This window comes from Eleutherodactylus coqui, chromosome 10 (genome assembly GCF_035609145.1).
Source record: "Eleutherodactylus coqui strain aEleCoq1 chromosome 10, aEleCoq1.hap1, whole genome shotgun sequence".
Taxonomy (NCBI): domain Eukaryota; kingdom Metazoa; phylum Chordata; class Amphibia; order Anura; family Eleutherodactylidae; genus Eleutherodactylus; species Eleutherodactylus coqui.
In genome coordinates this window covers 135,768,515-135,840,603 of record NC_089846.1, presented here as the reverse complement: position 1 = coordinate 135,840,603, position 72,089 = coordinate 135,768,515, and the positions used below count along the sequence as shown (strand labels likewise).

Genomic DNA, 72,089 nt, shown 5'->3' with positions numbered 1-72,089 from the left:
CCATCTATCAATGTATTTAGGCTGCCTTCACACACAGCGCATAACTTATACAGTGAATCTGCACTAAGTTTCTGCACCAAGACCAGCGATGGAATTCGCACATGATATTGTTGCAGGATTTGGTGTAGAAATAGCCACAGATCCCAATCATTGCATTGACATGAATTAAATCTGTGGGGGAAATCTGTGGTATATCTGTAGCGGATAGAGCATGCTGTGGATTTATTATCGGAAGGTTGTGCCATATACTAGTTTTTCCTAAACTAAGTTTTGCATTGGCTCACACCTTACCTCCAGTAGGACATTGACTTCATAGGCAGCACCTCCATCCAACTGCACTGCATCTCGCCTCCACGGTCCTACTATAGCCTTGTAGACCTCCAAGCACCACAGTAGGGTTGCTCCACTCACTTTCCTTGCACCAGACTCATCTGAATATGCCTTTATATGCTGGGGGGTTCAGGGGAGACCTGGGAGTCGCTTGCATACTGTCAAATTGTGAACCTTTGTGTGAAAAATGGACACACTTAAAGGGGTTGTCCCGCGGCAGCAAGTGGGTCTATACACTTCTGTATGGCCATATTAATGCACTTTGTAATGTACATTGTGCATTAATTATGAGCCATACAGAAGTTATCAAAAGTTTTATACTTACCTGCTCCGTTGCTGGCGTCCTCGTCTCCATGGTGCCGACTAATTTTCGGCCTCCGATGGCCAAATTAGCCGCGCTTGCGCAGTCCGGGTCTTCTGCTTTCTTCAATGGAGCCTCTCGTGCAGGATGCCGGCTCCGTGTAGCTCCGCCCCGTCACGTGCTGATTCCAGCCAATCAGGAGGCTGGAATCGGCAATGGACCGCACAGAAGAGCTGCGGTCCACGGAGGAAGAAGATCCCGGCGGCCATCTTCACCGGTAAGTATAGAAGTCACCGGAGCGCGGGGATTCAGGTAAGCGCTGTGCTGTTTTTTTTTTAAGTCCCTGCATCGGGGTTGTCTCGCGCCGAACGGGGGGGGGGGGGGGGGGGGGGTTGAAAAAAAAAAAAACCCGTTTCGGCGCGGGACAACCCCTTTAAGGCCTCATGTCCACGGCAAAATAATATTTAAAATCCACAGTGTTTCTCCCGCAGCGTGATCCGCGCCCCATAGGGATGCATTGGACACTCGCAGGTAGTTAAATACCTGCGGATGTCATTTTCCCTTGAGGCGTGGATTGCGTGTGCGGGAAAACACCCACAGCATGCTCCATGTTAGTGCGGGACTCCCGCGGGGACGGCTCCTGCAGGCTTCTTTTGGAGCCTATGGAAGCCGTCCGGATCCGCGGCACACCTGCAGCTGAATTCCTGCTCTCCGGCGTGGGAGAGCAGGAGTAAAAAAAAAATAGAGTGCATGGCGCATGCGCGCGGCACACTGCCGGCATGCCGAGCACATCCGCCGGGCCGAAGAAAGAAGATCCGCAGCGTCCGGACAGGTGAGTAATTCTTTTTTTTAGGCCTCATGTCCGCGGGAAAGGAGGGATCTGCTGCGGGATTCTGCATGGAGAATCCGCGGCGGGCCTGATTTTCCCCGTGGACATGAGGCCTTAGTGTTATGTATCAAAGATATCGATATCCAGGAAATGATTCAGCTTTGCTGATGATCAGACTCCAAATTTTTAAACAATCTCTTTTTATTTAGTAAAAACATACAAACGGGACCGGTGACCATGTGGTCCAAGGAACAGACTCGCAGGTCCTTGCCTCATAAGATGACATTTATAAGTCCATGTCTGTCCAAGTTGGTGCGATTAAGATTTATGTAGAGGGCGTTCTTTCCGAACTGCTTTCAGGACAGACAAATGTTGCCAATTTCAGACTCCAAATGTAATTTTTCCTGCTCAGTCTGCGAAAAATAAAGCTGAACACCAAGAATTATCTGTTATCAATTGGACATTTTGCATGCAGTAAACCTTCCTTTTCTCCTAGACGATCCAGGAGTCTCCCGATTTTGTGGCGATATGACCTACACCTTTAGGCAAGTCTCCCTAAAATCAATTTGTTAAGCCACACTGACATCGCGGCAAACGTAAAACACTTCGGGGGTCCCACAGCATGTTTTACAGCCGGCTGTGACCCTGCGTACTGCAGCGGCAAAATATAACATGCTGCATTCTTTTTTGTGCTTGCGTATTACAGTCGAATGAGCCCGGCCGTAGAACACAGCGGTTTGGCTTTGGGCTAACTGAGGTGGCAGCATCTGGGGAACCTCAATTTTCATGCTTAACCCCTCCAAGTGGGATACTGGCTTTGCTGAGGGGTCCCCGGGTCAGTACACACAGGTAGTCCCAGTTGTGTGGCAGCTGATGCTGCATTGGGCCAAGGTGTAGTATTGAGACAGGCTTGGGCCAGAGCTGTTGGCATAGGTGCATAAATGAGGTCCAGGCTTACAGGCCAGGGCAGCCACAAGCAAAGCAGAGTCCAGAAACAGAGCTAAGCTCGGGGGGTACAGAAGTCAGGAACGTCAAGAATAGCACAGGTCAACAACAGGAACACACAAGCAAGGCTTTGTCATAATGGTATGAGAACAATTGCATAAGCATCCACCCTTGGGTATGGATGCCTAATATAGGCGGTGCAAGGACAGAATTAGAGGGGGACGTATAATGTAAATGCACACTGGTCCTTTAAGAGACTGGGCAGGAGCATGCATCAGCCTTATGGGCAGAGCAAACAGTGGAAGAAGCAGCAGCACGGCGGCAACCCCACGCGGTTGCAGGAGTCGGTGAGCTGTGATTAAAGTGTCCCATGACATAATTCCTAAAATTGGCAAGTATGATATAGAGCTGAAAAGGTGCAAAATCTCAATTAAGATGCATAAAAATAATCTCAAAGACATAACAGACCTAACACCTCCTTTTAGATTTTGAATGTTTCCTTCTTCTGTTAGACATTTGGTAACTCCTCAAGATGATGGGTGAAGATTTACTATATAACTGCTGTTCTTGCTCTGAGCTCCTCCACCACTCATTCTAGCAGACTGGAACCTTTTCCTTCTTCCTCTCTCTTTAAGAGTAGAAGAAAGACTGGGAATTAGGGTAAAGGTCACAAAGGAAAAGCGTAGGATACAAATGTTTTTGCCTCGCTGAGTGTTACTCACCACAAATCGGGACAAATATCATTGTTTTCCTGATTCATTTCCTTATGTTTAACCTAAATTCCAGATGCACCTTGATTACTATTGTCTGTGGACAGGACATCACATGATGGGGAGATCAACATGTGTTAGAATAGTACAAAGGAAATCAAGAATTGGAAAAGGATGAAACTTAAAAGTGAAATTCCACCTAAAATACACTTTAAAGGGATTTTAGGGGTGTAAAATATATTTTTCTAAAGTGTTTTTTTTAAGGCAAATACTATTGATAACCTATCTTCAGGATAGTTCAATACTTCAATAGTTTATCGGCTGGGGTCTGCAGCTTGGGACCCCGATCAGATAACTGATGGGCCGGCCACTGTCAGTGCTGCAATACGGGGTCAGAGCAGAAGCGGTTGGTAACATAGTAACATAGCTCGTTAGGCCCAATGAAGACAATGTCCATCTAGTCCAGCCTGTCTATCCTCCTATGTTGATCCAGTTGGCTCTCACCCCTATGTAGTGGCCGGTGCTGGTAATTGTAGGCACGGCTCTCATTAAAATCAATGACATCTGCGCCTGCAATTTTGAGACCCAGCTACTACAAAGTAGTCGGAGCAATCGGCTTCAACTCCGACAACTATATGTTTCGGCACTGACGGTGGGCACACGATCAGTTGATCGGCTGCATTAAAGCGGTGGATCCATGCCTATCAACTATTTATGACCTATCCTAAGGATAGGTCATCAATAGTATTTGCCTGAAAAAGCCTGTTAAAGGGGCTCTCCAGAGAAGTGAATCCCTCATCTGGATCTGTATTATCAAAACCTCCACTTTCAGCCCTGTTCTGACACTGGGTCATGCGGTATAGACCGTCTCTGTGCCAGTCTTGTTATAGCAAGAGGGTGGCTGTTCGGATCATTTTTAATTACTAAACCAGCCCCTTCTCTGTCAATGCATCAGAGAAGGGGAATTGCATTGTTATTAACCCTTTCCAATCCACTGTCTGATGCCTAAAGACATTATGATTTAAGGCTGTACAGCTCCGATCTTAGAAGACGTCCGTTGGGGTTCTCTTACTATATATTGCCAACCTCTCTGCTGTCGGAGCCTATCCAACGTGTCCCCTCATGCAGTACTGGCTTTAGCCAGCATATAGCGCCGTTGTATGACAGCAGAAAAAAAGTAAGACCCCTAGGAAAACCAGGATACAAATTGGATTGGAAAGGGTTAGGATTAGCCAAATAACTGCCCCCTGCAATGACAGGGACATTGAGCGTCCATGCGTGATCCATTTCTTGGAACTGGGCTGGAAGTGGAGGTTCCAACAGTGAAGGTCCTGGTAAGAATCAAAGGGGGTCCCATGATTATGTCACAAGACCAAATGGTCGCGATGTCAGAAGGTTGACTTTTACCGGGGATCAGACTGAAGATAAAGCAGAGGTCCTGTTAAAGTCCTGTGCACCGGAGAAGCGATCTTCAGCTCTGCATGTTCTCAGTAGAGACTCATCCACCAGCAGCTGCAAGACTACTTTTCTGGAGGTGCCAATACATGCATTCACATACGCTACTAATGCACAAACCACTTATGGTCTGGAATTTTTGATACTCTACATCATGGTGGTTCCAACTATGCTGGATTATTTGACTTTTAGGGTGCATCAGTATTATCTAACCCTGTGATGGCGAACCTATGACACGCGTGTCAGCACTGACACGAGGCCACTGTCGGCCGTTCACCCCGTTGGTGAATACTAGCAGGGGCCGCGGCTCCCCTGCTGGTATTCACTAACCAGCGCTACTACGGGTGATGTCAGTGTGCAGCCGGGATCCTCCTCCGCCGTCCCCCAACGCCTCTTACCACTTGGTTCCGCAAGAGCGTCCAGGGAGGAGGGGTCCGTCAGCACACTGATGTCACAGTGTGCGCCGGAGATCATCTCTACTAGCGGCGCGGAGGCCAGGACATGGATGGGGTGAGTATGTGGGTCTTGGGGGGCACTGCCACTGCTGTGGGGGCCACTGTCGCTGCTGGGGGGGGGGTCCGCTGTCGCTGCTGGAGGGGCCGCTGTGAGGGGTGCTGTTGCTGCTGGGGGGGGTGCTGTCGCTGCTGGGGGCTGCTGTGGGGGGCGCTGTGCGGGGCACTGTCACTGCTGGGGGCTCATCATTACTAAGATAAGTGAGGGGGAGTCTGCGAGAGGCGAGGGCCTGTGCTATGGGTGTTTTAGGTTTACTAAATACAGTTATATATTACAATTATACTTTTTCATTATTTAAACTATAAATATCGCAAATGTATGGATTTTTTTCTCAAGGTGACACACCACCCGAGTTATGCTCGTTTTATTGGCGTATTTTGGCACACCGAGCTCATAAGGTTGCCCATCACTGATCTAACCAGTTAGGTCTCTATACTTCATCTGCTAAAACTAAGTGGACCCTATCAGAGGTCTGCAGGAAAGCCTTTCCAAGGGGCCTGGTTAGGTTGCTTGATAATTATAGCAACAGCAAAAGGGTTGTCTACGAGAAAACCCATGTCCACCCAGCCTGTTAGGACATAAGGGCATCTTAGACGGGTAGTTCTTCATAGGATACCTGCCCCTATTATCCAGAGCAGAGGGATCCAGGAAAAAGGATCTAAGCACATTGATGTCATATTGCTAAGCTATGCACAAATGGTGCGGGTCTGGCAGCGCAAAACAACAAAGGGGCGATTAAAATACTAAAAGATCTTATATTTTTGGTTTGTGAAAATTTCTGTTTTCTGCTTTTTTGATGCTGTAAAATGAATGGCTGTAATAACTAAAAAGGAATGGAAATGTGACCTCTAACTTCTGCAGAACACTAGATCTTCTAGGTTGGTGGTGCGTTCTGCTAGAGGTTCAGTATATGATCATTTATTATGGCGATCAAAGCTTCAGTCGAGGATTGTAGATACAACTCATACGAGTGGATCAGTGAACCGGGCGTTGGTATGAATTGTCCGTCGGGGCGGTGTTGTGAGGACAGGACTCACGCTGGGTTATTAATGCAGCTATTCACAACCAAGTGCTGCAGATTCCTCCTGCTGAGAACTTATGTATGATTTATTGGTTTTCGAGGAAATACACTCAGTAGTCGCTGAAATAATAGGATGTGAGTGCTGTACCCTGCAGGAAGCTACTGCAGCTCTACTCCATGATGTGTCTAGTGCTGCAGCCTACGCTACTGGCTTGTATACGGTACAGCAGTGTTCCCCAACTCCAGTCCTCAGGGACCACCAACAGGTCATGTTGTCAGGATTTCCCCAGTGTTGCACAGGTGATGTAATTATTGTCGGGGCCTCAGACATTGCCACAGGTGTTCTTACCATAGGATATCCTGAAAACATGACCTGTTGGTGGTCCCTGATGACTGGAGTTGGGGACCCCTGTGTTACAGTATACAAAGTGTCTTAAAAGTGTGGAAACACCCATATAGAATGAAAACGGTTTGGCAGATGATATCATTTTGCATACAACCTGCAGGGGAAGGGACAAACCTGTTAGGCCAGGTCAGCAATATGACGGCCATATTGAATGCTGCCATCTTGGATTTAACTCTACCTTTTCAAATAGAAAGATAGGTGTGTGATATATCAAACTGGCCAGAAAAACAATAGTGTTCTTCACGTTAACGTAACGTAATTAGTTCCCATGTTAACACGGTGATTTTTCTTCATTAGAAGCAATATGAATAATTGAAAAAAGTGTAGTAACAGAGCCAAAACGTTGCTGCTTTTATGTACATTTGGCTCCGGCTAAACCGACGCTTATTGGTATGCCGACATCCCATCCTTCTTTCTTTGGATTCATGAAGACCATCATCCAGGACGATCTGTTGCATTGCTCCTGTGTGGGGTGCTGCTCTTACAATTATCTTAACCCCTCAAGGACCAGACACTTTTTCGGGATTTTACTCATGTGGCGGTTTTACTGCCCTATTTTGTTTACTTTAGCTACTATAATTATTTTTACTGCGTTTTTCTTCCAAGACATAGGGCGATTTTTTAAAATATCTTTTCCACTGCCTTTTTTTTCAGTTTTTTGGCTTTATTGGGGGTAAAATACTGAAAAAAAATGATTTCATTAACATTTATATTTTTTTTTATTTTTAAATTTAGTATATTCATGCTAAAATAAAGTATGGGAGCGGGTTCCTCTATTTGTTTCAGACGTCTTGATATATAGTATGTATGCTTTTGGTTTATAGGGCGCATACGGCGACGGTTTTGGTTGGCTTTGTGTTATTTTCTTTCTTATGTATATATTGTTGTTGTATTCGGTAATTTTGTTTTACTTATATATGGAATTATGTTTTTTTACTATTTATGTCCCATATGACATCATATAAGACCTCTGGGGGACATTGATTTTTTTTTTTATTCCATTTGACACTTTCCCACTGTAGCTGGGGCATCCATAGGAGCCCCAGGTACAGGGAGAAGCAACCCCTGTAGTGACATTAGTCACTGGCAGAGCTGGCCAGGGTCTAGTATGACCCTCCAGCTCTGCTGTAGCAGGGAACCTCGGCGATCACATGACACCCGGGCTCCCGTAGTGAAAGTTACACTTCTGCTTTCACTTTCAGTACACAGTGCTCATTGAGCACTGTGTACTCGGGGAAGGAAAAGGCAGGAAGGTTAAAAAACCCCTCCTGCCTCCTCCTCCTCCGGGTTATCAGCTGTCACTAACAGCTGACAACCCGTCCTGCCTCTAATTGATTGCAGAGCCAGGAGACTTAAAGAGTTGCCATAATTTTACTATCAGCGCTGCTTTAAGCCCAGGACCAGGTGCCGTATATTTACCGTGCCTGCTCCTTAATGGGTTAAGGAAGGTTCTTCATCAGTCTTGTGCTTTTTTTTACTGACGTTTTTCAAATTAGTTTCTACTATCTTACGTTCCAATGTTTCTTCACCCCTACGTACTTTTTCTATATTGTTTCCTTTTCTATTTGGTGTATGTCGTATCCCTCTGCCTTCTGTCCTTTGCTTGCTTATGTTAATATAGAAGAAGGGAATTAATCCTCGAGACATCCACAAGTGCGTAAGAACATATTGATGTAAACTCCTGCACTTTGAGTCCCTCTTGTTAGAAAAGTGCATTCCAAATGTTTAAAGTTGTCTTTCCTCTTCTTGGGCTCACCCTCCATTGGCGAGCCCAACCTGGCAGAGAATGGCCATGACTTTATGTTCCCCAAGATGTCACCAAAAGTGAAGTATTAGTTTAGAAGAAGAATCTCTATCTCTGCAGCGGTTAATTAGCTATTTATACTCCGGCCGGGGTCCACAGAGCCATTTATCTGTCTTAGAGACTATTGAATCGCTGTCTAACTGGGCACATTTGCGTTTTAGTAAACATATGACCTCTATATAATTTCCAATACCGTTTGATTACAAGATACTGGGTCCTTTCAGTTCATTTCTGGCTCAGGGCAGTAAAGTTTCATTTTATGTGAGAATATCAACCGCAGAGCTTTTTTCCTGTGCAACTGCAAATACATGCTTGCGAGTCCTGGACTTGGTAAAAGACAACCATTGTGCTCTCCACAGAGTTTGACTGTGTATATGTACCCTGGATCCCATCCAACCGCATCCAACATTTTTTGACATATCCTAAGAAGGGCTAGACACGGGTCTAAATCAAGAGGTAGTTTCTGTAACAAATGACTTCTCAAATTGAAAAAAAAAAGGGCCTATAACATTATACGATTCGTAGTATCAGGGGGGAAATCTTAACTGGAAATGTCAGATTAGATCAAACTAATGGCCATAAAGGACAATCTCATATTAACCTTCTCAACAGCAGTGGGAATGATTAAGTACAGTTCTGCTTTGCTTTAATGTATCGTTGGCTCTACACATTGCAGCGGAGGTGTCTATACGATCATGGAACGCCGCTGTTTTTTACATATTTGATGTTCACCCCTTTAAGGGCGGTTCCATATATATCGCTTTTAGGAAGAATACAGCTTTTATTGTGGCGTTTTCACTACAATTAGGTGTTAACTGTAGGGCAGTAGAGAGTTATAAAACTTTGAGGCTTTTAGGATGGTTTTTCTACTTAGGGAAATGGCAGATACATCTTATAAGTTATTGAACCACAACCAGTATTACTAGAAAAATGGGTTTTAAAAAGGTGCTCGTTTTTCACTGCATCCCATTGGAAATTCTCACATGTACAAAGGGGACTGCAGTGAAGCCCCAATGTACTTGAATGGAGTCATATTGCAGTTCCTTGCACAGCGCATTGCCAGGAGTACTGCGGTGCACGGAAATAAACAGGGAAGCAGGGTCAGTCTTGGACAAAAAAAAAAATCAGCCCTTGAAACCAAACTCCACCAGCCTACATACAATAGTGTCACCTATATCACGGAAAAATAGCGGCATGCAATGCATGGTTTCACAAATGTTGCTTTGCTTTGTCACAGCCTTAACCCCACACTTAAAGGGGTGTCTAAATTTTATTCTTTTTCAGCAGGACTAGCCATTTTAGGAAGAAATATTTTAACGATGAAAAACCCCTTAGGGTGCCTACCCACTGGCGACTTTTTTTTCCTGCGATGCTGAATTGCATTTTGCATTTTTTCTGAAGAGCAATTAGTATAGAATGTGTTCTTGTCCATTTGGTTTTTTTTTTTCGTTTCGTTGCGATTTTTCACATAGGAACTGTCAGTTGCATATGTCTCCTTATTTTTCTCTTAATGCACCCATGATTGTCAATGGAGGGCTGTAAAAATGCAACGCCTCAAGGTGTGATGTGCTCCGAAATTAACGCAAGAAAAACGCAGCGAAAACGCAGCGTTTTTCACGCACAAAAATCGGCAACGCCAGTGGGTAGGCTCCCTAAGATATGTAAAACTACACCAGGAACGCAGGAAGGTAAATAACAAATGGCACATAGAAACACCAAATCATATGTTCAGGGTCAGTCATCAGAGACAAGTGGACGCTAGCACTGTGCAAGCACCAATATAACCAAAAATGTTGCCATATAGTGACCATATAAAAGTCAGATGGTATTAGTGTATCTTGACGCCACCAGGAAGTCCAGGTGCAGACAAGAGTGACGGGGGTGACGCCCCCTGTACCTGATTGGCTGCAGACAACGCTCCCCACCAGCTCCTGGCAGGCGATGAATGTGCTGCTCCCCCGGGTCGCTTTGCTGAGGGAATTTCCCTGCTGCTGGGGTGCTGGTGCTGTAAGTATATGTGGGCCGTTTCCCACCTGCTGCTGTCACTGTGCGTTAGCTCCCAGTTGCCGCTGTATTTATCCCACCAGCGTGCTTTCACGCTCACCAGCCGCTGCTGCTCTCATCCGGTCCCAGCAGCGTGCTCATCTTCAGGCCGCTGCTTACACTTACCCCCTTGCTGCATTCCCTGACCCCCCCCCCCAATACAGTTGCAGCTCCTAGCGGCAGCAGGGACGCAACACCACCAGCCACAGACAGAGCGGGAGAGCCGGCATCTGGTGAGTGCAGGAGCAGAGCACACAATGCACACACTTCTCTATGCATTAGGACAGCACCCATTTCGAGAGGCAGCGAGCTTACCGCGCAGGACAGTGGCCGGGGTACGACACAGGCACCGCATCCTCCCTCAAGCAGGGAGCCAAGAGCGGCGGCACTGTGACACACAACCGGGTTACAGGAGTGCAGCAGAGTGGCGCATCGCTCACATTCCACGCCGCTTCTGCCCGTAATCAATTCAAGTACCTTCCAGGACCTTGCCATATCTAACCTATTGGAAGCTAGGGGTGTGAGAGGGGCGTTCCTCCTGTCAAACCCCTAGCTTCAGGTGGCGTCAAGATACATTAATACCAAGTCAGATACCAGTTCTTCACAGACGCTCTGCTTTATACCACATTGCAGACTATACAAGAGAATCAGTCTATTGGACTGCTGAACATAAACAAATACAGAACTCAGAAGCAGCCCTTGAGAAGGGGCCACAGCGCTAAACCAGAGCTGTAGCTACACGCTTTGTGAAAAAATAAAATAAATCCCACCCCTAGAAGTTGTTGTTTTGGTGCAAAACTCAGCATGCAGTTCCATCTCAGGCAGATATGTAAATGATTAGAGTTGTGTGATTAGATGAACGGTCTTGCCACCTGAGGCCCGAAAAGTAGTTCCACCCTTGGCCTATAAATAGTCTCTCACAGGCTAGTTGTGTGTAGTCACCTCTTCTTCTGCTTGCGTAGAGCTTGTTAACCAATAGACACCTCTACGACGCAGAGAAGAGATTTCCCCCCAGTTAACAGAGTTTGAGAGGGGCGCATTATAAGAATGCAAGATGCTGGATGGCCGTATCAATGACATGCCCGCCAGCTGTGCCATTCTGACCAGACAGGTGGTGTTAGGACCACTAGATGTGTGAGGGCACACACACACACAAGACTACTGGGCTCAGGACGCCCTTGACAGACCACCAGTAGAGAGGATCTTGTGATCACCCAACAAACACGAGCAAACCGGTTTCGTTGTCTGGCATCTAGAGACAGGTGGCACCATCGGCACAGGCCCCAGTCTCTGTTGGACATTTGGTCTCACGGCATCCATTACTTGTATTGTCTTATACACCCACTCACTGTCGCCTTTGTTTGCGGTGGTGAATTATGAAACAGAACTGCTACGGAGTGGAATTGGGTTGTATTCAGCGAGTAATTCAGGTTTCGGCCTCCCTTGCACAGGCGTTTACAGAAACGCTGCGTTTACTGCAGATTCTGCCTGGTTTCAGCGGTGCTGCATGCGTTAGCTAAAAACAAAGCCAAGGCTGCTGATTAAAAAAAAACCAAAAAAATCAATACTCACCTAGCAGGTGAAGCAGCTGTCGGGACCTTGTGAAACTGGGAGATTGCTGTGATTGGCTGAGTGACAGTCAGCTGAGCCAATCACAGCCTTTTAATGAATGAATGGCTGTGATTGGACGCATCCAGTGCTGGCTCTGATTGACTCAGCCAATCACAGCAATCTCTCGCTGGAGGTGGGGATTTAAAATCTCCATTACCAGTGCAAGTTCCTCTGAAGGCTGATAAGTCCTGAGAGCGCCCCGGGGACAGTGACATTATCTGCTAGGTGAGTATTGATATTTTTTTTTGTTTTTGACTTAGGCAGTGTAGCTAGGACGCTCAGCGCTGCCAAAAGCACGGTAGTAAGTTGTGCCACATTTTGGCAGTGCTGAAACCGCTGCCCATTCATTTCCGTGGACGACACAGGGCCAAAAACAGCCAAAAATAGAACATGCAACGATATTGAAGACGCTGCGCTTTCAGCCTTGTGTGAGCAGCCCCATTGAAATGAATGGGTGACTTGTACAGCGCTGTGCTGAAAAAGCAGTGCTAAATGCTGTACAAAAACGCCTATGTGAGGGAGGCCTTAGTTTGGGCTCTGACGATGGCTGTGTTAGTTTCTGGACACCTAGATGTGAGCGCCTCAGTCCTGCCTTTGCTGTGAAGCAGCACACTGCCCCCTGCTGGTGTGATTATCTGGGGGCCATCACATACGACAGTCTGTCACCCCTAGTAGTGGTACAAGGGACCATTCAGTGATATGTTCAGGACACCCTGCAGCCACATGTGTTCCTCTCAGCGGCTTCCAAGAGGCAGCAGGATAATGGTTGGCTGCACACAGTAAAAGGTGTCACAGAAATGCCTCCACAACATTGTCACACTTCCGTGGCCTGCCAAGTCGCCATGTGTATCTCCAACAGAACATGTATAGGACCATCTGGAACATCAACTTTGATAGCCTACAAGTCTGCATGATCTACCGTAGTGCAGTGTTCCCCAACTTTTATCCAAGCTAGAGACGGTACAACAGGGTACTAGAGCCTCCATGCCCCCCGTATCACATCTTGTATACAAGCTAGAGGTGGTACAACAGGGTACTAGAGCCTCCATGCCCCCCTTATCACATCTTGTATCCAAGCTAGAGGCGGTACAGCAGGGTACTAGAGCCTCCATGCCCCCCGTATCACATCTTGTATCCAAGCTAGAGGCGGTACAGCAGGGTACTAGAGCCTCCATGCCCCCCGTATCACATCTTGTATACAAGCTAGAGGTGGTACAGCAGGGTACTAGAGCCTCCATGCCCCCCGTATCGCATCTTGTATCCAAGCTAGAGGTGGCACAACAGGGTACTAGAGCCTCCATGCCCCCCGTATCGCATCTTGTATCCAAGCTAGAGGTGGCACAACAGGGTACTAGAGCCTCCATGCCCCCCGTATCGCATCTTGTATCCAAGCTAGAGGTGGCACAACAGGGTACTAGAGCCTCCATGCCCCCCGTATCGCATCTTGTATCCAAGCTAGAGGCAGTACAACAGAGTACTAGAGCCTCCATGCCCCCTGTATCGCATCTTGTATCCAAGCTAGAGGCGGTACAACAGGGTACTAGAGCCTCCATGCCCCCCGTATCACATCTTGTATCCAAGCTAGAGGTGGCACAACAGGGTACTAGAGCCTCCATGCCCCCCGTATCGCATCTTGTATCCAAGCTAGAGGCTGTACAACAGGGTACTAGAGCCTCCATGCCAGCCTGTATCACATCTTGTATCCAAGCTAGAGGTGGTACAACAGGGTACTAGAGCCTCCATGCCAGCCTGTATCACATCTTGTATCCAAGCTAGAGGTGGTACAACAGGGTACTAGAGCCTCCATGCCAGCCTGTATCACATCTTGTATCCAAGCTAGAGGCGGTACAACAGGGTACTAGAGCCTCCATGTCCCCCGTACAACACTGCAAAAAGCTTACAGGTGCCTCGATGTAGGCAGTCCGAGGATTTATGCTGAGCGAGGGCTTTACTTTTTCACTAAAAACATTGCACATCGGTCGTGTGAATGGACAGAGAACGCTGGTTAAGCATGGAACTTGATCACAGATAATCGTCCATTCATGCGAATTTACGGCGCCGACGAGAGAGCACAAAGACGCATATGTTCATGTGAAAGAGCCCTTAAGACCACATCGTCCGCAATGCTGTTCTATACTGAGAAGTAGAGCAGCTCACAGACTCATTAATGCCACAAGAGATAAAGAACTACTGAAGATGATGGGTATAGATTTCCATAAGTAGAATCTCCAACCATATCAGAGAGTTTCAGGAATATACCGATACACCCAGACCTGGTGAAGGCCCGGCTATTATCTCTCACATGGTCAAAGATTTAGGGTGGATAGTAATGTGCTCCCCCTTTCATGACGAGGAACTTTTGAGCATTAGTGACCAAAACAAAATGTATTGTAAAGGTGAAGATTTCTTTGTAATCTTTAGTATAGCCTAATATTTTTGTTTTGTGTCTTTGCAGGACAGAGGGGGCGATCGTTTGATACCAATTAGGTCACCATCACATCCGCACTGGAACCTCCATTTGGTAAAATACTCGATAGCTGAGCAGAAACCACAATAGACCCCGTTATAACCAATGGAGGCCACTCAGCGTTATTTGTTGATCTAAGTATGCTAACAAAATAAACGGAGTATACAGAACATAAATAGCGGATACAGAAAAAAAACTCTGTGCGCATCGGGGCGTTTAGTCTGTGGCTAAATTCAGATATTGGAATCGACCAAAGTGAGTTTTCATAGATCAGTAAACTGATGGCTTCCTGATATTCAATCTCATCTATACTGGTTGATTTACTAAACTGGGATCTCTAGGGACAATAGATGCTAGCGCCTAACTTGTGTTTGAGTTGTTTTTTTTTAGTAATGGAAAGGGCGTAAGGCAATATTACTCAACCCAAAGCCTCAACCACCACCATTAGCTCACGATTTAACATAATCCTGAACTATGGCCTGTTGGGATCCTTAAGGACAGGAGTTGAAAAATACTAGTATAGATCTCCTTTGTCAACTCTGCTCGCAAGTTCCCTAAATGGGTCACATTTTCAGAATTTATTAGGATGGACAGATGATGTAATTATTTTCCTTCTCTTTGCAAGATATCTCCAAATCCTGAACTTTTGAAGATTCTCAAGAAACCCTGGTATACGGTACTGTGTGTATTAGTGTGTGCAAGGTGCAGTATTGGGGAAGGTGCTGGGATGTATAAGGCATCTTAATGAAGGCATATTCCATCTCCATAACTAGTGTGGCACAGTGCATAAATATAGCCCAGTGTATGAATAGCACCCATTGACCCTCATCTAATTCTGCTGGAAATCTGCAAACTCATTTTCCCCTAGAGTTCTATTTATATGAATTTACAGAAGAAGTAGAGGTGAGCTTGTTCTCTCGGACGATGATGATGATGGTGGTAGTGGAAGTGAAGGAAACAGAAGAGACTTTAGTAGGTAATGTAGAATATAGTAAATCAACTCCTCTAAAATAGGCTAGATGTACACCAGGGGCGTAACTAAAGGCTCAGGGGCCCTGATGCAAAAGGTGAGCTGCCCCCCCCCCCATATCTGTACCCATACCTAAACCATGCTGCACAGAGGCATAACTTGAAGCTTCTGGGCCCCAATGCAAAACCTGTAACAGGGCCCCCAACTATAATGCTTTATTCATAGTACTTGGGCTCCCTATTTGGAGGAGAGGCGCTTTATGGGCCCCCTAAGGCTCCTGGGCCCGGGTGCAACCACATCCCCTGCACCCTCTATAGTTACGCCCCTGATGTACACATTATACATACTAATCTGCGACCTCTCTAAAATCTCAGATTACTTTGCGCGGGTGGTTTAATAGCCCTGGTTAGCGATTTTAGGTATTGTCCGTTAGCATAGAGATAAGGCAGTTGCAAATTTAGAGAATTTATTTTTGCTAAGCAAAATGTGGTAAGAGTAACGATGTTGGCCAAAAAAAAAAAAAAAAACCACACCAAGCAATAGGAAATTGAAAGTTTGAAATAGAAAATTCTCTAACCTGTACGGTCAATTAACCCCTCAAGTCCTCTTAGCTTTGTACAAGCACATTTGTGTCTCTATTGCAGCCACAACACCTGAACCTCCTGACAATTTACCAGGATCATCTAAAACTGGCTGACATTGTAGAGAGCCAAGAAAAATCTATTCCATCATTCTGAAAGCTCTATAGGTACGGCACTCAGCAAAGCCAGGCTGAGATCTCCCCATGGGGGGGCTTCAGGTTTGTGGTTTGGGTTGGAATCATTTTCCACGAGTCACTGATTTTGATCGTAAAACATCTCTGCATGGATGGGAATCTCAAACAAAAGTTCCAATTATAAATACCTACATTATGTCCCACCTAATAGCACTTGGGCTTTGTTCACACAACGATTATGTGAGATGGGAAAACTGATGCAGATATGCAAGAGAACCCATGGCAGGCAATCATATTTTTGCCACAGATGTGCCATTTGATATACTGTGGAGTCTCACATGAATTAGATTTACGGATGTAACAACTGACCAGCTTATCTCAACGGAATCCATTTTATGCATTGAACTATCAGATTTTTATTTTCTGCAACCCGGATTCCAAATGCACCCAAAAAATAATGTAAATAAAAATCTGACCCGCTACAATTTCCTATTAAAATCAATGACTTGATGTGCCAAAATCCAAGAAAAAGTCAGTATTATTTAATATATCAGTGATTCCTATGCGATTAGAAGCCTGTATAAACAAGGATACTCGGCCTCATCCCCGATCCAAGAATACCAAAGAAAAAGAAAGAGGCGACACTCGCCGATGGTTTCTAAATCATGTATGTAAAATGGTAAAAAGACAGACAAGTGCAAAAAGCTGTAACCATGTTGTGTGGAAACACTTCTGACACATAACCTGAAGCAACATGTCTCCACGTAAACCGGCTGTTACTAAAGCTTTTTGCACTTATATGGTATAAAGAAGTTGAGACAGACATGTAAAAGGGTAAAGTTAATTATCGGGAAGTGCCGCATCTTCAATTCCTTTTTATTGGATATCAAGTCAGCATGCTTTTGAAGCGGGCCCATTGAGTCCTAGACATTACCTATTGCCAGGGAGTGGTGGGCACGGCCCACTTTACAGTTAACTGTAAAAATGCTGCAAATCGCCCTGGATGTCTCACAGAGTACATCACTGCCTTTCTTATCCTGTTCATACAGTTCAACTTATCATAGGCATATATCCTTTTCAAAACCATTGCAGGCATGAAAAGTTTAGAATGAAGATAACTTGATAGATGGGTTTAAGAGGGGACTAGACATCGTTTTAGAGCGCTACAACATTACAGGATATAGACATTAAATAACCAGAAGGGTTGTTGATCCGGATATCTTTCGTCTTGGAGTCCTGTAGAAACTTTCCAAATGTTAAAGGGGTTGTCCCACGCCGAAACGGGTTTTGGTTTTTTTTCAACCCCCCCCCCCGTTCGGCGCGAGACAACCCCGATGCAGGGGTTAAAAAAAGAACACCGGACAGCGCTTACCTGAATCCCCGCGCTCCGGTGACTTCTTACTTACCCAGTGAAGATGGCCGCCGGCATCTTCTCCCTCGGTGGACCGCAGGGCTTCTGTGCGGTCCATTGCCGATTCCAACCTCCTGATTGGCTGGAATCGGCACGTGACGGGGCGGAGCTACACAGAGCCCCATTGAGAAAGCAGAAGACCGGGACTGCGCAAGCGCGTCTAATTTGGCCATTAGACGGCAACCATGGAGACGAGGACGCCAGCAACGGAGCAGGTAAGTGAAAAACTTTTGATAACTTCTGTATAGCTCATAATTAATGCACAATGTACATTACAAAGTGCATTAATATGGCCATACAGAAGTGTATAGACCCACTTGCTGCCGCAGGACAACCCCTTTAATACAGGGATTATTCTGACTGCCATTATGGAGTCAGGAAGGAATTTTTTCCCCCAAAGTGGGGTAAATTGGCTTCTGCCTCATTGAGTTTTTTCCTACCTCCTCTGGATCAACAAGGAGGAGGGGGGGGGGGGGGGGGGAGAAATGTAGAAACAGACTGAACTGGATGGACATTTGTCTTTTTTCAGCCCAACATACTATGTTACTATATAACTTGGATGCATGCCATGAACTCCATTTTTTTGGAGTATTTTGCTTAATAAATCTCCTCTGTTATTGTGAGATGACATAACAGAAAAATCTGTACAAAAATACGGACATGATGATTTTAGTGCTGGTTTTTCTACTGCAGAATTGTTTCCACTCCAAGTAAATGAAGTTTGTGAAAACCCCATTCACTGACATTGTGCTGCACATTGCTGCAGAATTATGGCACACATCACACGCTGCGTGAACTCACCCTTAAGGATAAAGGCACTGCATTAAATTCTACAAAAGCAAACTTTAGTTATGCAGGGGAAAAAAAAACCCAAGTAAAAAACTATGATCCCTACTAAGTGTAAAAGAAAGGGGGGTATTTGCTGAAAACACATCCCTTAAGTGATCAGTAGTACTGGGATTCTGGAGCTTTGGCTCTGGCTATCACACAGATTGGCCCCAACACTAGGGCTGCAGTCTAACATGGTTTTGCTGAGGGCAATTTTTAGAAGAATTGAAGTTAATTGCCGAACAAGAGCCGTTGGTGATTACTGTATATTTAGGGTCTATGTTTGTGCTCATATCTGTAGATGAAGCCCTGTTAGATCAGTGGTTTGTACGCAATGTAATCCGTGTGTCCAGTCCAGCTTTAAACCTCAGCTACGGTACAGTGCAGAGGAGACTGTGAATTTAAAGGTCACATTGAATATTTGTGTTGAATAAGGCATCCGAAATGGAGAATACCATCATCTAGACCCTCCATAGAGGTCTGCCAAAGCCGCAACTAACAAAAAGGTTTGAGTTAGGACACTTAGAATCCACGAGTTGTCACAAGCATGTTATAGTTGTCTCACTAACACCAGTTTCCAGTGTGACATTCACAAAACAATTCCTTGGGGTGGGGGAAAAAAATAATTTTGAATCTGCCAAATGTATTTAGCCACTAGTGCATATTCAGTCAATGCTGTTCAACAGCCCACACAAAAATAAGATCAAAAGCTTTGAAAATTAAAATGTCACATTAAAAACATTCAGCAGTTCCAGGCATGTTTGAGACAAACCCAGAATTAAAAATAGAATGAAACAAATATAAAAAGGAATGAACTACTTCTTGCTGGACGCACTTCTGTATGTCGCTGAAAAAGTGCATCAAAAACCTCAATAAAAAAAAAAAAAAAAAAATTAAGCCACCAAGTCTTCTACAACTGCGTACCCAGGTCCTCAGAAATTGGCTTGATATACTGTAGAAGTAAGCAAGGCCTTACACTTAACAGTTTGAGTCAAAAAAAAACTTTGCTAGAAGTTCAGTTGGGCAGGAATCTGAACCGGGCCTTTAGCGCTGGTGTAGAACACGCAAGAGCCATAAAAGCCCAGTATAACAATCCTGAATGTTTTACAGGACCTTTATGGCTTATAGTGTTCCACACCAGTTTTAGGCGTTTTGGTGAACTTCCAGTTTAAACAGATTCAGACCGAACTGTTTGAAAAGTTCAGTTCGGCCAATTCGCTGACCTTTTGAAAAGATTCAGCCATCACCATTGACCAATTCATATTCACTTTCCTTGATATTCAAAATGAAAGACGATAAAGAGCCGCCAACGTGTGTGTAATTTTTTTTTAGTTTTTTTTTCCTCTTTCTCACATCCAAAAGGTGTAAATACTGAGACACTGGCAACAGGGCATATAACATCTACAGCATGGCAGAATGAATATTTACACAGACATTAAAACTTTGTGAGCTTTACAGTATACCAGACCATATATATCTATTTAAATTAAAAATTCTATTTTTATACATATTTATTCCAACTAGAATACTGACCACAGAGCTCAAAGCATCCTTCATAAATTATAGTTTCCTTCGAGACATTGTGTCCCATTTCATATTATATAGAATTCTAGTCCTTAAAGTTAGACTCCGACATCAACTCCCCTCCATTGTTAATGTTCATTTGCTCGGTTAGTTCTTCGTGTGTTACCGGCAGAGCCATTTTTGTTGCAGAATCGATCTTGAAAAGGTTATCCATCTTTATTAAAGGGCTGATATTAAAGGACTTTTGGAAAGATTTCGAAGTGAAGTAATATACAAAAGGGTCAAAACAACAGTTCGTTGTTGCGATACACAAGGTGATCGGGTACATTGTCCGTGCGAATCTCTCAATTGAGCAGTTTGCTATAGCCTGTGAGCGTACCAAAGCATAAAGGAAGAGGATTGAGTTGTATGGCACAAAACATACAACAAAGATGGCAACATGGACGATGATCATCTTCAGAACTTTTTCTTTGTTGGTTCCAATCTGACACAAGGTTGCTGGCTTCCTCAGGGTTCTTAAAACCAACGAAGAACACGTAAGATTGAGGAGCAAGGGAATAAGAAATCCAACCACTTCAATGAACATGGTAATTTTTGATAAATAGGTCTTCCAAATGTTTTTGGAGAAACCTTCAAAACAAGTGGTGGTTGTGTTGGACACATTGGTAGTAGAGAAAAGTGAGGCAGAAATCCCCCCACTTAGAACTAAAATCCAAACCCCTGCACAAACTATGGCAGAATTTCTCCGTGTCCTAATGGTTCGGGAACGAAATGGGTAGACAATTGCCAGAAATCGATCCACGCTGATACAAGTAAGGAAAAGCATGCTTCCATAGATGTTTGTTAGGAATGCTGTGCCTGATATTTTACACAAAGTGTCTCCAAAAGGCCAATGGCGGTTAAAGTTATAAAATATTTTGAAAGGAAGTGTGAACACAAACAGTAAGTCAGACACAGCAAGGTTAGTCATGTAAATGGCAGTCTCATTGTGCATCTTCATTCGAAAGCAGAAGACCCAGAGAGAAGCACAGTTCGTGATCAATCCCAGGACGAATACTATACTATAAACCACACCATAGAGGTTGTATTTAAATGAGTCGTCGATGGAGCAGGTAGTGTTGTTGTAGTTTCCCATCCCGAACTCCAAAATGTTCTGCTGAATCCTCTGCGGATTCTAACTGTACCCATAGAATATTTTAGAGGCAATCTTGGCATGGCATAGCTATGTGCTTGAAAATAAGGCCACGTTCAAATGCATCTTCATCTCCACTACACATGTTGGAAGCCTAGAAGAAAGAAAATTACAAGTTACAAAATTGTCAAATTTTGGTATTTAAAAACAAAAACAAAAAAAAAACAACTTACAATCATACATAGGAGTATTTGTATATAGTCTATTAAAAAGTACCGGTTTCCAGCTTATTGACAACCAAGTAGGTTGGAAAACAGTACTTTTAAGAGTACTGCGATTGTACATTTCTTGTGCAACTGGCCTGAAGGAGTCATTGCGCCTCTAAAATGCATTGCCCAAATAAAGATTCCCCATCTGTCACCCCGCCTGCCTGTGTCTTGGCTGTCTGGAGCACGGTGGTCATCCTTATGCCTCACTTGGTTGGCATATATGGAGATACTTCTGCATCCATATAGAGTGCTGCAGATAGAGCTTTTTTTGCACATGGTGTTGGGTGTACAACTCTACCAGGTGAAAGTTTTTGCTGGTATCTCACATCATCCTTTAGTACCCTACAGATTGTATATCCACAGCAGACTTGCTCCACTGATGTCATAGTTCCCATAGGCTATAATGTTCAATGGAGAGAGCACCACACACACCCCTATCCTGGTCACATTTCAAGTACAAATACTCAGATTCTCCCAATAAGTGGAGGGTCACCTTAGTGATTCTCCAACTATCAAACATTTATGGCATTTCCTATGTATATGACAAATGTCTAAGGCTTTCTTCATCCTTCCATTTGGAGGCTCCATCAGAACAAACCACCACAAATACTAAAATAAAGAAAAAGCACAGAATACAACTTTTTCAGATAAAATGACATACCATGATGGAAAACCGATTGAACCCATTGTAATAAGGCAGTGTGTCATATGATGACAGATCCCACATCCGGTTATTTAAAAATGGGGTTTCCAGCATGACACCATTGAGAACCTATCCTCCGTGTAAGTCATCGATAGTTAGGGGATCCGCCATTTGGTATCCCCGCCAATTAGCTGATTGAAGGGATACAAGCACGTGAGCAAATACAATTGTCATTTCAGTCTTTAGCAGGCACCTACTTTAAACTTGTTTTATTGAGAACAGAACGTATCAAATATTACTCAGCGGCAAACCTGACTGCAACATGATCCAAGTCTACAAATCAGTTACAATTACTTAATATACACTGTATAACTGTGTATTTGGAAAGATAGTTTGCAAAGTTCAGAAGAACGAATCACTGAGGCAGGAGGATCAGTAAAGAAATAGAATATAATCACTGAGATGATCCCTTTACAAATTAACTATTATTTAGATTTAAAATATATCTAGTGCCCCATAGACGTATACAACGAGAAAGACATAACATATAGGAAATCGATGCTACTGGTCCTGTGCAGTTGTCGTATTATGGCCACTAAATCATACAGAGACCAGTAAAAATATGACCAGGAGGCACACAGGGGGACCAAAATGGTATTTATATATATATATATAAATATATATATATATATATATATATATATATATGCAGGTCACTAAATTGGACCTGAATACTCCATTACTGGGAAACTAGATATGTTGAGACCCAGTATACAAGAGTTTAATATCTAAAGAAGTATCTCCACGGTCCTCAATAAAGAAAATACTGGCTAACCAGATGTTCTAACTGCCAGCTTCCGGGCTTATTGGGGTTAGAGCATATCAATATAGAGCAGAAATCCCCAGATTGCTTGCCGGAATGTATTATACACAAGAGTGTTTTAATTGAGAGAGTATGAGGATTCAGATTCAAAATATGAATCAAAAGTCAGATTTGAAGATGGATTTACCGATTATGGTTTAGATAGAGAGGTAAATTTATAAGTTCAGGTTCAACGCGTTTCTGTCATTCGTATGACTCATCAGGAACCTATTCTTTAAATATACAACAGATACTGAATCTACTAACTACCACTGTAGCCCAATGGCGCAAAAAAAAGTGTGTTTAAGTGCTTAGACGATATGTTTTCTCTGAAAAGGATTGAGAATAATAGGTCGCACTAACCTCATACACATGGACCAGCAACCTAATAATACTGCTCCATAGAGAAACAATATACGCCACAATGGGAGATGTGAGGCATAGGCAGGGACCACATTAAATCAAGCAAGCGGTCACATCAGGTGATGTAAAAACCTTTTAAAGAATCAATAGCCCCGGGTTTGAATATATATTTTAAATAATCTAAATAAAAGTTAATTTTTAAAGGGATCATTTCAGTGATTATATGCAAAGTTCAGAAGATGATCTTCCTCATCATCAGCCCTGTGAAGGGCTAAGTGGCACCTAGATGGGTCAAGAACCTCATTTGGTCCACCAATTGCTGAGATGCACTTTGTGTGGGGATTGTGGTTCATGAGCCGCACCAAACCCTCCAGATTTTATAGAATTTATCTGGGCACTTTCTATTTTTGTACACTAGTCCAATAGAAGAAAAAGAAATCCGCGCTCATGTGGATGAGACCAACTATCAATAAGTCCTTGGGATGTCAGATAAACTATTTTATTAATACACGGAGCAATGAGTTTCGTCAGGAATACCTTTTTCAAGCTCAGAACGTTACAATTACATAACACGTATATATGCACTTACATGATCTGGGATCTTGCTGTTAGACGGCGTCCTCATAATATACATACACACCTGTGTTATGTAATAGTAATGTTATGAGCTTGAAAAAGGCATTCCTGTCTGAAACGCGTTGCTCCGTGTATTAATAGTTTAATGTTATCAGACATCCCAAGGACTCATTGATAGTTGGCCTCATCCCCATGAGCACGGAGTTCTTTTTCTTCTATTGGTCTGCATTAAAGCATCTGTGCATTAAATTGCTTGGACGCCCATCGCCTCTCCAGAGATTTGGATTGTGGATGATTGACTAACTTGATAAGCTGACCAGGATACCAGGTGCCGGGGGTCCTCTACCAGGGTTATCCCACCGCGCACCAGGGGAGTCTGTACTCCTTTTATATAACAGTTGTCACACTGCTATCCTCTTGTACTTTTTTCCCCTTCCATTTTTGTATACCAGTTTTTGCATATGGGAGAATAGGCACCGTACTTTATATAGCCGCTCGGTCTAATTCACTTGAATGGGACTAAGCTGCTCTCAGGTCATGTCACTGTTTTAGATGGCATCACAGACCCGAGAAGCGGCCGTGGCACTCACCCACCCAAGCACGGTGGCCTGTTCAATTTGCCGATTGGCTAGTATCCCGAACAGACAATGCCTTTACATTTTTTCTATTCCAATGCATGGAGGTGCACAGAATAGATGGTAAGAAGTATAATACGGGGCATTAATTTGACAAGTAAGTGGTATAACCTACATTACCTGGACTGTCTAGCTTGGAAAGATGTTAAGCGTAGTCACTACTGCTGGTTATCCGATCTTCACAGTATTTATAGACTGTGGATTATCTTTACACAACATGTACTTTGGGTCCTTGGGCAAATGCAGCTTAATCTTCTACTTAAAAAGTACAAGTGACCAGACTTTGTCATGTGAGAAGACCAAAATTATTGCAGAAGACAATTGCGATGCAGAGTTAAAGAATAAATGGGGAAGACAATCACCAGTATTCATAGAATGGTAGAGTTGGAAGGGACCTCCAGGGTCATCGGGTCCAACCCCCTGCTCAGTGCAGGATCACTAAATCATCCCAGACAGATGTCTGTCCAGCCTTTGTTTGAACACTTCCATTGAAGGAGAACTCCCCACCTCCCGTGGTAACCTGTTCCACTCATTGATCCTCCTCACTGTCAGAAAGTTTTTTCTAATATCTAATTTGTCATTTTATTATGGATTCAGTAATGGAAATCATGCATATTTCTCCTTTATCAAATCTTCTACAACACATTTGGGAGAACCACTAATATATCACACACACAGTTCAAAATTGGAGTATAATGTGAATGCAACTGTCCCTCCCACTTTTGTTAACAGCCATATTGTCTCCTTCGCACAGTAAAGACATGATATAGATTTGCACACAGATAGTTTTAGGCACCATTTTCCATAAACAATATTGTATCTTCCAGAACTTGGCTTATGTATACAGATGGTTCACCAGATTATGGTGTGCGGAGGGAAGGACTCTACACGTGGACATCTGGAAGACAAGGAGACCAGATGCATGATAAAAATAAAACGATGGTCAGCCATAGCAATATAATAGCGGGGTATAGAGCGAGCTTCTTGTGGTTGTGGGATACAAGTAGAGTTTAACTATAAAACTAGAAGGCATTTGAGGATAGAGGAGCGCAAGTTCTGGCAAAGCTGAGCAACATTAAACAAGCTGAAAATGTGTTCTATGGACTGGGATTATGTAGTGCGCCGGCCTGGAGTGCTGCAAGGATTCTACAATCTGTTTATGAGCGGCTGGAATGGGAATCGGGTCCTACAGTATAAATATCAGCAGATAAATAACAGTTGAGGTCAAAACCTGCGTGGCTCAGTGGTACAGCGATCACAACTGGCTTTCATTTGCAGGGAAAAAAAAATAAAAATATCGACCAGATGTGCGAGTCAAAGATCTACTTTCTGCATTCATGACTTAGTCGTCATTAATTTCTGATTGGATCTGAAACATGGTTTCTGACATCAAGCTTCCCACTGAGCAGGATCCCCATGTAACTGTATACTAGTCACTTTTCTAATATAGTAAACTGTAGACTTTACATTTTCAGTCATGGCTCTCAAAGACCAAATAAACCAAAAGTTGGCAAAATCATCCTAAGGGCCAATGCACACACCGTGCGCCTCCGGATTCCGCAGCAAATACTGCCCATAGACATATGCAAACGCGCTTTTCCATGTCCACAAGCAGAAGTAGAGATTTTCCACTTTGAGGATAAAATAAATAAATAAATAAATAAATAAATAGTCGTCCTATTTCAGCACAATTTCCGCACGGACGGCTTTCATTGAAATCAACGGAAGCCATCCGATCCGAGGTCCATCCACAGCTGTCACCATGGAATCCGCGTCATCGCCTAGCGACAGCAGCAAGTCATCTGTTCTGCGCATGTGCACCGGCTGGCATATCCACATTACAGATAGGTATGTATGCAGGGATCCGCATGCAGAATCCGACCCGGCCGTGTGTATTAGGCCTAAGATTTCCTTCAAATACAGTTTCTTTTGTTGCTTTTATGACACTTAGAGGTTTTTGAGTGGCTTTTTTTAATGCACACGCTTTTTCAAGCAGTTTTTTCTTCCATTGAGAAATCCATGGGAAAACGAAATAGTAAAAAAAATGTAACACAAAGAAAATGCCAAGACCACAAAAAAAAAAAAAAAAAGAGAAGAGAAAACACACCGCACATGTGCCAGGCATTTAGTAACTTTCAATTGCGTTGGCGCTATACAAATAAAGAATCATTATTATATCTTGTGCCATGTATGCAGTCCTTGAACAGCAGTATACACCTTTGAACAGCTGTCTTAAAAGCACAGCACACTCGCATCTGGAAGCCCAGATCCTGGATCTAAATGAGCGCCTTGCAACGCATGGATCTATTGACAACATGGCAAGGAGTTTGCTCACTGAGAAGACACTTGCTGGGGTAGTTATGGGGGGTGAATGGTAGTAAGGGAGTGCAGGATGATCAGGCAGCGAGCTGGGTGACAGAAGAAGGGATAGAGGGAAAAGTAACAGGGAGGCTGGTCCTGAACTGGCACACCCCAACAAGTTTGCAAAGTTAGCAGAGAAGAGGAATGCCTTTACAGAATTCGGACTGTTGCAGCATGACATGGCCTGTGACACTTATGGGAATGTCTACCCCAGTAAGGAATAGGAGCAGAGGGCAGACTAGACAGGTCCTGGTAGGAGGAGCTTTAGGCAGGGCAATCTGCCACAAAGACAGTTTGTTGAAAGGTGTATTGTCTTTCTAGCACTTCAGTTCACCACGTGGATCATGTTGACGGATTACTGCGAGGGGCCGGCAAGGCCCCAGCGGTTAAAGTACACAATGGCACCAATGATAAAGTTAGAGGTAAGTGGAAGGTCCTTAAAATTGATTTCAGGGAACTAGGATGCAAGCTTAGAGCAAGGACCTTCAAAAGCAGTATTTTCTGAAATACTACTTGTACTACACCAGAAAGGCAGTGGGAGATTAGGGAGGTAAACAAGTAGCTCAAGATTTGGTGTAGGAGAGAGGGGTTTGGTTTCTTAGAGAACTGGGCCGGCTTTGCTGTTGGCTACAAGTTCTAACATACTGATGGACTGCATCTCAATGGGGATGATGCAGCTGTGCTGAGTGAGAAGATGGCTAGAAGGTTGGAGGAGTGGGTATTCTAGTACCTTGACGCCACCGGAAGCTAGGGGGGGGGGGGGTTAACAGGAGGAACGCACCTCTCACACCCATAGCTCCCAACTGGCTGCATTCGTCAAGGTACTTAAAGGTCTTTTAGCAGCCTCTGCATACAGTTCCCTATTGCAGCTCCCCTGCCAGTGGCTCTCTGCCTCCAGACCCTGACAGCTACATGCCACGAGTTTTGTAGCTGGTGCTAATTTAACTGCACCTCCCCATCCCCCTTCCCTGGGCAGCAAACGAGAGCACACCAACAGCAGCGAGGTCCCTGCAGTGCAAAATGCTGCACATCACTGCACAGCGGCGACTGCAGTCCGGCCTGTCCTCTGAGCGGACAGGAGCACATGGCACAAAAGCGGGGACAGGAGACTTGAACGAGCAGGGTCCATGGAGTAACGACAGCCGCACATCGCTCTACACCGGCCACTGCAGTCAGGGGTGTCCTCTGAGCCGACAGCTGCACAAGCCAGAACGCCAGGGACAGAGGAGTTCGAGCAGCAAGGTCCATGGAGTGCCCACAGCCTGACATCACAGCACACTGCCAAATGCAGTCTGGGTTGTCCTCACAGGCGGCAGCTGCACAGGGCACAATAGCAGGGATGGGACACATACAGCAGCGCCCAAATAGCCAACATGGAAAGCAGCACTACCACTACAGCAGGAGTGGAGAGACACCTGGTGTACGATCCCAGAGAGGTCCAGACTTGAAGGCCCAGATGTGCATAGATAAATTCAATACTAGGCAGGATCAGCACACTGGAACTGTTTAAAATCCAAATTCTTTATTTTCTAGCAAAATGCATAAAAGCTGCGACGTTTCGACCCTAAATCGGGTCTTTTTCAAGCATACAGCAGCACCGTCCTGCCCCAGGCCACAGCCAGACATGGGAGCAGAGATTGACACCGCCGCCCTCTGGGAGCGGGGTGACTATACCCATTCCGGTCTCCAAGTTGCCTAATCACTCCACAGAGTACAATTGGGGTGACAGCCAAGTCTTTGCAACCCTGATGCTGGTAAAAGGACCTTCAAGGACCTTGACGAATGCAGCCAATCGGGAACTATGGGTGTAGCGTGGGTTTGTAACAAACAAGTCATGCCAGACGAATCTAATTTCCTTCTATGACAGAATCACCGACTGGGTTGATCAGGGACATGCGGTGGATATAGTATATCTTGACTTTAGTAAAGCATTTGACGAAGTATCTCCTACCATACTTATTGAAAAAAATGACCAAATCTGGGATTGACAAGGCAACTGTTAGGTGGATTCACAACTGGCTGAGTGATCGTACTCAAAGAGTGGTCATAAATGGCTGCACATCCAAGTGGAAGAATGTATCAAGTTGGCTCTGTTCTAGGCCCAGTGTTATTTGCTCAGGTCACACCAATCTGATCGGCTTCTACAAGGAGGCAAGTTCTAGACCGGACCGCGGGGAGAGTAATTGCTTTTTGTAGATCTTGACTCTTCCAAAGCATTTGATACAGTGCCGCTTACATGTTTGGTATATAAAATGAGAATGCTTGGTCTGGGTGAGAATGTGTGTAAGGGGGTAAGTAACTGGTCAGTGATAGAAAGCAGAGGGGGTTATTAATGGTACGTACTCTGATTGGGTCACGGTTACTAGTGGGGTACCACAGGGGGCAGCATTCGCCCTACTTTTAGTATATTAATTAATGACCTGGTTGAAGGATTGCACAGTAAAATATCAATATTTGCAGATTATACAAAATTATGTAAAGAAATGAACACGAGGACAGTGCCCTTCCTAATGGATCAGGATAAGTTGGGGATAGGTTATGCACATGGGCAAGGGAAATATGGGTCACCATTCTACACAAAATGGAAACTATATGGACATGTGTTTTTTTCAGCCTAACATTCTATGCTACTATGTAGCTACATATGGAAGCAGGAAGAATTTAAAAGCGACCCAATCTCCATACATGGCACAGGAGTCTCCCCAATTGTAGGCGATGGACATGGCTATAAGAAGCTAGCTGTCATTGGCTTCATTTCTGCATTTATTATACCCGTTCCAAATGGAGGGATTAACAATCCCCTAGGACAGGATATCTACCGCAACATTCCTATAGGATTAAAATACCACAAGGATCCCTTTGGATACTCAAGGCCATGAATCAAGTCTATTTAGCACATATTCCAAGAAGCAGATGGGAGTCAGTGTCACAGATTCTATAACTAGGCAGACTTATCTACTATAAGAACAGCAAACTGACAGTGTATGGAGAAAGGTAATCCATGGTAGATGTAACTGGACATCATAAGAAACTAAGCTAAAGCTTAAAACTTAGCGAGACCCGAACGAAGACACTAAAATACGCCGCCCTCATGGTGTCTTTTCAGTCATATCAGTTACATAGTTCGATATACTTTTAGTTCTTGGGATATTCCAGATTGCTTTAAAGTCCTTAGTCCATATCTCCGACTTCTGGTTATCAGAATAACTGCACTAGAAGATACCGGATTGGCGGGTTCAGCCAATCTACATCTAATGCATATAGAAAGCGCCACTCTTTCCCGAAGGCAGATCTCTTGGGAAATAAGTAATGAGAAGTTTAATTTCCATTGCTTGAGTCTTTTGCTCTTGGAGATAAGTCACAGCCAGAGGTGCGTGGCAGCGACTGTGCAAGCTTGGCCGAGTAGCTGACACCAATCGTGTATTATCATAGGGACTATTTGGGTGGCTGCCTTGGGCCCAAGGGGGCCATGGCCACCCAAACCGCCCCCATCTTGAAAGGCTGCCAGGAGGTCAAGTAAATAGGGATGCTGCAGTCTCCTTACAGCTGGTCAGTGCAGTGCCCGCTCCTTTCTTTCTCCTATCTCAGTACCATATGTGCAGGAGAGGCGATGGAGGGCTCTGCATGGACTAGCTGTAATGTAACTGCAGGGGGCTGAGGAGAGTTCAGCTTTTCTTTTAATTAATCTTTTATTGGAATTTTTTGTGTAAATAGAACGCTTACATAGTAGATGATTTCCCAATCTAATGTCACCATCAGGAAATTACAATCAATATTTGGCATAGAACATAGGAACTAGGAAAGTTTATTTTGAAGTGCCAGCTGAATTTAGGAGGCGTTGGTTCATGGGGTTGTAGAGTGGAAGAGGTAACGGGTGGAGGTATGACATTGTGGGGCACAGAAGAGGCTGTACTGCAGCCCAATCTGCGGCCCCACAATAACTTTTTGTAGGCACAGCACAGGCTCCATTATCTTACAGTGGAGGGAGGCGGCGCAGACTCTGTACTTTACACAGGGGTGCAGTAAAATGAGGGGGTTATGTGAGCAGCCTGGCGTGTACTTCATCCACTGCTGTCTGTCACCTGAACTAATGTTTAGCCAGCAAGTATCTAACATGTATGAGAATGTTCCTGTAATCTGGAATGTGATACAAATAACTGGAAATGAAAATATTTCATGTTGTTGAAAGGATGTAGAACTGCACCAAGAATGGGAACATACCCTTATGAAAACTTGTACTGTAAGACACAACACAGGATGTTTAAAAGGGGCTTTCCAGGAATAAGACTACTGATGAGCTATCCTTAGGATAGGTTATCTGTAGTTGATTGGTGGGAGTTCGCCACTCTGGATCTCCACCCATCACCTGATTGAAGAGGCTGCGGCTCCCAGTTGAGTTCTGTGGTCTCCTCTCAGGACTGTATCAGTGTTCATCAGTCACAAGGCTTGAGAGCAGCTCAGTCCCATTTAAGTAATTAGGACTGAGCCGCTTTACCAGGCAAGTCTGCTGCACAATGCGTGGCACTCTATCATCTGGTATGGGTTCACCAGAACACCATTGCCACTTTAAATCAGCTGATTGTCGGGATCCTGAGTGGTGGACCCGTGCAGAGCAATCATTGAGGAGGCATCAGGATAGATCATGAATAGAGATGAGCGAACATGTCCGTTACGGACACATCCGCACCCGGACACCGGCTTTGCCGAACACTGCAGTGTTCGCGCGTAAAGGTCCGGGTGCCGCCGGGGGGCGGGGAGATGCGCGGCGGCGCGGGCGGCAGTAGCGGGGAACAGGGGGGAGCCCTCTCTCTCTCCCTCTCCCCCCCACTCCCCGCCGCACCCCCCCCGCGCTGCCACGGCGGCCCCCGAACTTTTTTCGCCCGAACACTGAAGTGTTCGCAAAGTTCGGTGTTCGGGCGAAAAAGGGGCGGGGCCGAACGTGTTCGCTCATCTCTAATCATGAATTGCTCTAGAGCCATAAAAAATCCCTTCCATTGTTTTATGGGTTTTGATTTCATGACAATTCACTGGGTGGTAAAAATAATTAGAACAAAGTAGCGCCATTAGAAAAAAAATTGCTTTGTGTTGCTCCACTGACATTTTTTTGCATTCACGAAGCTGCGTTTTCTTCTTCTCTCGCTCTTTCTTGTGGGTTGCGTGGTGAGCTGTAGTTTTTGATGATACCATTAGTACTATTTTGGGGGATAAGACTTTTTGTTCCATTTTTTTTTAGGGGGGGGGGGGGGGGGACACATGGTAATTCTGCAATGGTTTTAATTTTTACAGCATTCATCATGCGGCATAAACATGATATTTTAATAGTAACTATGCTTTATAAGACACGACCCCCCTTTTTTTGTGGTCCACTATGCTGTAATGTAATTATAGGCTTGCACTGTCAGATGAATGCTAAAGTTGTCTCTCACATATATTGCGCAGGTTTATACTCGGATTCTCACTTCAAAGGTACTGATTAGTGATGTGTACTCCACTGTCAAGCACCCGGTAGCCTGGGGCTACCTACTGTCCGCAGGTGCTCCCTTTACAAGCCCTTCTTTCCCTCTTCCAAGCGTGCACTGTATATTGCATCCCTCTGTGTCGTAAATACATGCAGACCCCCGGAGCCCTGGACTCTAGACAATGACAACGCTCTGGCCTGTCTATTTGCACAAAGATCTGCCATAAATGTTTTATTGGTGGGCATCTGACAGCTGGGGCCCCATCAATTTTGAGAACAGATGCCTAGTGACCTTTTTGTATTCGCATGGTTTTCCTCCATAACAATGAATGGGAGATGCAGAAACAGCTGAGCACAACTTGGCTGTTTGTGTCCCATAGAATTAAATGGGGAATGGCAATTCCCCATTGACTATAGTGGAAAGTGCAATATGCACCCTTAGATATTTCAAAATCTCTATATCATCTAGCGTTTTCGCCAGGCTTTCCTTCACTGGCTATATGATGCAGATATAGATTGGTCTGGTAAGTCCATGATGCACCCCCCCCCCCCCCCCCCCCAATGACAGTGGCATTATACCATAGCCCTAAACATATGTAGTAGGCCAGATATGTTATAGAAGTGATACAACCTCCCATTGCTTAGGCTGTTGTAGAGTACCAGGTTTAAACATATATTCCCGGCATTTGCTTGTTCTGGCCACTGAAAGAAGGGACCTACGTATGACCACAGGTTGTCGCACACCCATCAAGTGCATTCCAAGTGGCTGTTGGTACTGCTGGACGTCATGGTCTGACGACCGGATGGAGACGCTGTCCACAGACAGGAGTGGAGGGGTTAATGGAGTCAGCTGAGGCGGCTTCTGTGAGGAGAAAAGGTTCTGGAGATGAGGAGAACCTCAGGGGAGTAAGAGGAAGGACACTACAGAGTTTACTGCCATTTCATATGGTGTGTGAAGGGAACAGAGGAAGAGAAAGATTGAAGGCAGCAGCGTGCGTCCTGTCAGACTAGACTAACAACATTTAAGCTGTCGCCCTCTGAGGAGAAAACTGAATTGTTTATGTGAGACCGTTCACCGCGGTGGGGGTATATACAGTTCAGTATAGGTGCTGACCACGACTACCACCAGAATCATCATCTATCCACCGTCATCCAGAGCGACTTATTACAAATTAGGAGTAACCCGTACGTAGTAGCAATCTGTGCTCCAAGTAGCCAATACAAGAGCTGTGACTTAGGCCGGCCTCACACGAGCAAAAGCGCATGTCTGAACGCTGTTTTTTTGTGGAATGAGCTACGCTTTCTTGCGTGTGCAGCGGCGTACTTTACTGTCTTTTGCCCACGCAAGCCACGTTCATTTATGCACGTCCAACAAACGCCGAGTGAAATGACCAATTCGTTCCAGATGTGTTTTTTTCCCAGTGGAATTATGCAGTGTCTCACGCATCTCTTTGTATATTCCGTGCACATTCACGCACCCTCCTCCCCATTGACTTCTATGGGGATCTTTGGGGTATAAAAATACAGAATAGAACATGTTCTATTTTTTGGGAGTGACTGAAATGCGCACGCAAAAAATCATAGAATGGTAGAGTTGGAAGGGACCTCCAGGGTCATCGGGTCCAAACCCCTTCTCAGTGCAGGATCCACTAAATCATCCCAGACAGATGTCTGTCCAGCATTTGTTTGAACACTTCCATTGAAGGAGAACTCCCCCACCTCCTGTGGTAACCTGTTCCACTCATTGATCCCCTCACTGTCTAATATCTAATCTGTGTCTCCTCCCTTTCAGTTTCATCCCATTGCTTCTAGTCTTTTGTACAGATGAGAATAGGGCTGATCCCTCTGCACTGTGACAGCCCTTCAGATATTTGTAGACCGCTATTAAGTCTCCTCTCAGCCATCTTTTTTGCAAGCTTAACATTCCCAGATCCTTTAACCGTTCCTCATAGGACATGATTTGCAGACCGCTCACCATCTTGGTAACTCTTCTCTGGACTTGCTCCAGTTTGTCTATGTCTTTTTTAAAGTGGAGTGCCAACTTTAAAAAAAGTACACGCATATGTGGATTCTATTCTCTGTAGTGGCCTGGAATTGGGGGTGTAGTTTGACTAGGTGTAGGTCTGTCTCGTGTGAACCGTTTAGCAGAAGTAGGTCTTGTGTATGTATTTGTAATCTGTCTTTTCGCCCTTCCACCCCCTCCCTTAACCTGTGAGTTGTGGGTAGTCTCGCGGGCAGGGGGTAGGAGGAAGGCGGAGCTAGAGGAAGAGAAGAGGGCTGTTGTAGTTGGTGGAGGAGGACGTGTCAGCGTGAGGCTGAAGCGGATTCATTCTATGAGACATACAAGACTACTATAAGAGGCAATAGCTTGAAATCGTGCCAGCAGAGATGTACAGCTGGACAACCGAAGGGCAAGAAACAGGAGTAGTGAGAGGAAAGTTGCGTCAGGAGAGTACCCCCGGGGATTGTCACTTCAGATAACTTGGGCTGAGGACACCTAGTACGGGCAGGAAAATGCCTCCTAAGTGAATGTGTGAGTGTGTGCAACTGAAACGAGTCAGGAAGAAAGCCTGTGAGAAGTGTCGTGTCTAAATAGTCATCTTGCTGTATTGTTGGAAAATCAAATTTGAATATTGTGAGTAAAAGAAACCCCTGTACCTCCGGTTTCGAACGTTAACTTTGTGCGGACTCTATTATTTACCAACGAGTGACTAACTACTGGAAAAGAGGTACTGGCGTCACGTGACAAGACCGTGGATATTTATTACCACCATCTGCATTGTGTTTGTTTTACTCGTCCCACGACCTGAGCTAGGCCCTTGCCGCCATTGGCAGAGGGAGACCATAGCGCCACCTGTGACAACTATCCAAAGAACATCCCTATGATCTGCTCCGCAACGGCACGCTTACAGCTTGGAAGCTGCATCTGTGTATTGCACGAGCAAATAAGTCTGTGTGAAGCCGGCCTAAGGTGGGATGGGTAGACATTGTTCAGTGTAGACTTTCCTTGTGGACCACCAAGTGGCAAGACATTTTTAAACCATTGTCTACATGAGTAAAGGGATGTTTCCTCGATCCGACAATCCCTCCATGTAAAGGACCCTTACTCCAAGCAGCGGTGCCAGGTTTCATCATATAGAATCTACAGGGACCCAATGTTTACACTGCGGCACATTTCATTGTGGATTTGCAAGTAACAGAGCAAATACAAATAAAACAATAGCGCACGATATTGGCTGCACGTCCCCTTTTGGATTTAAGGAACGCTCCTTAGCCGTTTATAGCCTGTGAGGTCTTTAAGGCATTTCCTGGCCTAGTGTAGATTGCCATGAAGGATCTGTTTTGAATTCAGCTAATTATCTTCACAGAGATGTCTTGACCAGATCTTCAGCCTGGGGGGAAGGGGGCACATGTTCAGAACAGATAAATGTCAGCCAACCCACTGACATGCAGAAAGCATATGTTCTGCTACCTCCCCTGACTCCTCATTAGATGCCCGCTGGAACTTATAACAAAAACAGAACATTTGGACGAAAAACATTTTGTACTATAAAAGTCCTGCAAACAATGTGCTCATTATCACATCCAACTTCCAGACTCCGTAACTAACGAAGTAGGAGCCATTTTCTGCAAGAACACAATCTAAACCGACATTCATATTAGGATTAAAAGGAACCCATCACCGGCTATGAGCACCATAATGCAAGTACTTACCCGCCTCCAGGTGCCCGCGCTGTCAGCTATGAAAGTCGGAGTGCAGACTGTGCATTCAGGGTGCAGGGTCATCGGACTCAAAGCTGCAGGCTGGTGCGCTACATGCCATAGATATCAGTCTAAGCATGTGTACACAACCTACAGCTTCCAGTCTGATAACCGGGTTGACAGCACAGTGACTGGGAGGTGGGTAAAGCTTTAAAACACACACAAACCCCTCACTCCCTCTTCCTGGGCTCCTGGAATCCGTTTTATGAGCAGCATGACGTAAGGCCCATTTACACGCAACGATTATCGCTCAAAATGCATTCACACCTATGAATATCGCATATGAGCGATAATCATTGGGTGTAAAACGATGCCATCGTTCACTCTTCACTAAGGTGAGCTTCAAATCCATTGTTCAGCTGGAGAGAGATAGCAGGGACGGCACACTGTGTTCTGCATGGAAGTTGGAGATTACATTGTATTCTGCCGACAGCCCCTGCGGGAACAATGGAGCTATGTGCAGAACTAAGACGGCATGCTGTGCTCTGCAAACCACAGCAAACCGCTCCCGGAGGCCCTTTCACATGCAAATGAAGCTTTGCTTGTAAATTTAAAAAAAAAAAAAAAAAAATCTTGTTATTTGTATAGCGCCAACTTATTCGGCAGCGCTTTCAGGTGATTATTATTTATTACCCCACACCAAGCTGGGTTCTCATTTTACCAACCTCAGAAGGATGGAAGGCTAAGAGTTAACCTTGAGCTGGCTACCCGAATCATGTGGGCATTGAACGTGCAACCTTCAGGTCGTAGGCGTGAGCTTACACTCTGCGCCACAGGAGGCTCTGTTGCCTTTCGTTTATGGTGCTCATAGCCAGCGATCGATCCCCTTTAAAATTTGGGTGCATGCACTGTTTTAGTGGCATCAACTGAAGTTTGACTTTTGTGGGGATTTCTTGACAGTCCTTCAATATGTCAGAGGAATAGATGCGTTTAACACGTTCGATCCCTCATTCAAATAAAACAGTCCGAGCATCAATGGGGTAATCAGAAGAACAGTTATCGGCCGAGCAAGCATGCACACGGCTACCTTTAGGCTCAATTCAGACCACCACATTTTAGGCATAGGTTAGACAGAGACCTGTATCTCAAAATGTGTATGCTGACAGTTAGGCCAGATGTCCGCAGCGGGACTGCACAGAAATTCTGCAAGACTTCCGCAGCAGAAAAGCCGCTTCAAAACCCAGGCCATTTTGCGCAGGTTTAAAGTGGCTTTATTCCACAACGGGAATCTCTCCCCATAAAAGAAAAGAGCCGGCAGCAGAAACGGCGATACAACGCACGTCGCAGATTTGAATTCCACGCTGTATGTCAGTTTCCGCACAGCTTTTCCACAATGTGTACCATTAAAAAAAAAAAAAAAATTAGCATAAAAAGTTGTGAAGGATCTCCAATTTTTAGCTTTTTTGATCACGTAGTTCCAAATTTATTAAAATAGCTAAAGAATGCCATTTTATTCATTATTTGGCAGTTTTGATATATAATACGTATGGTTTGGGATTACGGTCCGCATACAGCGGCAGTTTTGGTTGGCGTTTGCTTTGGGTTATTTTCTTTTTTATGTACATATTTTTATTTTACTTATGTATACAATTATTTTTTTTAAAATATTTTTATCCCTCATGACATCACACAAGACCTCTGGGGGACATTCACATGTTTTCGGGTTTTTGACACTTTCCTACTGTTGCTGAAGCATCCATAGGAGCCCCAGTTACAGGGGGAAAAAAATCCCCTGTAGTGACAATAGTTACTGGCAGAGCTGATCAGGGTCTGCTAGGACCCAGTAGTTTTGCTGTGCCAGGGGATCCCGGCAGTCATATGACCACCGGCTCGCATAGCGGAAGTTATACTTCCATTTTCACTTTTTAGTAAAGAGCGCTGTGTATTAGAGAAAGGACAAGGTAGAAGTGGTTAGAACCCTGTAGCTCTGCTGTAGCAGGGGATCTCAGCAGCCGGCTTGCGTAGTGGAAGAACGATTCTCACTTTCACTCTTTAGTACATAGCACTCATTGAGCGCTGTGTACTAGAGAAAGAAGGCAGAAAGGTTAAAAACTAGAGATCAGCGAGCATACTCGCTAAGGACAATTGCTCGATCGAGCATTGTCCTTAGCGAGTATCACCCCGCTCAGGAGCAAAGGTTCGGGTGCCGGCGCGGGTGACAGGTGAGTTGCGGCAGTCAGCGGGGGAGGGGGGGTTAAGAGGGAGAGAGAGATCTTCCCTCCGCTCCTCCCCGCTCTTCCTCGCCGCCCGCAACCGAATCTTTGTTCCCGAGCGGGCAGGTACTCGCTAAGGGCAATGCTCGATCGAGCAATTGCCCTTAGAGTATGCTCACTCATCTCTATTAAAAACCATTCCTGCCTTCTCCTACGGGTTCTCAGCTGTCACTAACAGCTGACAACCTGACAGGTTTCTGATTGATTGCAGAAGCAGGGGCTTTAAACCCCCGCCGTATTTTTTTTACTATCAGCTTGGTTTAAAGCCCAGGACCAAGCACTGTAAATTTACTCTGCTTGGTCTTAAATGAGTTAATTTACGCTGCAGGGAAACTGAACATTTACTAACAGGTTTCCCTATAAATTGGAAGCATGGAACGCTTTGTGAAGTGACCCGTCTAACAAGTGGGGATTGACCGAAGTGAAGAACCCCTTTAAGGCTGCCTGCACACGGGCAGAAATCCCGCGGCGGGATTTCCGCCGCTCAAAGCCTGCATAGGATTGCGTTAACAAACGCAATCCTATGCAGACGGCCGCGGTTTGGCCGCGCGAAATCTTGTGCCGCAAACAAATCGCGGCATGTCCTATTTCTGTGCGGGGCTCTGCGAGCCCCGCACAGAAACGTCGCTCAGCCGGCCACCGGCTCCAGTCTGCGCATGCGCCGGCTGCCCGGCAGCCGGCACATGAAAGAGCCGGGGCCGCTGGGCGCGGGTGAGTACACGCTCCTCCCTGCAGGCGCTCGGGTCGGGTCCCGTGGCGAGAATCCTCGCCGCCGGATCCGACCCGCTTGTCTGCAGGCGGCCTAAGGCTGAAGAAGTGCCACAAATCCTTCCTAGAAAAGTTTTGTTTTTTTTAAATTTAATTTAATTTAATTTAATTTAAAGAGCTGAAAAGAAAAATAAAATACCTCTTTTTTAATGGATTTGGGGATGGGCAGGACTTTATACTGAAGCACTGCTGCCAAGAGTGAACTTTACAGATGTTCTGCGGTGAAGCCTTCCGGCAGCCATAAGGAACATGTGCAGAGTACTAGAAGTATATCTGCATCTTGACTCAATGTTAAGAAAGTCACTGTGATATGATGATCTCAGCAGAACTAAACAGAGAAGAACATGAGAAGAAACATCCTGACACATACTTGCATGGCAGTTTCTGTGATAAAGTCAGAATATACAGATGTTAGTGAACGAGACCTCTGCTCCATAGAGTGATGAAAGAGACGTTTTCCCAAAACATGATGATATTTGGTTGCTATAGGTCTACTTTCCCCTATTAAGTCCATAGAACAGTTAAGAGCAGTCCCCACTACAGCTATCCATAAGCTATCAGGTATTCGGGTTTCACTTGAATGGGGCCAATACTAGACAGTGGGTTTTTTCTAATCTCCTACTTTAAAAAAAAAAAAATCCCATTCATTCTCCTTTCCTCAAAGGGTTTTCCTATAATGGAGATCAGCTGACTGACCTTTTATGTTGTCCTGGAGCATCTCTTGTAGAGGAAATGAATGATAAATAGACCTATATAATAAAGCAGCATAGGTCTACACTGCATGCTATGAACACACCACAGTGAGATGGAGGCCAACAGTTATGGAAATGTTCGCTATTATGGCAGAAGGGGTCCAGGTAGTCCAGGTTTTTTGTGACTTTCTATTAATTACCTATCCTCAGTGTTTGTCAACAATAGATCAGCAGGCTCCACTGTTCGAGATCCCTTCCAATCAACGTATTCCCAGCACCGCCATCAGTATGGACAGCGCTGTCTGTATTGCAGCCGCCACGTTTGGTACAGACATTACCCAACTGAGCCGCCACAACATGTACAGCGCTGTTGGGTTTGGTCACTGGTGCCGGAAATCAGCTGATCAGTGGGGATCCTGCCGAGCAACAATTGATAATTATCCCAGGATGGGTCATCAATGGAAGAAGTCACAAAAGTTCTCGACAGCCCTTTAAAGAGTTGTGAAGCAAGACCTGATATCACTTAACTTTATGCTGGCATCACTCGTCAGAAGAACCATCTGTGCCCCAATTTTAGTTAGGATGTGCCATCTTCTTAAACAGTGTCACAGCTGGTAAACCACAATGTACTGAAGCACATCACCACACCACTTGCTAAGGGTGATAGTACATGCAGGGTTTCCACAGAATACAGGTGAAGCTCCGCAAAATGTGACGGCACCTGGACTCGTCAATTCAAGCGTCAACTGAAAACAGTGTTTCTCCATCTGCATTGTGTGGCAGAGAAGTGCTGCATGTACTGGCAATACAAGGCGAAACGTGGTCCGCAGCCATAAGTACGTAACATTATAGCTCAAGAGCGAATGTAAGCTGGACATCAAAGTTTAACAGCAACTTATTCAGATCCATGGAAGTTAATGGGACCATTGAAAGACTAGAACACAATGGCAGCTGCAGCACCCGGTCAAATCAAATCTATAACGGATATCACCTTAAAGGGGTTTTCTTCATGACTTAAAATTGCTTCACAACCACTTTTTCCTGGTTCCTGCTGACCAGGACAAGTGACTGCTGCAGCCAATCACTGGCCACAGTCGTGACCTTCTATAGCCAGTGATTGGCTGCTGCAGTCACATGTCCTGGTCAGCAGGAACCAGGAAAAAGTGGTTGTGAAGCAATTTTAAGTCTTGGGAAAACCTCTTTAAGGATCCCACAGACTTATAATGGAAGCAGCCTGGTGATTGCATGGTACCGTGTTTCCCCAAAAAGAAGACCCAGTCTTATAATTTCTGCCCCCAAAAAGGCACTAGGTCTTATTTTCGGGGGGTGTTGTCATCTACTCACCTAGCAGCTGTGGTCTGGCTCCTCCCACTGGTCTCCGGTGTGCTTGCAGTCCTCAGTCTCCGACAGAAGATCTCTTCTTGGTTCTGGAAATTATAAATCCCGCCTCCAGGAAGTGATTGCTCCGATTGCAGCGCTCGATGAAACATTGTGATGGCTCCGATTGGCTGGCAGTGCTCTGAGAACCAATCAACAGCCATCGCGTTTTTGGAAGCAGGAGTTTTGAATTGGCTGAGCGGCATTCATGTCAGCAGAGTCTCTGCTTCTCAGGCGGCGGCTTCTCACTGCGCAGCAGATTATATATATATATATATATATATATATATATATATATATATATATATATAATAATGTGCATATAGGGAGAGGAAGCTTGAGAGGAATAGCTGTTGGATGAATGCTCATTGAAGGTATATGGCCATATACATGGAGCGGAATTGGGCTTTCAGGTTAAAACTTCAAATCTATAAAACACTATTTACTTCTTTGGCAAACTTACAGAAGTTATATTTAAAAAAGTCATCTTGTTGTAAAATCCTACATAAAAGTTCCCAAAACACAATACAAGTAGTGATCCATAAAGCTTTACCTTCCATCATATACAGGGGCTTTACACAATTCTGCTTGCAAATGTCAAAGGAATCCTTTCCATCCTCCCAGAGTAACATGCATCTGCTTCTATTATGTCTGACACTCATTAAAATGTGTCAACTGCCCCTTCCTCCCCCTCGCGCCCCTCCCCCAGCTCTCCTGATGTTTACTCTCCAACCTCCTGTCCATCCTCCCAACATCTGCATCAAAGTTCACAGTTCAATTTAAAAGACCAAGGTCACACCCAACCCTAAGAGCTGCTAATGCGAAGGAAGTGCCAGGGACTGATGTGCTGGGCTGACACTGAAGTCACAGGGTGCCTGTATACTGTATTACACAGCTGGGGAATATATACATCCCGTGTAGATCCATATAGGCAGGGTACAATGGATGCAGGCATGAAAGGGTTTGTACATAATCCACTGAGATTGGGCGATATCTCTCTGATTCAATATGAAGAGTTTGTCTTCCAGAGTTGCAATAGTTAATTTGTAACATTTTATCACCAGACCATGTGACTGTACCAATTAGCAGTTCTATCCAATTTCAGCACTAAAAAACCAACAGAACGGTATGTTCGCACGTAGCGGAAAAGTGCACAAAAATCTGCATCATATTCTGCACCACGGATGCAGATCCTCAGCAGATCTGACTCCTATAAGAAAGGGTGAGGTCTGCTGGGGATCAGCACCAAATTCATGGCAAAATCCCCTCCGATGGGGCAGATGTGATGCAATTTTTTTTTATGCAGAAAGGAAAGCAATTTGGTGCAGATTTTCCATGAAAAGATTGTTCATTTTCGCTCATTTGAGCATTTTTGCAGCAGATTTTACTCCAATTTGAAATCTGCCGCAGATCCACCCCAATCAGCTGCGTGTGCATGCACTCTAAAGGCCCTTTTACACGTAACAATTGTGTGAATAATGGTTAGATCATGTGGGTTGCAGGATAACGGTTAGGTGTAAGGTGCGCAGTGAACGAACGATTAGCAAGAGATCGCTAGATTATCGCAGATTGGAAGATAATCGTCCCTCTGCAGCTGCATCGTTTGGCATCAATGGGTGTAGTACGATCTGCCAAATAGAAGGCAGTGGCAGAAGGATTGACTAGAGGGGTCGTAATGTTCCAATGAATGATCAAAAACTACCCAATTACAGTTCTGCTTAAACGCACGCCTAGTGATTGCTCCGTCATCGCTAATTGCACGCTCATTCCAGTTTAGCTTGCCCTGTAAAGAGCAACAGACAGGTAACATTAAGGGCATTCGTTTACCGTGCGCATCTCCTGCGTGGGGAACCCACAATGCATTGCGTACTGCTGCGTGCCAACAAGTCCCCATAAACGACGTATCTTGGCACTTATATGCACACACGTCAAGATAGCATGCGAATAAAAAAAACGAAGACGCAGGGGGCACTGTGTGTGAGGCACAAGTCAAAGTTTGTAAAGGTTGCAACTGCGTATTACACGCGCGCAAAGCGATGCGAGAGCCCTTATGTAAATTAAATCCATAAGGACTTACAGTGAAAAGGATTCTGACCTTATAGCCTAACCACATTGCCTTCCCAAGGACCTTTGCCTGTTTCAACCATGTCCTTGGGGATCTGGCAGCTCATGAACAGACCGTCAATTCTTATAGCCTTTTAACTAGCAAGCGTATCGATCCATCGCAGTAGATCGCAATATTGTAAGACTCCCCGTACGTGATCCGCATACAGAAGGAATATCAAGGACTTAGAAACAGTCAGCATGGAGCATAGCAAAGTTATAAAGCCCTTCCAGACGAGGAGTTTGCTAGAATCAACTTGGATATTGGTGTGATCATAAGATTTAGCATGTAGTTTATATGAGCTGCATTCACTGAGCTGCAAAGATGTATCCATATGCAGGATGTATCACAAGAACTTACCCTATGAGTAAACAGATCCCGAGTTTCCCGCAGCCCAGCGCATATGACAAGAATTACAAATCCATGTTTGCAGGAAGGCCAGCCTGCGCCGCTTCCAGGACAGTTTCTTATTGCTCTGAATGGAGTTAATCCTCCCAATGTGAAGCAGCAGCTGTTATCAGGAGCCCTTTGTTAGGCAAAACCCAGGCTGAGCACCACAAGCAGCATGCCCTGCAGAGGAGAGCTCAGAAGAATAGGCCTAATGTCTGGGATGGATCTGAGAGCAAGGGGACCCTTGGGGGTCTCAATAGGAAAGGTTTCCTATTGGAGGAGGGTTATTATTAGGCTTGGAGTTCCCTCCCATTCTTCTGTGTTTTGCTATTCTTTGCAAACCAATCACACTCTATATAGAGAGTTTATAAAGAACTCTGCCATGGGGAACAGCTTCCCCCCACCAAAGGATCACCAACATAAGCTCTGCTGCTAATGAATAAAACCCATTTCCTGGTCAATTAGTTTGCAAGAGGAGTGTAAATGATGGAATCTCGCTGCCCAAAAAGGGGGGAGGAAAGTAGAGAATATGAATATATATATAATAGATCACATGGCTGCGTTTATTATTAAAGTTTTGCAGCCTGAAAGAATGACAAACTATGCTAGATGACAAACTCAACTCTGTTATTCCGACAGGCACACAAATCCATTGATACACAATAAAATTCTCTCTCAGTCCAGCATTTGATAATCCAGTACTTGTTTTTTCTTTTGCACCGACTTGCAACATCAGAGTAAGTTTAGAATAGAACACATTATGGGGGTGGGAGATCAGTGCTGGTGTTATTTATATGGCACTGTGCAGTCCTTTTCTTTTTTTTTGAGGGATGTGGGTCACCTCACTTTCCCCACCATTTTAAAAAAACAAAAAAACACTATATTGCAGCAGTTTGTAGTCTGTCTGTATTCTGCTGGTGCATAACGGAGCAAGGTAGTAGCAAAATCCACACCAGAACAACTCAGTGAGTAGATACAGTACCAGAACCAAGCTTCTAACAAATACAGAACTAGGACCAAGCAATTGTGTTGCAGGGGCACCAATGGGCTGACAGCAGTGACTCAGAACACCAGAGGGGAGAAGATGATCATCTGGCCAGGCGAACCTGAAGATAGACTCCAGACTACACTTGCCTGGTCCTCTACCCACACAAGCTGGTGGCTGGCACTCTATGCCACTGCATAGTTCACATGCGGCTAAGGCTGGCTACGGGGGAGATTACTTAGACTGGTGTCTAAAATGCTGATCTAAGTAAAAGAGTGAAGTACAACAAGTGTATTAAGAGGAGATAACCTGTTCAAGTGACCTTCCAGTCCCAGAACAAGATTTTGGCATAGGATCAGAGGGGTCTTATATTACCTGGTGCCCTTGAAGCAGGCGTTGGTCTTGTGTTTGGAACGGCAGGGACAGACAAGCAGTATATAACACACACGCACGCTCTACAGAACAAACGTAATGTCTACCTTTAGAGGAAGCACTTTTACTAAGTACTGTAAACTCTTCACAATTTAACATCCCTCTCCATCCTACGTTCTCCGAGCTCCATGGCATGTGGGCTCAGTGTCCCATGGGTGCCGGGTCCATCTCCTTCACTTCCCTCGGGGTGACAAGGCACTTTGAATTTTAATCATCACTAACCACTGCCTTTATGACACTCAAAATACTCCACTTCGTACTCTGTACTATTTCCGTAAAGGTCCGTGGCGTAACTAACCTCACAGCCAGACGCACTGCAGGTGCCAGAGTAGGTCTTAAGTTTCAGGACTCAAACCCACCATAGGTGTGAATAAACTTCTCCATTACCGTCTCTCATACGTTTGTCAGCGCATAAAGCCACCACTCAAAATGACTTGTTCACATAAGAACCATAAACATTAAACTCTCATAACCGGTCACAATTCCCCATGACTCACAGTCCCCTCTGGGAGATACTCTTCCAGTCCGAACTCATCTGCCTTTGTCTCTATAATATGTACTCACTAATGTCTCATTGGACCAGTCTCACCAGCTGTGGTCATCTCAGGTCCTTGTTGATCGGGGAATTTCGGACCACCTAGACCCCACTGATCCTGACATTTCAGCCCTGACATGTCCCAGCGGTCTGGTAGCAGCAGCCATGCGTGCCTCCACTCCATTCACTTCAGTGGAACCAAAGATTGCAAAGTTTAAGCTGTTTTCATCAAGTTGAATAGAGTGGGAAGCAGCAGTGGCCGAACTTTAGGACAAGTCGAGGGCAGGGCTGCATTACCCATAGGGCAAATGGTGCATCAGAACGTGGATACAGTTGAAAAGTTTTGTGGAACTTCAAAAATGAAAAAAAAATAAAATACTCACTCTATAGTACTGACCGCTCCAGCCAGCCACAGCACACCTGGGTCCAACAGTCACATGCGAGTAAAAAAGATGAAAAAGGAGGGTGGAGCAAGACCCAGTGAGAGCGGTGAAATAGTTCTAGAGTACAAAGGGTTTCAAATTATGGAGGTGCTACAAACCAGATGACGCTCCACCAAGGAGGGCGTGAGGAAAGCGAAAAGAGTGGAAAAATACTGGTGTGAAGGGGCAGCACAATCAGCTACTAGAAGATTAAGGTCCAATCTGTGATAGTGAAGGCACGGCTATTATTTAACAAAGTAAAAACCAGCAACTGAAAATGCGTTTCGGGGACGAGCGCCTTCGTTAGTTGGGCTGGATTAAACACTGAGTGATATGCACAAATAAGTAGTGGAGGAGGGATTAACAAAGAAAGGGAAGGAGGAAAACTTTATTTGTGCCCATTACTCAGTGTTTAATCCAGCCAAACTGACGAAGGGGCTCGGCCCCGAAACGCGTCTTTTCTGGCTGTTTTTTTAAATTTTGTTAAAAGAAGTGCTTTCACTGTTGCATCTTGGACCTTAATCTTCTAGTAGCTTTGAGCGTTTCGCCTTCACACCTGTATTTTTCCACACTCTTTGTCCAAGCGCATGACTGTTGCACCCAATCACTGATCTCGGCGATTAGCCGTATTGGTCATGTGACCAGAAGGCAGTGGAGACCGCAGGAAAGCCAGACGGGAGAGTGCAGCCTGCAGGACTAGGCGAATACACAATTTTTTTAGCTTGAGAGAAAACAAACAAAATAACTTCTGAAATGGAAGAGATAGGGGCAACCGTTTTATTACCCTTGCACTGGACCCACTATGGTACTAAAATGGCTCTAGCCCGGTGTGAAGTCCTGAGATGGGATAACCCCCTTTTAGTTTTTCCAACTCTATTCTGGAAGGTCTTCCACCCTTACAGATTAGTTTTTTATATTTTACCATGGCCATCTGATAATCCGGCATTCAGTGATGTTGGATTAAAAGAACTTTGTATGTTCTAAAAATTGGGACCAGTTTGACTCCGCAGCCTGCGAGAGAGATTCTACAAGGACAGTAAACTGGAGCATCTGTTTTCCTTGTCACTGAGTTACATTAACTCTTCCCAAACATTTCCCATAACACGCTCCGGCAGAACAGCAAACTTTTGAGGCTTCAGCATCCTTTTACTCCAGTATTTTTATTCTTTCTACTTCACAAACTAAAATATTCTAAGACGTTTCAGAAACCTCCAGAAGTGTTGTGTGTGAAGTGGGGCTGCATGCCGACTTCGGTCATTGGAACACTTTCCAAGAGTTGTAGTCATGCAGATTGCTTGCAGGTTTCTTGAGAATCGCTCACCCCCCATATTTCCCTGGAAAGTTTTGGTATGACACTGATAAAGGTCGCGGGCATTTTTGTCATGTCTGAACACCTAGTGTCTTATAGATGCCCTCACATCAAGAGCTGCTGGTATATTACAGCCTCATGCACACAACCATAAGGGTATGTTCCCACATGTCAGATCCACCACAAAGGCGAAAGAACACCCCCCACCCCAAACACACACAATCAATGAGTCGGCCTTCACACAGTGCAGAATTCTGCAGCAGAACACCCACAGCAATCACGCTGTAAATTTGCATTGCCCACATCTGCACCTAAATAGTGTGGACTTAGATGTGCTTTTAAAGGGGTATTCCAAGACATTTTTGAGTTTTGCCATTAAAGACTGACAGGTCATCAATCATCTACCGGGAGCCACCGATCAGCTGATCCCCGGTATCTGTGTCATAGTGGTCAGCGGAGGTAGCAGAAAACACCGACCATTGCAGCTGGAGTTGGTATTGCAGATGCAGCTCCCCTTGAATTTGACACCACCCTGGACCGCTGCGCTGTAGCCAGTGCTTTCTGCTTCCTCCGCTGACCATAGCGACAGCGATACTGGGAATCGGCTGATCTGCAGATCTGCAGCAAGTTTCAGCCTTTCAATAGGAGCGATTTCTGCTGCAGACAGCGTATGTTAGTGCACCCCATCATTGTGATGGGTGATGAAGTGCGCTAAACGGTCCAAGAGCAGACAGCACTCGAAAATCTCGGCGCTAGAGAGCGCCATCCAGCGCTACGATCAAACGCATTTGTACAAGGACACGTTGATTTAGAAGGGAGCGTTATAGGGTAGCGTTCAAAACGCTGCGTTAATCACAGTAAATAGCGCCTGTGTGGGGCAGACCTAAAGGATGTGGTCCCATGGGCAGTAGAAGGCATGCAGAGAGGATTTGAGGAACCTCCTTAGTGTGCTGCAAGATGTTTTTGAAATGACTCTGCAGCATGTCTATTTATGCGGAATCCAACCCTTGAAGTGAAAGGGTTAAACCCTGCAGATCTGTTACAAGAACTGTGGCCAAATCTGCACCGTTTAAACAAAATCTTTTTTTCTAGCATTGCTTACCAATGATTGTGAAACGTACATGGAGGTCATCCTTATGGGTTTTTTTGGGAGGGGGTGAGGCAGCCTCGTTGACGTGAGTGACAGTGAGAGGTCAGACCACCATAAATTAAGCTGTTTTTTCTTTCGATGGACCGCCAGTCTGCATGGCCCTATTCCCCCCCACCCCCCCACCCCAACATTACTGCATCGCCCCATTGACTGTATCGGTCGGTGTGCAGACATGTGAAACTTGCCCACGTGAATAAACCCTTAAAGGGATATTGCGGGACTTTCTATTCATGACTGACAGGTCACCAATAGATGGTCAATGGGGACCCACCACTTGGATCCAGACACCGCCAATGTCGCTATGGTCAGCAGGAAGCGTTGACCATGGCTCAGGGGCCCGGATTGGTTTTGCAGGCGCATCTCCCATTAAATTCAACGGGAGCTGCTATGGTGCCGATGGAGAGAGCGCGCCCGACCCTCGGCAGTCCCATCTGCTTTGTTACTGGATGAAACTCTTCTCTCTGCTTTGTTCGGTCGCTTTCAGACCGTGTTTTACGAACCGCAATATGAAGCTATGAATCAGTCTTTTGCGCGCGCATCGGCGCATTTTACTATACTTTGTGCTCGTTGGGCATATTCATTTGTATGCAGCAGATGAACACACCCCGATTTAAATATCTGAAACTCGTTACACTAAATAGCTGTTTTTTTTCCCTCCAAAAAAATAAAAAGTTTGCGCAGCATCTTGTGCATCCCGCTGCGCACCCCCTTAGACTTCTATTTTCCTGTGCATTTGCGCACCAAAGGTCCCCATAGAGCGTGTTCTATTTTTTTCCTGCCAGCACAACAATTTGGAAGGGTCTAACAATCCATCGACATCAATGGATTCCATTCTCTACATGTTGTGTGTGTAAATGTGATGCACACAAATCCGCCCGTGTGAAGGCGCCCTTACAGATGCGTCACAATATGCTCATCTGAAACGGACCTTAGCAAGTATGGGAATGGAGAGTCCGCCCAAAGCCGACTTCACAGGAGCAGATAGTACGAGCGCGATACAGATAAAATCGCATCAGTATCTGCTTTCATTGGGTTTATTTTCTATCGGCCAAATATGGATCCGGGTTTTTTTTCTGCCCAATAGAAAAGACCAAAAATGCAGATACAGATCAAATACGGATCCAGGGGCACGGCATTTTAATCATAGGCTATAATCTGCTTATTTTTCATCAAAAAGACACAAAAGTGTCCATTTTTAACACAGCTGTGAAACATCAATCCATGTAAATAGATTAGTAGATATTTAGGTCCTGGGGGGCAAAACTCAGGACCACAATGAGAGGGGGGGGGGGGTAAAACATTTTGATTATGGAGCCCATAGAACATATTAGCATTTCCCTAACATTAACAGAAGGCAGTTGTGTCGGAATCCACTGGATCACTTAGTAGAACCAAAGCCTGTATGTATAAAGCAGAACAGTAGATCTTCATTCTCAGCCATTACATCAGATTATTGGGATAATTATTTCACAACCAAAAGTCACATTTCTGCCTTTAAATGTATCCAACAGAAGTAACAATAACTGTAAACTTCATCACAAGCTTTGGTTACAACCAGAGGAACAATCAGGAATCCATAATTAGTTTCAGATATTTCTGCAACAAACTTATCTCATGTTGCAATAAAGTTTTGGATTTCCTGGAACTTGTAGTCCCACCGCCACCGGATGGTCAGCAATTACTTGTTCTTGTACTTCATTTCTAGGCTCCTTTATCTTGGACTGAGCCGCTGCCAGGAATAAGACTGAGGAGCATTGTAATGCAGCTACCAAATAAGCAAGCCTAATTGTCTAGCTTACCTTAGTCTGGACTGGAATATCAATGCATCTGGTCCTGGGCCAGCCGCTCGCTCGCCCCAACTATTGCAAGCGTGAATGAGAGGAAGACAGTCCTTTATTATGTGGCATCAGGAGGAACAATCTGATCCTAAAGCAAATCCTCTCTTTAGGGTTTCCACATCAGGCATCATCAAAAATCCTGCCAAACCCTTCCTATAGATAGTTGCCTCTCCCAAGTAATGGTCTGCAGGGCTAAAAAGCAAATCTAGACCCGCCTCTATATCCACATCATGTGTAAGGAACTGCAAAGCTGCTTCATTAACCTCAGATGTGCCGGTGAGGTCTGCAACCACCGCTGTGGTTGAATCATAGAGCAGCCACATAGATGACAGCCGCAGGAGACTACTGAGAAACACCGCGACTTCTTCAGGGTTCTGTCACAGTTTTGCTATTTTGGAGGGATCAATGGTATTGTTCATCCTGAGTCTCCTGATTCATATATATACCGTCACACTAATGCACTGTTCATGACTAATGCGGCTCAGGCATGGGGACAGCTGATGGGTAGACCTCTGTACTCTACCAACACTTGTGGGCAACAGTAGCTCCATTACCAGAGTCATCTGTAACAGTACCCACCATGGGCATAGTTGGGCAGGGCAACCATGGGGGCACTAGCAAGGCTGCATGTCCACAAGCAATGATCTGCAAGCGATCACGCTGTGTGAAGCTTTCCGAAAGTGCAGCCCCGACGTCCATAAGCGGAGAAGCATAGCGATTCTCCGCTCGCGGGATCTAAATTACTGCATGCCGCGATTCTCGACGGTGAGCCTAAGTGTCAGATAGGCTCACCGCTGGGACCCATCAGCGCTCCCACTCATGCCCCACAACGGCCGTGGACAGGGGGTCTTAGCCTTGGCCATGGTATTGCTAAAACTTTTATGCAGGTGAAGGAAAGTCTAGCTACGGCCGCGGTGCCCCGTGTGTATAGTAACAACAGCAATTGAGGGCGGCGCAACACGAGCGTTTGTGCAAATACACTGACCGCAGCGTATAAGTGCATGAACAAGGGTTGGGGAGGACCATAATCAGCGTGGTGCGTGCGTGTCTGCACATATTACTGTCATTTTTGCGCACTCAGGGCAGTTCACACGCACCCTTTCCATCGAATTTAATGGCTATTTAAGCCTTATAAGGTCCAGCTGACTTCTTTTTTCTGCATTTTGCGCACTGTCACACCCTTCCGCTTGCGTATTTTTGCACCTGCCATAGACTTCTATGGAACTTTTTTACTGCACAAAGCGCAGCAAAATATGGCAGGACTTATTTTTTTGCGCATGCGCGTGACGTGAACATGAAACGCACCTATGAGAACGAACCCGTTGAAATCAATAGGTTCTATTCTCTGTGTTTAGCGCGTGCAGATTTTACGTGCGCAAAAACCTGCACAAACACGGCCGTGTAATGCCACCCTGAGGCTGCATTCAGACGAACGTATATCGGCTCGGTTTTCACACCGAGCCGATATACGTTGTCCTCGTGTGCAGGGGGGGGGGGGGAGGATGGAAGAGCCAGGAGCAGGAACTGAGCTCCCGCCCCCTCTCTTCCTCCTCTCCGCCCCTCTGCACTATTTGCAATGGGGAGAGGTGGGATGGGGCGGGGCTAATTATCGGGACCTAGCCCCGCCCCCGCTCCTGGCTCTTCCATCCTCCTCCCCCTGCAGATGAGGACGACGTATATCGGCTCGGCGTGAAAACCGAACATATATATGTTCGTATGATGCCGCCCTTAGGGAGTATTGAATAGTACCACTAATAATATTGTCTATTTGTTCCCCCTGTTTTAACCCCTTAGGGTTCTTACACACAAGCAAAATATTTCCGCAATACGCACCACCAGGCACGGACAATTCTACGCGGCTCCGTAGGATTTTGATGCAGAATTAAAAATAACTTAATTCTGTTAGAAATTCAGCATAAAAATCTGCATTTAGGCATGCGAATTTTGTAGTTGAATTGCGCAGTAGCAGATTCAGGGCTTATTTTCATGGCCGGCCGATATACACTCCATGTGATGCACTTGGCGGCGTATATGCTGTCAGGCGGGGGGTGACAGCTTAGCTCTCCTAAGCTGTTTCCCCCTTCCCTCCCCTTTGTCAGTTTTCTGCAGGGGAAGCAGGTGGGATGGGGCGGGAGCTAGTGTGCTGAGCTCTCGCCCCTTGCCGCTGTTTGTAATGGGAGGGGTGGGATGGGGCGGGGCTTAGCACCCATAGGAGTCAATGCAGCTTCCGCCGCCAACGTACAAAGGGTCCGACTGGAAATACGCCTCTGTGCACTGATGCATTGTAAACCAACGCATCAGAGGGGAATGAAAACCCGGCCGATATATGCCTATGTGAATAAGCGCTAAAGTGCTCAGGGTAGGTTCACATGCAGCTGAACTTCTGTAAAATAAAATTCTGCAGCAAATTCCGCTGCATTTCTATATCTAAAACAGAGTCAAACCCCACGCCATTGGTATCCGGCACGGTATTAGCGCTCCCCGGCACTGCAGGCCGCCGGGTACCGGGGAGCGCTGACAGACTTCAGAAGTGAAGTGACTCTAAATTGTCAGGTAGGCAGAGAAAATGAAAAGTTATGAGAGTCAGCAGAACCTGGTGAAGGGTCCCCAAAAAATTTAGACTTTGTTTTGGATGCAGAATTTTCCACTGTGGAAATTTCGCAGCATTTCCGTCACGTGTAAAAATACCCTTATTGTGGAAATATACCACTCATGTGCAACACCCTTATGGGCATCTTATAGATACCCTTATTGCAAGCAGTGCCGCCTCCTGATAGTTGTAATGTGCATAGTCGAATAGGCGGATGTAGACTGGGGCCGATCACCCTCCTTAGGTCCTCCCCAGCAGGTGATCTTGCTCTTCTGTGTGGCAGGTCTTCTGGAGCTACGTGAACCATCATCCGCTTGACTCTTGTCTCCTTGCTTCTGATATTTCAAGGCGCTGCTGTCAGCCCATCTGTGTCCCCCCTTGGGCCGGTTTTAAACAAAGTGTGGCCCTAGGTAAAGTTAGAGGTGGGCCCCAAATACTGAAATACTCTACCAATACCACAGTCATATTCATTCAGTAGGTGGCATGCAGAGTGCTTTAGTGCTGACCTCTATCACTTTCAGGAGCATTGCTAGGGTTATAGTAGATCAGAGGCACAAGCCCCAAGCCATACTACGTGCCCCGCGGCAAAACACACACAAAGTTATTCATATACATATATAGCTGTCAACTACTATAAGGCCCAAATAATACCGCCATACCATGACTACTACCATTACCACTATATAGTCATTGTCCCTCATACCACTACTAGGGGTGACCGACTGTCATATGCGATGGGGTCCCAGACCATCACAGCAGCAGTGGGGGCAGGGTGCCGCTCCACAGCAAAGGCAGGATTGAGGCGCTCACCCCGAGGTCTCCAGACACGCACACAGCCGTCATCAGTTCCCAAACTACACCTGGATTCATCGCTGAAGACAACCAAGTTCCACACCATAACAGTCAAGTTTTGTTGCCCATGACAGCACAGCAAACGGAGGTGACAGTGGGTGAGAATCAAAGGCGGTACATGTAAAGGGTACCGTGAGACCAAATGTCCTTCAGCCAAGAGTCTAGAAATGGTTCTGACAGACACCGGGACCTGTAACAATGGTGCCACCTGTCTCTGGATGCAGACAACGAAACAGTTGGAGCTGCTTGTGCTTGTCACACAATCAGACGATCTTCTCTACCGGTGGTCTGTTGAGGTGTCCTGAGCCCGGTCGCTTTGTGTGCCCTCACGCATCCATTGGTCCCAACACATCCTAATAGTCTAGTCAGAACGGCCGGTGGGGGACAATTCATGGATACGACCAACCAGCTTCTCACATCCCAATAATGTGCCCCTCTCAGACTCTGATAACGGGGTAAAATCTCTTCTCTGCGTCATAGAGGCGTCTAGTGGTCAACAAGCTCTACACAAGCGAAGAAAGAGGTCCCTACACACAAGGAGCCTCTGAGAGCCTCTTATAGGACAAGGGGGAACCACTTTTAGCGCCTCAGGTGGCAAGACTGTTCATCAAATCACGCCTCAAGCCTAATTTTTTTCATACCTGTCTGAGATGTAACCGCATGCCGAGTTTTTCAGCTAAACAACAACTTCTTTTAGGGCTTGATATTTTTCTCTCAAAAAAATGTATTATCAGAACATAAGGGGGCAGAAGAAAGGAGAAAAACAACCTGATAGATTGAAATGAAAGCTTCATCTGTGTAGGCGCATTCATTTACATCCATTCCCGTGTCCTGATGGAACACCACTTGGGGTTTTCTGAACAATCATAGATGCATCCAGGTGCTTTTATTTCTGTTACTGAAGAAAACGCTGTACAAAGACCAACATTACCCCATGTAGTGACCATATGGTGGCAGATACCTGCTCTATACAGGTAGAGCGTATAAGTGATTACAGGACAGATACTGTATCTGCAGTGATCACAGGTGAGGTCTTCTCTGACTGGCCACATTCTCTTTTCTTTCCCATGATGACTTCTCCTGGTCACAATTTGTCTCTGCCGAGTTGGACACATAGACACCACAGCACCTCCCTATATAATCCACACCTCTACATATTTTCCCCATTCATAGTGCTCTAGATAGTAAGAATTCCACTTTGTCTCACACAATTATAGTATCCCCACTTTTGTGCCCCCTTTAGAACCCACATAGTAAGTATTGCGTGTAGTGACTATCACACAGTAAATGTACCCCTTATATGCCCTCTTCTGCCCCATTCAGTAATACCCCTGGTATACCTCCACAAAGTAATAATGCCCTCTTTATGCATCCAACCTTGAAAAAAAAACTCCCTTTATCATGCATGCCCCCCTCTTTAATAATGTCCCTTATGCCCTCACTTAATATGCCCCAGTTATGTCCCAGGCTCTACAAGTGCCCCAGTTTTAGTGAACCCCACTCAGTAATATTGTAATACTGGCTTCATTTATAATCTGTTCATTCACCTCCTTTTCTCCGGCTGTTTTGTTCCATGCTGCTCTGATCTCCCCTCCCTTGCAGGGTAATGCAATCACATGACCGCTAATCCTTGGCCTCAACCGTATCATCGCTGAGTGCAAGGATCGGTCATGTGACTGGCCTCTGGGAAGTAAGAGGACACCAAAGTAGTGTGGATCTGACCAGTGGGAGAAGTGAGAGTGTGAGTGAGCTGTTTTCTTCTTACTTTATATTGCCCTATGCCTTGGAGTGCTTAAATACCCCATTGGGGATAGGGGTAATTACCCAGCTTACCCCCCCAACTCCTGCCCTGAGAAGAGTTGAAGCCAGCATAGCATGGCAATGACATGTAGACATCATGTCTTTGAGAGGGAAGGATTAGATAAAACTGAGTTCCCACCAGTCTTCGTTGGTGATGTGATGGATGTGGCCAGTAGCAGTAGCCAGCAATGGGGAATAAAGTAAGGGGCTGTTCACAGAGGAATTGGCTGAAGGTTACTTGTCTCCTACTTCATGCATACAAGTTGAGTTGACATGATTCTTCTTTGCTGAGATCCTGTTTGTGGAGAGAGTCCTATCAAGTAGAAAAACCTGATGAGGTGGGCAGGAGGTAACGAGATTGTGGTAATGACAACCGAAGTGGGCGAAAGTAGTGCAAAGACTGTTGAGTGCCATGACATTGGAGTGACTGAGAGAAGCCAACCTCCTGTGTAAGCCACCAAGATGTGTGTGCCCTCTTTCAGAGACTGTGAACCACAAGATTATTAAGTTTTGTAACTGCAAAACTTGTTTCTTCAAAGAATTAAAGTTGCATGTTGCTTTGGAAGCTTCGCCTCTGCCTGTCTCATTCTACGCAATCCAAAGAACTATGGCGCTATGAGCTCTGGCCCACACTGCCCTAGAATCATTACTGACCTATATAGTACTATGGTATTTCTGCACCATAATCCTTAATACGGAGAAGTAGTAACTGCGTGTGTCGCTGTAGAGGGTTTGTGCACAGTTCTCTGCAGTGTTCATGTGATCTTAAAGGGGTTGTGGGGCCAATAAAAATCTTTTAAAAAAGGCTCAGAATGTGTTAAAACATTTTAAAGAAAGAAAAATCTCAACAATCTACAGATCCCCACCGATCTCTGCACTTCTTGGTCCATTGGTCGAAAATGTGACAGCTCAGCTAAGTATCGAGATAGAATCGTAGAATTGTAAGGGACCTCCAGGATCATCGGGTCCAACCCCCTGCTCAGTGCAGGATCATTAAATCATCCCAGACAGATATTTGTCCAGCCTTTGTTTGAACAGTTCCATTGAAGGAGAATTCACCACCTCCTGTGGTAACCTGTTCCACTCATTGATCCCCCTCACTGTCTAATATCTAATCTGTGTCTCCTCCCTTTCAGTTTCATCCCATTGCTTTTAGTCTTTCCTTGTGCAGATGAGAATAGGACTGCTCCCTCTGCACTGTGACAGCCCTTCACATATTTGTAGACCGCTAATAAGTCTCCTCTCAGCCTTCTCTTCTGCAAGCTAAACATTCCCAGATCCATTAACCGTTCCTCATTGCAGACCGCTCACCATCTTGGTAACTCTTCTCTGAACTTGCTCCAGTTTGTCTATGTCTTTTTTAAAGTGGGGTGCCCAGAACTGGACACAGTATTCCAGATAAGGTCTGACTAAGGAAGAGTAGAGGGGGATAATGACCTCACGTGATCTAGACTCTATGCTTCTCTTAATACATCCCAGAATTGTGTTTGCCTTTTTGGCTGCTGCATCACATTGTAGACTCATGTTCAGTCTACAATCTATTAGTATACCCAAGTCTTTTTCACATGTGCCACTGCTTAGCTTAATTTCAGATCAGCTGGAGGACAAGGTAGCAGCCGGGGTTGGGGAGGTATTATATGTTTATTTCGTGTAAAGTATTCTGAGCCTTTTTTATTACATTTTTTATTGCCTGTTCAAACCCTTTAAGTGGAGAAACACACTAGAAAAAAGGCGTAAAATGTTAGGCATCACGGACACATTTCAGCCTTGCGCTTGTAAGCTGTATGATGGGAAATTGAGTCCTTACAACTCCATACAACTAAGGTGGTGTGTATTGCAGTATATTACAAAGATGTGTTTAATGGATCACAAGAACCTAGTTGCCTAAAAGATCTGGTCCATCTGCACACATAAATACACACTCTTCTATATGCTGTTTAAACTAGCACTTGGCTGTTTAGGGACTTTGCACACAGGATGGAATATTCTGCAGCAATATTGCGGAAATATGACGGCCCGGAATTCCAGACCAAAGTCCATACTGCTATCTGCGGATTTTCATGCGGAATTGCTGGCACAACTCTATTTTCAATTCTGCATCAAAATCCACATACTAACAGTACAGATTTTGGTGCCGAATATCCCACAGGAGGGCATATTCTGCAATGCTGTTATGGAATATTCCATTCTGTGTGGAAGGTCCCTATTGGCAGTCAGAAACTGGTGAAAGACTATGGTGTGTTTTTGCACTGTTTTTCTGACGTTTTTGGCACATTTTTTGGGTATGGTGTTTTTTTTGTGTTCTTCCCGCAGGTTCCTCTGTGGGACTTGAAAAACGCCACCAAAAATGCCTGCAAAAAAAGAAAATGAAAAAAGCTTGAAATTCATAACAGTTTTTTACAAGTGTTTAAAAACTTTGGGCAACGTGTGTGAAAGAGGCCGAAGTATCTCTGAAACAGAAGAAGCAGCCCTGATATCTCAGAGTCACATGAAGCCAGGTACGCAGGTTGTTGGGGGATGGGGTGGAGGTGGTATAAAACCTAACTTGGGCACAATAAATCCATTTTGCACATCATGTTTCTGCTGTACGGCATTAATTGGAGTGTTTGATTTCTGTATATATACCGTGACAAGAGGAGAGCACGCATGTTGTGACTTGGGTTTCAGCCCGACATGTATCAAAGTGATCAAAGGAAAAAAGGACTTGGTTGCCAAGTCAAATCTAACCCTTAATGACTGGTAGCTAGTGGGTGACGGGTACAAATTACCTGCGTTTTACAATGCAGTTAACTATTAAGATGCCTCATTGGATCAGAATCACTAGAATCAGCCGAATCTCCGCTAATCATTCTGCAGGGCTTGTCAGAAACCACTGCTTTCAATGGGATCAGCAGCAGTGCCGATCCCATTGAAAGCAATGGGATAGCATGCCGCTGACTTCTGTCACAACTGTCACAGCTGTGACAGAGGGTTCCTTCATCCCCGCGGTCCTCGTGGGGATGAAGGAAACTCCTGCCACAGCTGTCACAGCTGTGGCAGAAGTCCGCAGCATTCTCCATATCTTTTCAATGGGGCTAGCGCTGCTGCCGCTGGCCCCATTGAAAAGACTGTTGCAGCGATATTGCAGCGATTTTCTCGCACTACTCTGCGAGAGTTTTCACTTACTCTCGCAGCGCAGTGGAGAAAAAAACGCTAGTGGGTGGGAGCCCTTAGTGGTAGGTGCATTTACTTAGAAACCTAAATCCCCAAGTGTCGTGATACGATTTCATCACATGAACGGCCGATTTTCCACGATCAAGTCCTATGCTTAATTAGCGTGTTCTCGTCCATTCACGCGACCAGAAGCGATGTTTTTAGGGAAACAATACGTCGCACCCCAGAATGCCCTCACTTGGGATAAATCCTCGGAATGACTTCAAATGCCAACATAGAGGCACCTGTAAGCTGCTAAACTGCCTCCCCCTACCTTTCTTTTTCGAGCTCCCATTGGGGTCTGTTGGAGCCCCCGCCATATATAGGTCAAAAGATAGAACCAGAACTATCTTTTTACCCACATATTTCGGTCACGTATGTTACCTTTTCTACGGTGTGACCATTTTATACACCGTATATTCGCCCGTGTGAATGAATGCATTGGAAACCAATGCCTCAGATGGTTGCGTATATCAGGCGTGAAAACGCGACGTAAATGCGCTCGTGTAAATAGAGCCTGATGTAGATTTCTTTCAAATTTGTCACTTTTCACCCACCTTTCAGCTTGCTAGTACATACCATTTTTACTTATACACAAAAAATCTGAATACAATTATTAAAGGGGTCGTCTGTTTACTGGACATCCCTGCTTCAAAAGGACCCCCAGTATTAAAATAATAAAGTGAATTATAATCACCTCTCGCATCCACCAGGATCCACGCTGCAACCCTGCTGCGGTCCCAGTGATTGTTGTGACAGATGATGTCACAGGGGGGGTTGTCCAGTAAAGAGACAACCCCTTTAATTAAAACCTCTTCAGGATAACACTGTTGAAAAGTCAAATTTCTGCACATAACAACTCAGCTGTTTTTCTTTACTCCCTGTGAACAGTTTGCCATACTCACACTCAGAGGTCCCCCAAAACCTTCACAAGGGCCCCAGTAGTGATCGCTCTGATTATGGAAAAAGCTGAAGCTTCACTTCCATGAATAACACACGACTGCTGAAGCCTCTGATTGGCCGAGCAGTTATGTGCGGCACATGACCACTGAAGCTTCTTTCGGGATTGGAGTGGTGTTGGCTGGGGCTTCCGCACTAAAACAGGGGGCCAATTAATGAAGTGAGCATGACTTATTTTATTTTAACACATTTTCTTCCCATATAATATTTTTCTATAATTTTGGAAAACCCCTTTTAAATTACTGTCGTAGTTGAGGAAATTATGAATGAACTCAAAAATGTACACAAATTACAAAAACAGAATACATTATTTATTAGTCATTGTAAGCCTCTCATATTATAACAGTGATTCATAAGCTCGTAGGTCTAAATGTTTCCAATTTCTTGTAGCAGAGTCCATTGCTGGTAATATCATTTACTCCTGGCATTTATTTCAATTAAAGGATATTCCCACTTCAGATAATTATGTATATCTACAGAATATGCCATAAATGTTTAATGAATGGAAATTCCACTTACTGGGATAATGGGAGTCCCCTAACCCTCATGGCACAACCTCGGCTAGGGCAAAGAGTAATCTCTGCACATAGAAGGAAAAAGAAGAAATGACCTGCACATTTGTGGGCCAAAAGCAAATCTTTATTTCAAGTTTGGCCCCTTTCTCCAATGGCTTACTTTGGAATTTGTCACAAGGGAGGCTTATAAAAATTCATTTTGAAACATTGGCCGGACTCGGAGCACCGTGCACATCATCTGCGCATTCTCATAGCCCCTACTACCGCAGGTTGAGCAGAAGATGTGGCTGCCGGTTATCAGGGAGAAGGGTCCCAATCCTCCCCTTTCTGGAAAGGAAACTGGGATTATTTCTTCCCAAACACTGGCAGACAGACCCTCTGAGCAACAAAGTTTGCTGTAGTGTTCGGCCTGCCTGTTTGTCGTAGTGCTGTCGCACCAGGAGAGAACACTTGCTATTACAAGTAATAGTGGTCAGCCCCCTGATAGATATTTCACAGGGCTGAAATATAGCCTGGGCCAAAAGACTAATTGCCCCAGGGCCTTTCCAATTTAACAGCTGTCAATACACAGTTCTCAACAGCAGGGGAGTAGCTATAAGGGGCCCTGTTATCTGAGGGGAACGAAAGACCCTACTGCCAATTAAGAAGAAACCAGTAATGTAATTGGCACATAATGGGGCTATGATACAAAATTTGCATTGGGTTCCAGGAGCTCCAAATTATGTCTCCGCTCAGTAGGCATATCTCACTCATATTTTCCTTTATGCGTTATCCTAAGCATTTGTCACAGCTATAGTGTTGTTTTGACACTGTACAGGACTGCTCTATGGGTTCTCTAGGCACTGTTATATGTTTACTTTTTGGCATACAGTGGGTCGTGGACTGATTTTCAGCTACTCCTGTGGGCTGCTCTAAGAGGTCTCTGGTCTTCATCTTTTAAACCCGCTTTTTAGAAGGAACTGGGCTTTGTTGCAGGGAACTTCCAGGTCACTTCCCCAAGAGAAGTCTCGGCATAGTGACAGCTGACCTAGTTGGACCAGAAGGCACTGAAGTCTGCTACCAAGGGGACAGGCAGAAGGTCAGGGCAGGCAACAATCAGGCAAATTGTAGTCAAGGAAAGTCAGAACATGCAGAGGTAGATAAAGCTGGGTACACAGGCGAGGGTCAGATCCAAATGTCAAGCAAATGCTATAATATCTTCACTTGGAAAGCTAGGAACCTTATTACTCAGGCACCCTCAAGTGGGGGGGTGGGGGTGGGGAATGCATTAAAATACCCGGGAAACAACTGGATAGGCTAAGGATGGGGAAGCTAGATGTATGCACTGGTAATTTAACTGGTGGGCCAAGCACGTGCACACCCTACAAGCAGAGAAACAGGCAGGTGTAGTATGGCATCTGATGTATAGAAGACAGGAAGGATGCCGATTGCCACAATCGGCGGGAAGGTAAGAATGAACATAACAGTAGGTATTCAATTGTGGCTTTATTTTGGCACCGCCGAAAGTGGTCTTATTCGGGCAGCATAGAAGAGAATTGCTGTGGGCATTCACAGTTTTTGCTGTGGCCTTTCAACTAACTCTGTAAATCACAAGTGGTTGTCTTCGACCATAAAATCGAGGGTTGGAATGGCCCACCAGGGTACCTGTGGAACCTGCAGTGGGTCCTGGTTTTAGCACAATAATGGGTCCAGCAGAAGACAACACCACTTGGAAGTGACTTTAGAGTTGACCATTTGTCACTACGGTCTATTTCATACAGGATGATTACAAATAACCTATTTGACCCTATTGATTATATGTCCTATATGTGTACAATGATAACAACCAGGATTATAATGAACGTGGACATGCTCATGTTATGTATAGATGAAGGGTGAGCCCTCAGGATCATCTCCTCTGGTGGGCCCAAGGAACCCCAGTCTGATACTGATACAATTACATATTTCATGGAGGCATCATCTGCAGGTGCTGTGGGACCCTTGGGAAGAGAGGTCTAATTTAGTTTGGCCTGGTCCTCTTTACCACCATGGTTGATGTTAACCTGCCCAGTGCTCTTTCCTCAGGAACTACAACATTAGCAAGACATAGAAGAAATGGGCCAACTATTCAAGCTATGAATGATAGGAGAGGAGGCAGAGGTGAAGAATACAAGATGAGGTCACCTATTTTGGTTTTTCTTTGCTCTGCCCCAATGTGTGTTATTGACCCACCTAATTAGAGAATGCATCTGCAAATGCTATCATTAATGGCTACTTAGAAAAAAGTCTATGAGGTTAAGGTTACAGACTTTTCTCAGAAATTCATATTCTTAAAAAAATAATTATACTTTTATGTTCCTTTTTATTTTATAGAATTTTGTTGTTTTTTTTTAGCCTCTTTGTTCATTTTCTGAGATTCGCTAGTGTACTAATTATAATCTCCCACAGCTCCACATGTTTTGTATTCAGAACAACCAGAGAAAACATACTTTTAAGGACAAGCCCATGTTCTGGAATTGTGTTCCTGGCTTCAGCTTATTCTAATGTGTTTTCCTTCTAAAGTTTTGCACAAAGATTCCCCACATTCACATTTCTCTCTTGACTCTGAGAGAAGTAAGTCCAACTCATTCCTTTTCAAAAATAGTTTTCACCACTTGCATTGTGGCCCATTCATTGGATGTAGGGCTTTTGGCTGCAAGGCTTTTATTTTCCTTGGAAACAACTCTTTCTGCAACAAGAATCCCTGTAAAACAGAAAAGAATGGGGCCTCAAAGGCTGAACCAGCACCGGGATTCATTGCTGTGAACAGAAAAGACAATGCGAGAGAAGTTCCTAGGACACAAAATGTATGAAACTCGAATGTATATTATATTTTTAAATGTATCAACTTTTACTGTAAATCGACATTAATGTATTGGAATGTTCACCTCATTGCTCACACACGATCCTGCAAATACAGATTTCATGTTTTTTAATTATGAACCAAAAAGTCAAATTCTGCCATAAAGTGACCGTACAATGTTACCCTATGAGGACAAAATAATGCCACCATGTAGTGACAGAATAATACTGTAAATTATGCTCTTATCCATTCGGGGATCACCTCTATCGTGGATTGTCATTGGCCAGTAAATTAATATATATGTTAAGGCAAACTTTGTTATCTTCCTAGATTGTATGTCCTTTTTAAATTTCAATTGATGTGGGCCTTAGGGAAAAGAAGGGTCAAGTAAATGTAACGTTAGTATAAAAACATTGTTTTTGTAAAAGTTTACCTGAACTTCTTCTAGAAATTGCACCGCTCTTGTCTATGGACTAGGTCTGGTATTGTAGCTAATTCACGGCGCTTTTTAGACTCTAGTGGGCCCAGTGTAGAGGTATTATGGAGGCCCTGCCTCTCACTATCATCCCCGCAACCGTCCCCAAATGTTTTGTGTCTTAAAAGAATAAAAAGCATTCATACTCACATAACCGGGCAGGCTCCTGTGTAGTTTTCTCCAATCTCCAGTCACTTCTGGGTCTAGTGGTCACATGCTCATCTAAGGCCGATCATTGGACTCAACCGTACTGAGACTGGTGATTGGCTGCAGTAGTCACACGCTTAGATGGATGAGCATGTGTCTAGTGGACTCGGAAATGAGTGTAGACTGTAGAGACTAGAGTGACGGGAACACAAAAGAGATAAGTTTATGTTGAATTATTTTTGAAGTTGCAGCATACTTCTCAAGTGTATCTGCATCCTGAGGGCTTAGTCACACAGACACATTGGCACCCGTACATAGGTGCCGATGCGCCTGTGTGACTGAGCCCTTACTGCAGGAAGAAGACGGCCGCACTTCAAGACGGACGACTCCCTGCAGCGCTGAAGAAAGAACACATGACCGGCAATGAAGCTGGTCACATGTTCTTTCTCCCGGCGCTGCAGAGAGACGTCCGTCCTGAAGTGCGGCCGTCTCCTTCCTGCAGTAACACGGGCGCCGTTGTGCCCGTGTGACTAAGCCCTGAAGATGTGGATACAGTTCAAAGTGGTGCTGCTGCCGGGAATCTGGTGAACATGCACTGTTTGCCTTATAGTTAAAGTGATCCTGAGCTAAGTAAATAGAGTGTATGGTAGCTGCAATACCATGTACAGCCCATGGACAAGAGTGGCGCTGCTGGAAAAAAAAATTCATATATTTCTAATCTCAAAAAAGCAGCTTTAATCATTAAAAATATTTTTGATTCCCTCATGTACAGTAGAATGGTAATGATCGTGGCAAGAAATAGCAAAAGGATGTAAAATATAAGTATACATACATATTTGCATAAATCTCAGTCCAAGCCACCTTCATAACCACTAAGACGTGGATTAGATAATGAGTTTGGAGACCAAATACTTATTTAGGTCTTTGATAATTTGATTAAGTACTTTGCTGTTATAACATTGTTAATTAGACTATAATTGACATTCCCGATTCTGATAGATTTACTAAATTGTATTTGCCATTTAATTCACTATGCAGGTGCTAGTCTCCTCCAGGGTTGTAACTAGAGAAGGCTGGGCCCCATGGCAACATTTTCAAGGGAGCCCCTTCTCGGAGCTGAACATTGATCATATAATGTTAGATTCCAAATCTATAGAGATTGCAGTTCAGTTATATCCAGGGATCATAGGTGACATCCTCTCTGACTTGAGTCATTCACTTTTCCCATCTTTCCATCTAGTTCAGACCACCATGATGACTTCTTCCAGCTACAACTTGTCTCTGCAGAATTTGATATACAGACATCTTTGGCTCCCTGCTTTTGCAGTACCCTCATTATGTTTTCCACACCTCTACACAATTTTTCCATCCATAGTGCTTTGGATAGTAATAATGTCACTTGTAGTGCCCTGCACAATAACAGTATCCCTTCTTTTGTGCCCCCCAGTCTTTATAGCTCTTTTACTCTTGCTCAGTATTTATGGCATTTTTTTGCTGTGAAGTAAAAAAGGACATTATACTCACCTCTGACCTCTGCAACTCCACTGTGACTGTCGCTCTGTTCTCCCCTTGCATTTATGCAAACAGTTCCAAGTTCAGATATACGTGGCCACTGCGACCATTCCTTTGCCTTATACCAGTGAGACTAGGGATTGGCTGCAGTGGTCACTTCCTGTCACGTGACTGGCTGCCCAGAAGTAAGGGAAGAAGAATGCATTGGTGACAGCGGAGCACACACTTTATAATAATCACTCTTTATAATAATCAGTCTCATGAGGGCCCATGCTACTGATCCGGACCCAGCAGCTCAGGATCACCTGAGATGTGGGCCACCTAGCAGCCGCTATGGCTGTAGCTACACTCCTGACTACCTCATTTTATATTCCAGCTCTACTTATTTAGTGACTGCAAAATTGTCTTGATAATGTCCTTGTCACATATTTCCTGGGTTTGTTACAGAGCCACTCTGGTGATTTTTTAAATTCATTCACTATGTAGATAACCCACACTTATAAATAGGTGGGCTAGTGTTACCTTGATTAGTTATTTCTCTCTATTTGAGGCCTTGTTTTCCTCAGATGGTCATGTGATCTCACTTCTGACCAGCTCAGATTTACTTGGGGTTATGTGTTCATTTTCTAGTCAATTTCTCAGTTTGTGTTATGCTATTGCAGGTAACCAACCACAGAAACTGCCTAGAGGGGAATACGGGCAGTCCTATCTCAGTTACCGATGATGATCATCTAGCTCCTGTCACAGTTATAATAGAGGAGATCACAGCTCATCCTCCTGACTGTCAAAGAGTAGAGACTTTGAAATTGCTGAGGAATTGAAACTCAAAAGTTATGAGAAAGTTACATAAACGTATTATATAGCGATTAAGCAATATTTGCGTAGAATTGAAAATCGTCCTTTAAGTATTGTATGAATGTCCGAAAAAAGAGAAACTGATATCACCTTCATCTCCAACTATTATCCACGCTTTTGCTTCATTTGATAAAATCAAATTTTACTAGAATAATGTTAGATTTTACAGCGTGTTTCTGCTGTATAATGACAGCCTCATAATGTCCTTGCAGTAAATACACTTTATAGAGTTTATTTGACCCTACATAGCTAACATTCATGACTTGGTCAAGTATGACCAGAATCTTGTTTTTAGTACTTTTTCTTACCAGAAAATAAAGCAGATTTTTATACACTGTAAGGCCGCCTGCACACGAGCAGAAATTCCGCGGCGGGATTTCCCGCAGCAGGCGCTCGGGTCGGGTCCCGTGGCGAGAATCCTTGCTGCCGGATCCGACCTGCCCGTCTGCAGGCAGCCGAATTCAAACGATGGTACAGGATTAGAAAAAAAACATGGCTTCTTTCTTCCAAAAAGAAAGGGGAAAGTCGGGGAGGGGGGGGGGGGGGGGGGGGGGACTTGTTATTTGTACAGCTCCAACTTATTCCTTAGCGCTTTCAGGTAATTTATTTATTACCCCCAGCAAGCTGGGTTCTCATTTTACCGACCTCAGAAGGATGGAAGGCCGAGTCAACCTTGAGCCGGCTACCTGATCTATCTGATCAGCTACACATTATTCAGCTGAACTTGCTTCAGTATGATCACTCTACTGTCCTCCCTCAAACCAGTGTCTGAGTAACATAGTATTCTAGGTAAACGTCCATCCAGTTCAGCCTGTTTCCACCCCCCCCCCCCCCCCATGTTGATCCAGAGGAAGGCAAAAAAAACCAAATGAAGTTGAAGCCAATTTACCCCATTTTAGGGAAAACAAATTCTACCCGACTCCATAATGGCAGTCAGAATAATGCCTGGATCAACACTGCTCAGAGAAAAGTTCCTTCCTGAAACGAAGTCCGACAGTCAGAAGATCCTTGGATCAACAACCCTTCTAACTATATAATTTCTATATCCTGTAATATCATAGCGCTCTAAAAAGACATTTAATCCCTCTTAAATGCCTCTATTAATTTTGCCATCACCACATCCTCAGGCACAGAGTTCCACAGTCTCACAGCTTTTACAGTAAAGAACCCCTGTATGTCGGTGATGAAACCTGCTTTCCTCTAAACATAGAGGATGCCCTCTTTTTACCGTCGCAGTCCCGGGTATAAACAGATCATGGGAGAGATCCTTGTATCGTCCCCTCATGTATTTATACATTGTTATTTGATCGCCCCTTGACTGTCTTTTTTCCAGGGTAAATAATCCCAGTTTTGGTGCCTCTCTGGGTATTCCAGTCCTCTCATTTCATGTATTAGTTTAGTTGCCCTTCTTTGAACCCCCTCCACCACTGCAACATCTTTCCTGAGCCCCGGTGACCAGAACTGTACACAGTATTCCATGTGAGGCCTGACAAGTGCGTTATATAATGGAAGGATAACGTTCTCATCCTTCGCCCCTATACCTCTTTTAATGCACCCCAAGACTTTATTTGCTTTTGTAGCAGCTGACTGGCATTGATTTCTCCAGTTAAGTCTACAGTCAACTAGTACCCCAGGTCTTTTTCCATCTCACTTGTCCCTAGCAGTACCCCATTTAGTGTATATTGGTGACATCCGTTTCTCCTGCCCATGTGCATAACCTTATATTTATCAATGTTGAACTTCATTTGCCATTTTTCTCCCCAAGCCCCCGGCTTATCTCGGTCCGTTTGTAGCCGCACATTGTCCTCTGTTGCATTAATTACATTGTATAACTTTGTATTATCTGCAAATATTGATATTTTGCTGTGCAGCCCCTCTATCAGGTCATTGATAAATATATTGAACAGAATGGGGCCTAATACTGAGCCCTGTTGCCCCCACTAGCAACGGTGCCCCAATCAGAGTATGAACCGTTTATTACCACCCTCTGCTTTCTATCTCTGAGCCAGTTCTTTACCCAAATACACACGTTTTCACCCAATCCGAGCTGTCTCATTTTATATAGTAACCTATTATGCGGAGCAGTGTCAAACGCTTTAGAAAGATCCAAATATACAAGATTAATAAACTCTGCCTGGTCCAGCCTAGAAGTTACTTCATTGTAGAAGCTGATCAAATTGATTTGACATGATCGACCCCTCATAAACTCATGCTGGTGAGGCGTTATACCGTTGTTTTCCTTGAGGTATTCCAAGAACGCATTCCTCAGAAACCCCTCAAATATTTTTCCAATTATTGAAGTGAGACTTACCGGCCTGTAGTTACCAGGCTACCTTCTTGACCCCTTTTTGTATATTGGAACCACATTGGCAATGCGCCAATCCAATGGTACAACTCCAGTCTCAATATAGGGAATAGCGGTCTGTCTATCAGGAAATAGTTCAGGGTTATTTTTGCTCTCTTTAGCAAAGAGTCTCTCTGCCTCCTCCTTTGTAGTTTTTATCTTTTTCTTGCATATTTTGGTTTTTTTACCCTGTTGCCTGTACTAGGTTTTTTGAGGATGTTGTCCCAATTAATGTTGCCAAGAGTAATTCTGAGCTGATCAAATTTCGCTTTGTTGAAGTTTAGTTTTTTTAATCGCCCCCTGTTAAGGCTTCCTATTGAATGAAAACTGGAAATTAATTATATTGTGATGTATTTCCCAAGTGTCCCTCAACCTGTAACCACATGATTCTGTTAGGTCTGTTGGTTAGTAAGAAGTCCAGAATGGCTCTCCCTCTAGTCAGCTCCCGTACAAGTTGGGTAAGGTAGTTATCTTTAATTGTTATCACCCTTGTGAGATTTGCAGGTTTCATCTTCCCATATTATATCCTAATAATTAAAGTCCCCCATAATAATTAATTTCGAGTAACGAACCCCATTGAAGTCAATGGGCGACCCGAGCATTTTTGTATTTCGCCGATGCTCGCTAAGGTTTTCATGTGTGAAAATCTGGGCAATTCAAGAAAGTGATGGGAACGACACAGCAACGGATAGGGCAGGCGAGGGGCTACATGTTGGGCTGCATCTCAAGTTCACAGGTCCCACTATTAAGCCACAATACCGGCAAGAGTGGGCCCCCCCCCCTCCCAACAACTTTTACTTCTGAAAAGCCCTCATTAGCAATGCATACCTTAGCTAAGCACCACACTACCTCCAACAAAGCACAATCACTGCCTGCATGACACTCCGCTGCCACTTCTCCTGGGTTACATGCTGCCCAACCCCCCCGCACGACCCAGTGTCCACAGCGCACACCAAATTGTCCCTGCGCAGCCTTCAGCTGCCCTCATGCCACGCCACACTCATGTCTATTTATAAGTGCGTCTGCCATGAGGAGGAACCGCAGGCACACACTGCAGAGGGTTGGCACGGCTAGGCAGCGACCCTCTTTAAAAGGGGCGGGGCGATAGCCCACAATGCTGTACAGAAGCAATGAGAAATATAATCCTGTGCCACCGCCATCAGGAGCTGCACACGTGGGCATAGCAATGGGGAACCTATGTGCCACACACTATTCATTCTGTCAAGGTGTCTGCATGCCCCAGTCAGACTGGGCTTTTTAATTCATAGACACAGGCAGGTACAACTCCCTATTGTGAAGTCCCTGTGGACCGACAGCATGGGTGGCTCCCTGGAACCCACCGGCGGTACATAAAAATATCCCATTGCAGTGCCCATCACAGCTGAGGTAGTAATGTCATGTTTAATGCAGGTGGGCTTCGGCCCACACTGCATGCCCCAGTCAGACTGGGGTTCTTTACAAGTGGAAACAGATGCATTTATAATTCCCTGTGGACCCACAGCATGGGTGGGTGCCAGGAAGCCACCGGCGGTACATAAAAATATCCCATTGCATTGCCCAACACAGCTGAGGTAGTAATGTTGTGCTTAATACAGGTGGGCTTCGGCCCACACTGCATGCCCCAGTCAGACTGGGGTTCTTTACAAGTGGACAGATGTAGTAACAACTCGCTGTGGACCCACAGCATGGGTGGGTGCCAGGAAGCCACCGGCGGTACATAAATATATCCCATTGCATTGCTCAACACAGCTGAGGTAGTAATGTCGTGCTTAATACAGGTGGGCTTCGGCCCACACTGCATGCCCCAGTCAGACTGGGGTTCTTTACAAGTGGAAACAGATGCATTTATAATTCCCTGTGGACCCACAGCATGGGTGGGTGCCAGGAAGCCACCGGCGGTACATAGAAATATCCCATTGCATTGCCCAACACAGCTGAGGTAGTAATGCCGTGCTTAATGCAGGTGGGCTTCAGCCCACACTGCATGCCCCAGTCAGACTGGGGTTCTTTACAAGTGGACACATGTAGGTTAAACTCCGTGTGGACCCACAGCATGGGTGGGTGCCAGGAAGCCACCGGCGGTACATAAATATATCCCATTGCATTGCCCATCACAGCTGAGGTAATGTCGTGCTTAATGCAGGTGGGCTTCAGCCCACACTGCATGCCCCAGTCAGACTGGGGTTCTTTAGAAGTGGACAGATGTAGGTTAAACTCCGTGTGCACCTACAGCATGGGTGGCTCCCTGGAACCCACCGGCGATACACAAAAATATCCCATTGCATTGCCCAACACAGCGGATGTAACGTCAGCTGTAATGCAGGTGGGCTAAAAATTCATTTGATTACACTGTAGGCGAGGGCCCACAAAAATTGCTGTATCAACAGTACTAATGTACATCCAAAAAATTGGCCATGGCCAACCAAGAGGGCAGGTGAAACCCATTAATCGCTTTGGTTAATGTGGCTTAAGTGGTAACTAGGCCTGGAGGCAGCCCAGTTTAACGAAAAATTGGTTCAAGTTAAAGTTTCAACGCTTTTAAGAGCATTGAAACATATAAAAATTGTTTAGAAAAATTATATGACTGAGCCTTGTGGCCCTAAGAAAAATTGCCCGTTCAGCGTGATTACGTGAGGTTTCAGGAGGAGGAGCAGGAGGAGGAGGAGGAATATTAGACACAGATTGATGAAGCAGAAATGTCCCCGTTTTGGATGGTGAGAGAGAACGTAGCTTCCATCCGCGGGTGCAGCCTACGTATTGCTTACGTATCGCTGCTGTCCGCTGGTGGAGAAGAGAAGTCTGGGGAAATCCAGGCTTTGTTCATCTTGATGAGTGTTAGCCTGTCGGCACTGTCGGTTGACAGGTGGGTACGCTTATCCGTGATGATTCCCCCAGCCACACTAAACACACTCTCTGACAAGACGCTAGCCGCAGGACAAGCAAGCACCTCCAGGGCATACAGCGCGAGTTCAGGCCACGTGTCCAGCTTCGACACCCAGTAGTTGTAGGGGGCAGAGGCGTCACGGAGGACGGTCGTGCGATCGGCTACGTACTCCCTCACCATCCTTTTACAGTGCTCCCGCCGACTCAGCCTTGACTGGGGAGCGGTGACACAGTCTTGCTGGGGAGCCATAAAGCTGGCAAAGGCCTTGGAGAATGTTCCCCTGCCTGCGCTGTACATGCTGCCTGATCTCTGCGCCTCCCCTGCTACCTGGCCCTCGGAACTGCGCCTTCTGCCACTAGCGCTGTCGGATGGGAAGTTTACCATCAGTTTGTCCACCAGCGCCCTGTGGTATAGCATCATTCTCGAACCCCTTTCCTCTTCGGGAATGAGAGTGCAAAGGCTCTCCTTATACCGTGGATCGAGCAGTGTGTACACCCAGTAATCCGTAGTGGCCAGAATGCGTGTAACGCGAGGGTCACGAGAAAGGCATCCTAACATGAAGTCAGCCATGTGTGCCAGGGTACCTGTACGCAACACATGGCTGTCTTCACTAGGAAGATCACTTTCAGGATCCTCCTCCTCCTCCTCTTCCTCCTCCTCAGGCCATACACGCTGAAAGGATGACAGGCAAGCAGCATGGGTACCGTCAGCAGTGGGCCAAGCTGTCTCTTCCCCCTCCTCCTCATCCTCCTCATGCTCCTCCTCCTCAACGCGCTGAGATATAGACAGGAGGGTGCTCTGACTATCCAGCGACATACTGTCTTCCCCCGGCTCTGTTTCCGAGCGCAAAGAGTCTGCCTTTATGCTTTGCAGGGAACTTCTCAAGATGCATAGCAGAGGAATGGTGACGCTAATGATTGCAGCATCGCCGCTCACCACCTGGGTAGACTCCTCAAATTTTCCAAGGACCTGGCAGATGGCTG

General features: G+C 45.1%; 1 protein-coding gene across 3 annotated transcripts; it reads right to left on the bottom strand.

Annotated features, from left to right (window-relative positions):
• Positions 1 to 19,670: 19,670 nt before the first annotated feature.
• On the bottom strand, positions 19,671 to 50,338 carry LPAR4 (lysophosphatidic acid receptor 4). Of its 3 annotated transcripts, none has more exons than XM_066581888.1 (2): positions 50,121 to 50,338; positions 19,671 to 21,169 (listed from the first exon to the last, which is right to left on the bottom strand). In XM_066581888.1, exon 2 carries the CDS (start codon positions 21,016 to 21,018, stop codon positions 19,969 to 19,971), a length of 1,050 nt encoding a protein of 349 aa, XP_066437985.1. In that variant the 5' UTR covers positions 21,019 to 21,169; positions 50,121 to 50,338; the 3' UTR covers positions 19,671 to 19,968. The 3 variants fall into 3 exon arrangements, with proteins under 3 accessions (XP_066437985.1, XP_066437984.1, XP_066437987.1); XM_066581887.1 differs by lacking the exon at positions 50,121 to 50,338 and adding an exon at positions 43,459 to 43,714; XM_066581890.1 differs by lacking the exon at positions 50,121 to 50,338 and adding an exon at positions 41,548 to 41,648.
• Between the last annotated feature and the right edge of the window lie 21,751 nt (positions 50,339 to 72,089).

Bases quoted from the DNA above. Each gene is read 5' to 3' on its own strand.
- LPAR4 (XM_066581888.1), bottom strand. From the start codon at position 21,018: ATGGGAAACTACAACAACACTACCTGCTCCATCGACGACTCATTTAAA.